This window comes from Bombina bombina, chromosome 5 (assembly GCF_027579735.1).
Source record: "Bombina bombina isolate aBomBom1 chromosome 5, aBomBom1.pri, whole genome shotgun sequence".
Classification (NCBI taxonomy): domain Eukaryota; kingdom Metazoa; phylum Chordata; class Amphibia; order Anura; family Bombinatoridae; genus Bombina; species Bombina bombina.
This window is the reverse complement of record NC_069503.1, coordinates 347,714,393-347,786,481: the sequence shown is the minus strand read 5'-3', so window position 1 is coordinate 347,786,481 and position 72,089 is coordinate 347,714,393.

Below are 72,089 nucleotides of genomic sequence, written 5' to 3'. Positions count from 1 at the left end.
TGGTTTGATCCAGACTCATTACACCACCCCAGATCAGCTGAATGGGGGCCATATTTGGATATGGCAAAGTTTGTGGAACATCATATTAGAGTTCCTCTGAAACCTAAATCAAGGAGTAAAATGAGAGCAGAATGTCCTAGGCCTTTGTTACCCAAAAATAGTAATTTATCCCCAGAAATTGACCCAAAAATACTTAAATTTATTGGTACCCCTGGCTATAAACTTAAAAAAGGTATAGATAAATCTTGGAAATCTTGCCAAGATAAATTATTAGACTCTATTGGCCCCATAACAAAGTTATTATCAGATAATACAGTCACTGATAACAAACTCATTGATCCTGCCACAGTCAGAGAGTGGGTTTACAGGATTTTATGTTTAGTTGGCAATACAAATGTCTCTATGACCATTGAAAGACGCAAAAATATTCTTAGGAAAATCGATGTAAAAATGGTTGATTCAGCCACTAATGAACTCCATTCTGACGAAGATGGTCTTCTTTTTGGAGATTCTTTCTTGAAAGACCTAAATAAATATGCTAGTACCTTTACTACACTTAAAATAAAATATTTCAAAATAATAATTTCTCTGACAGGGCCGGGAGAAGTAGAGGTCGTTTTCCCGGCCGCAGCTCATTCTCAAGACCTCCTTACACACAATCACAAAATTATCAAACATTCTATGGAAACCAACGTCCTTTCCAAGACTCTTCAAATCAGTTCAAGATCACGTCCCTGGAATCAGAGGAATTTCCACTCCAGAGGGAGATCACGTTTCCCACAAGGTAATATTTCCAAATTTTCAGATTTTTCCTTTTTTCCCTCATATAATTGGTGGAAGACTTATTCAGTTCTCCCAGAATTTGGACTTTTATCACTCAGGATCAATGGGTGATTCAGTCAGTTCAGGGGGTTCTCATAGAGTTCAATTCCATTCCAATCCAAATTACTTATCCAAATCCAATTCATTTTTCAATTCAAGACAGGAATCTCATTAAAAAAGAAATAACAAATTTGGCAGACAAAAAAACCCATAGTTCAAGTTCCCTTTTCTCCAGATCTTTTTCTAAGCAATTTGTTTCTGGTAAAAAAGAAAAATGGTCAATTTTGTCCTGTAATAAATTTAAAAACACTGAATTCTTTTGTTGTTTACCATCACTTCAAAATGGAAGGTATCCATCTTCTCAGGGAATGTTTAGTAGACAACGATTGGTTAATAAGATTAGACCTATCAGACGCTTACCTAACTGTTCCTATAAATCAATCCCATTGGAAATATCTAACCTTCAGTTGGAAAGACCAATTCTGGAGTTTCACCTGCCTTCCTTTCGGCCTTTCCTCTGCGCCTTGGATATTTACCAAACTCCTGAAACCAGTTGTTTCTTGGTTGAGAATGAGGAATTCGAAATATTATCTATCTGGATGACATTCTCATCATGAACCAGAATCCTGTTCTTTTAAAAGAACAACTAAAAACAACCATTTCTCTTTCAGAAAATTTAGGATTTTTAATCAACAAAGAAAAATCGGTACTAATTCCCTCAAATTCCCTTATCTTTTTGGGTTTCCAAATAAACACATTGAATTCAACTCTCAGCCTTCCAATTCAAAAATTGAAGGCTATCAAAACAGAAATAGCCAAATTATTAACAAAACAATTAGTCTCCATCAGATCAATAGCCAGAATAGTGGGGTTACTCTCATCCTCTATTCAGGCTATATTTCCTGCTTCCTTACATTCCCGAGAACTTCAACGTCTAAAAATATTTCATTTACAAAAAGGCCTTTCTTACAATCATTTTATTCCCCTATCATCAGAAGCAAAAGAAGAGCTTCTATGGTGGTTAGCAAACATAGAAGCCTGGAATAGAAGAGCCATCTTCACGAGTTCTCCATATATAGTTATAGAATCGGATGCAAGCGTTCCGGTTGGGGTGCCCGTTGCGGACCTTGTATCACCGGAAGAAAATGGTCTCTTGGGGAAAAGAATCTACATATAAATTGTCTGGAACTTTTGAAAGGTCAAAAGTTTTTCAAATACTTCTGCCCCGATATCCATTCTCCTTCGTATGGACAACGTATCCGCAGTTCGTTATTTAAATCACCTGGGAGGTACCAAATCCAGAGATATTTTAAACATCACCAAGGAATTTATTCACCTCTGCTTAGACAAAAATATATCAATCAGAGCAGAATATATCCCAGGCCTTTCCAACACTTCGGCAGATTGGGGATCTCGTTTTCTGAGGGATGCGAGCGATTGGAAACTGAATTGAAATATTTTTCTTTCTCTTCAAAATTTGAGAGGTCCTTTTTCTATGGATTTATTTGCCTCTCTTTGAACTTCCAATTGCTCCCATTTTTCAGCTGGTGTCCAGATCCAGAGGCCAAAGCGACAGATGCCTTCCTGCAGAATTGGCCCCCTCTAGGCGCGTATGCTTTCCCTCTTTTTTCAATGATTGCGAGAACCATTTGAATTATTCAGAGGGATCAACTATCATTACTGATAATCACCCCCCTTTGGCCAACTCAACCCTGGTATCCTTCCCTTCTAGTAATGTCTTACTTTCCTCCTCTCTTTCTTCCTCACTCTCAGGACCTTCTTACAGATCCCGACGGGAACTTTCACAATCTCATTATGTCCCAAACTCTAACTCTCGTAGCCTGGACGATATCAGGGAACCCTATTCTCTCAATGGACTTTCGGAAGGAGCTAAACTCCTCATTCAAAATTCCATTGCACCAGGTACTAAAAAATGCTACCGTGCAGCATGGTCTAAATGGTCTAGCTGGTGTCTTCAAAGAGACATGGATCCCTTTTCAGCTATTGTCAATCAAGTAATTAATTTTTTTCCTTCTCTTTTTGACTCCGGTTCAGCTTATTGTTCTATTAATGTTTCTCGTTCGGCAATTTCTGCATTTCATTCTTTGGTTAACAATTCTCCTATAGGTCAACATCCGTTAATCTGTAAATTATTAAAAGCAATAAGACTTCAAAGTCCTCCAATTCCTAAATATAATTTCTTTTGGGACATTGATTTAATCTTTTTTTCTGTTTAAGAAATGGCCTTCTAATGGATCTTTATCTTTGAAACCATTATCAGCTAAACTTGCTACACTTTTATGTATTATTTATTTTCGTAGAGTTTTTTAACTCTAAATGTTTCTCTCCTGAAGGAGTCACTTTCATTCTTTCTCGTAGGACTAAAACCTTTTCTTCATCTATTTTCTATCCTTATCTTCCTTCTGAATCTGCTTTATGTGTGGTTAAATGTTTGAAAAAAATATGAATCTAGAACCTCATCCTTTAGACTCTCTTCTTCCTCTCAATTGTTAATCTCTTTTGTTTCCCCTTTCTCTCCTGTTACTTCTACCACTATTGCAAGGTGGGTTAAATGGGTTATAAAAGAAGCTAGTATTGACATGTCTTTTTCAGCTCATTCAGTAAGAGGTCCGGCGGCTTCTAAAGCATTTTTTAAATCTGCCTCTCTCCAACAAATTTTAAACGCTGCCGATTGGACATCCGACTCTATTTTTAAACCGTTTTATTTCAAACCTATTCAACACGCCTCATTAAATTTATTTTCAGAGGGGGCGGAGCCAGCTGTTGGAGCAACAAGACGCCTTTTTCCTGAGCTCCTGCTGTAGGATCCACTAAGTTATTATTTGAAATAAGAAATAGTATCCTACACTGGAATTCCTACTCTAATTACACCCTGGAATGAGTGGTAACTGATATCAGCTATTTTGTGTGAGAATATACCGTCGCAACAGCTCTGGGACCTTTCTGGCCTGATCTGATGATTATGTGAGGAAAGCCGCCATTATACAATTCATCTCCGCTATAAAGATATCATCAGAGCTATGTCCCTTCTCCTGTACATGAACCCAGACCTAAGTCCACCTATGGAGAAGCAAGTTACACTGGCACTACGCACCCTGCTAGCCTATATGGAAGCCCGCCACCAAGATCTCATAGAAGAGTTGAGAGGAGTGGTGAACCTAAGTGAGGCATCGATGCCATGTGTGGCGGAGGAGGCTACAAGACTCTGGGCACCTAACGGGTCATACTATGGCGGAGACGTACCTCCAGATCTAGAAGACAGGAGTTATGTAGACGAACGGAGCTCTGCACCTAGCACAGTAGATCTACCGGTATACTGCGAGCAACATCGTTCTCAGTGTCGCTCTCTGCGGACTACTATGGTCGACATACCGCACTATATTGAACAAACTCAGGGTCACATATTAAGTGCGGTCACAGAGGAAGTGGAGCCACACTTTGACACAGCAGCGCTGCAGTCCCCTAAACATAATACGACAGCTGTCCTTGTCCATACCGCACAGTGCAGGGACTATCCCACAGAACTCTATTTACCCAAGACCCGAGGAGGGGAGATTGGCCTCTTTGTAGGTGAAGATGAGGTTTATGGGTGGTCATGGACTATAACACGAATTCTGGCTGGCCTGCGAGAGAGCGACAAATCTTTGCATTGCATCAGGAACTATAATTTTCAGAGTAACATAGAGATGACATCTGGTTGCCGGTCTCTGATGGCCTCTGACTTTGACTTTTTCACTTCACCATCACTGCTGGGTTTACTACAATGGACACTGCGACTGGCCCGCTGTTTGCCGCCACTGTTCTTGTGCCGCTTTAGGACCGGAATGGGGTAAAATCTGTACTCTTCTTCCTATCCAGGAATCCCCAGCGTTTAGACTCCGTCATTATAGTCTGAACTAACTTTGCAGGACTAACAGATTAAGACACCTTAATGAGAACGGTTACGTTAGATAGCGGTGTCCATTCCATTCCACTACACTTGTTATATTTTTGTTATATATCTCTTTAATTTAGAGTAAGTTGCGCTCTCTGCTGGTGCCAGTTACCCCTAATACAGCTAACTCACTTTTGGCTTGTGTATTTTGGACAATATTTCTATTTATATATACATTATCTAGACTGGTCCTTTTCTAACCTATGATCTAAATTAGACTATGTCTTTATAACACACTGCCTATATTATGGTTCTAGCGTTATATACATATTTGCATATACACCATGTTTTTGTTTAACTAGTTTTCACTCGTATAGGTGCATAGTTCAATTTATTATTCATTTTATGTTCCACGTCATCGCCAGAAGAATAGATGCTCCCGCCCCCATCTCCCATGCAAGCAGAGTTTTACAGAATAGCCCTCTGTTTTATTTGTTAATGTCCTACTCTGCGATGTCCCTATCAATGTCCAGCCCCTTAAGTTTCTGAGGTAGGAATACTCTTGAATTCCTCCTCTATATGCTTTAGATGTTATATTACTCCACCTCAGTTACTGCCTTTATAGTGACCATAGAGTAATTATATTGGGATGCATTCCCTTGGCTATCCTGATTAAGTTAGGTAGTGAGGATTATCAATCCCCATTCTCATGTATAAGTACTAACCAGAACCATGATAATCTCTTGAATTGTCCTATTTGGGTCTACCTAGGTATATAGCTGTTTTTTAGTACAGGTGTTTTACTTGGTGCAATGTAAATTATGCCTATACCCTTAGCTATTTAAAACTACATTCAAACACTACAACCAGTCCTCCTACTGCAGTAGTGGCTGATTGATCATTATATCTAAGAGTGATAGCTCTCTTATTCAGAGGTTCAAAGACTAAGCTAAGATATATATATAGTTTTTTTTTTTTCATTAGCCCGCAAAGATGTGTATATGTTTAGGCACTAGTAGATACACTTAATGTATTTCATACTCTTTGCTCTTCTAACTGTTTATGGAATCATGGTCTGCTTATGCTTTATTATTATATTTATGTTCCTAGGGCTTATGTTGAGTTCTATATTAATACAAAATTATTTGTCTCTGGTGGGCTCCTCCCCTCCCTTTCCCGCCGGTACTGGTGGCCTGCGGGTCATACCCCTATGCCTTTTTCCCACATCGCCTATAGCTGGTAATTCCCTAGGAGAGGGGCTCACCTGGAAATCTCTTACGTTCCATACACGCTAATGTTCCCCTCCTCACTTTATAGTTCAGTGGTTGGAGCACACAGTTATCAGATTCTCATAGGCTGAAGGTTAGTTTCAACATATAGGTAATATTTATTACTCCATACCAATTACTTCCATCGCCCACGAGTATAGCAGTTAATGTATGTATGAATATCTATATACGTATATGCTATCATTATTAGTGACTGTAGAACTGTCATAACTAGCTCCTTCATGGCTTTTTCCACATTATCAGTATACATCCCTTGTCCATGATAAGCCTCTCTCCTCCCTTTCTCGCCGGAGCTTATTGCCGGCGGGTCATATCCCCACTCCTTTTTCCAGCCTCGTCTATAGATGACACTCCCCTAGGAGAGGGGCTCATCTGGAGATTCTCTATATCCCGAACATTCTACAGCCCCCCTCTTCACATAATAATACAGTGTGATTAGTAAGGCCCCTTACTTCCCATAATTGAGCTCTGGTTTTATCCTGGTCGCATATTCTACGCATTTGTCACTACTTTCTCATTATATGAGCATAACACTATATTTAGATAGCTACTTCGCTCTGATGGAGCCATGCCAATCCCAGTAGTTATGTAAATAACAGGTCCCCCCTGTGAAGCCCACCCTTATATCCATCCAATAAGTCTTCCCATACTTGCTCTCAAGTCCTATTTGGCTCCGCCCCCCATTCCCCGCCCCACTCCACTTTGAGCGGCTCTTGCCCGCTGCGTCCCCTTATCCCTCTCCCCGCTAAATTGGTCCATAAGTGACCAAACACAGGCCATTCCACATTTATCCTACTTTTACTAGATTATATAACGCTATAAATGCTTTTTTCATGATAATGTGGAGAATATACTCCCCCCTCCCTTTACCCCCATAAAACCAACCCTTCCTTGCTTTTATATTTTCTAAATTAATATTTTATGGTGTATTTATCCATCACAAGGTGGGTCACTTCTAGTCTACATATCATATAAAAAATAAAAACTGAGGTCTTAATCTGGATAGTCCAAACTCTTTACTAATACCTTTAATAAACGGGATTTATATGCCCCTTCTATTTAGATTTATCGCCTAGTAAACCACCATGCTCCTTCATAACACTAACCAGTTATTGCTTCTCCATTCTTTTATTACTCATTATAGAGTACTACTCTTGAAATTTTTGAATGTATAGAATGATGGCATAACTTGTGCTGTTTACCTGGCAAGATCATGGTATTAGTACTGTACTTTTCTCCTTTGTAACTATTGTTGGACGTTTCATTATTGTTATATTTGTTTATGACTTCAATAAAAAATTATTTTAAAAAAAAAAAAACATTTATTTTCAGAATAAGCTTTAAACTAGCAAAATATGAAGTCTCTGTGCTTGTAATAAAATTCTGATTATTCTAATTTGTGAAGGAATAATCAAGATTTTATTAAAGACACAGAGACGAATATTTTCCTCCCTTATTGTTATACCCTCCCATATGTTATTACTTACCTTTATTTTTTCTTATAGCTCCAAATCAATGAAGATGTTTTACGAAATGAAGGCTTTCTTCCTTCCACTCATCAGTCATCTTTCAAAACCTTTTCATATTGGATGAGAAAAGTTTCTTCTTGGCTTCGTCTGGACGAATTTCTTCCATCAAGAGTTGATTTCCTGTTTTTGAGACTCTTTTTCTGGATTTTGTTCCATTGTTGTTGTTTTTTGAGCATTTTCGAAATTTGCTCCTTTTTCCTCAAATTCACCAGCATCGGCAAGAAAGAGGACGTTATATTTTGTATTGGTCAGTTGGTGATTGTCACTTGTATCCTTATTGGCCGTCTCTCCTTTGCTCTACTGGTCATACTGTTTAAATTTCAAAATTTGTTAACTTGTTTATCTGCTATAAAAAAATAATAATCTGTATTTATTGATGTTATATGTTATGAACTTTTAAAGGCTGCATTGAACAGTAAAGAAAGAGATAGCAAAATATTCGTCTCTGTGTCTTTAAAAGAAATCTAGATTATTCCTTCACAAATTAGGATAATCGGAATTATCTTGCGTGACTGAGTTTTGTGACAGTTGGGAAAACAACTAATTGTAAATAGTGTCAGTTTAACCCTCTGTCTTATTTTAGCCAGCTTAACATCACAGAATACACAACTGAAGTATATAATCTGGCAACAAGCAGTTAAACATGCAAATACATTTAATATACTGAGGTATACACACCAGTGTAACTGCAGTATATGATCGGGCAACAAGCAGTTAAACATGCAAATACATTTAGTATGCTGAGTGATTGCGGTAAGAATTTTCTGTGACCTAGATTTGGAGTTTGGCGTTAGCCGTGAAAACCAGCGTTAGAGGCTCCTAATGCTGGTTTTAGGCTACCGCCGGTATTTGGAGTCACTCAAAATAGGGTCTAACGCTCACCGATCAGCCAATCAGATTGAGCTTGCATTCTATTGGCTGTTCCGATCAGCCAATAGAATGCAAGCTCAATCTGATTGGCTGATTGGATCAGCCAATCGGATTGAACTTGATTCTGATTGGCTGATTCCATCAGCCAATCAGAATATTCCTACCTTAATTCCGATTGGCTGATAGAATCCTATCAGCCAATCGGAATTCGAGGGACGCCATCTTGGATGACGTCATTTAAAGGAACCGTCATTCGTCGTTCAGTCGTCGGCCAGGATGGATGTTCCGTGGTGGAGGTCTTCAGGATGCTGCCGCTTCGCTCCGGATGGATGCCGCTTGGATGAAGACTTCAATCGGATGGAAGACCTCTTCTGCCCCACTTGGATGAAGACTTCAGCCGGATCATGGACCTCTTCAGCCCCCCGCTTGGGCTTGGATCAGGACATCGGAGGAGCTCTTCTGGACGGATCGGTGTGATACCCGGTGAGGTGAAGACATGGTAGGATGATCTTCAGGGGCTTAGTGTTAGGTTTATTTAAGGGGGGTTGGGGTTAGATTAGGGGTATGTGGGTGGTGGGTTGTAATGTTGGGGGGCTTGGGTATTGTATTTTTTTTTTACAGGCAAAAGAGCTGTATTTCTTGGGGCATGCCCCGCAAAGGGCCCTGTTCAGGGCTGGTAAGGTAAAAGAGCTTTGAACTTTAGTAATTTAGAAGAGGGTAGGGCATTTTTTAATTTTGGGGGGCTTTGTTATTTTATTAGGGGGCTTAGAGTAGGTGTAATTAGTTTAAAATTGTTGTAATATTTTTCTTATGTTTGTAAATATTTTTTTATTTTTTGTAACTTAGTTCTTTTTTATTTTTTGTACTTTAGCTAGTTTATTTAATTGTATTTATTTGTAGCAATTGTATTTAATTAATTTATTGATAGTGTAGTGTTAGGTTAATTGTAGGTAATTGTAGGTAGTTTATTTAATTAATTTATTGATAGTCTAGTGTTAGGTTTAATTGTAACTTAGGTTAGGATTTCTTTTACAGGTAAATTTGTAATTATTTTAACTATTTTAGCTATTAAATAGTTCTTAACTATTTAATAGCTATTGTACCTGGTTAAAATAAATACAAAGTTACCTGTAAAATAAATATAAATCCTAAAATAGCTATAATATAATTATAATTTATATTGTAGCTATATTAGGATTTATTTTACAGGTAAGTATTTAGCTTTAAATAGGAATAATTTATTTAATAAGAGTTAATTAATTTTGTTAGATTTAAATTATATTTAATTTAGGGGGTGTTAGTGTTAGGGTTAGACTTAGCTTTAGGGGTTAATACATTTATTAGAATAGCGGTGAGCTCAAGTCGGCAGATTAGGGGTTAATGTTTGAAGTTAGGTGTCGGCGATGTTAGGGAGGGCAGATTAGGGGTTAATACTATTTATGATAGGGTTAGTGAGGCGGATTAGGGGTTAATAACTTTATTATAGTAGCGCTCAGGTCCGGTCGGCAGATTAGGGGTTAATAAGTGTAGGCAGGTGGAGGCGACGTTGTGGGGGGCAGATTAGGGGTTAATAAATATAATATAGGGGTCGGCGATGTTAGGGCAGCAGATTAGGGGTACATAAGGATAATGTAAGTAGCGGCGGTTTACGGAGCGGCAGATTAGGGGTTAATAATAATATGCAGGGGTCAGCGATAGCGGGGGCGGCAGATTAGGGGTTAATAAGTGTAAGGTTAGGGGTGTTTAGACTCGGGGTACATGTTAGAGTGTTAAGTGCAGACGTAGGAAGGGTTACCGCATAGCAAACAATGGGGCTGCGTTAGGAGCTGAACGCGGCTTTTTTTGCAGGTGTTTGGTTTTTTTTCAGCTCAAACAGCCCCATTGTTTCCTATGGGGGAATCGTGCACGAGCACGTTTTTGAGGCTGGCCGCTTGCGTAAGCAACTCTGGTATCGAGAGTTGAAGCTGCATTAAAAATGCTCTACGCTCCTTTTTTGGAGCCTAACGCAGCCTTTATGTGGACTCTCAATACCAGAGTTATTTTTATGGTGCGGCCAGAAAAAAGCCGGCGTTAGTTTTTCGGGTCGTTACCGACAAAACTCCAAATCTAGCCGTGTGTCAGGCTAATAAAGAATTTAGAAACAGTTTCATATATCAATGCATGGAAACGATGCAGCTAGTTATAGCAATATTTGCTGATATATGTTAAATGTGAAACTGGTTGTTGGTAAGGATTTCTACAACCTGATCCTTAGGTAGAACTCTGAGTGGTTTACAAGCTGACTGCATGAGACACCGAGAACTGTGATGTGTCCCTGGTAGCCAGTTGATCTGAGAGTGACTGAGTGTGCTATGGGCCATAGCTGATGACGTCAGGAGATCCGTGCAGAGTTGGGCTCCGACAACAGAATGGAGGTAGGAGGTAATGTCCCAAAAGACTGAAAACTCTGGAAGAAACTGAAACAATGTACTCAGGTAACAGTAAGATAGACTGGTAATTAGAACTACTTCAATTCTTCATTAAACCAGCGAGGAGTTCTGGGAGGTGGAGCCTTAAGTAGTGTGTGGGCTGGTGTGTTCTTAAAGGTATAGTCCTGTAACAAAATAGCAACAAAACAAAAGGAGGACATGACAGAGACGAGAAGCCCAAAGTTCAGTTTATGGAGACCTCCTCTTTTAGAGTTATTTCACAACAGGGGTCTCTGCCTATTTATCACTATACGGACCATTATTCCTTACCTTTCAGTACTGAGACCAAACATACTTTTAACTCCCCTTTGTCACTATGCTCTAGAAGGCATAATTATTCATTCTGCCCACTTTAACTTTTATATTGGACTCTCAAAAATCTCCATTGTGGTATTTTCTCTTTGCTAAAACCCAATATTATTATTCTCCTAACGGACATAGTTCTATTGAACATTACACCCACTCATATGTGCTTGGACTGGTGGGTTTCGGGCTACACTCCCACTCAGTCTTTCTTAAATAATCCGGCAGCGATTACAAAACGATCCAAACATTTTAGAAGGTCCACCACATCTCTGCCAACATCATCATATAACTTGGGGGATACAAAAATAATGAAAAATCCATACTGGTATTATGCACTATTAAACAGACCCCTGATCTCTTTTATATCTGACTAGTACTAAAGCCCGTGTACAAGGGCCATTTTTTGCAGTACAGCGGTTCCACCCCTTGCACTCTCCCCCCTCTCTTTTGCTCTTTCTTCCCCCCTCTCTTTTGCTTTCTCTCCCCCTCTCCTTTGCTTTCTCTCTCCCCTCTTTTGCTCTCTCTCTCCCCTCTTTGGCTCTCTCCCTCCTTTCTTTTGCTCTCTCTCCCCCCTCTTTTGTTCTATCCCCCCTCTTTTGTTCTCTCCTGCCTCTTTGGCTCTCTCCCCCCCTCTTTGGCTCTCCTCCCCCCTCTTTGGCTCTCCCCCCCCCCTCTTTGGCTCTCTCCCCCCCCCTCTTTGGCTCTCTCCCCTCTTTTGCTCTCTCTCCTCTTTGGCTCTCTCTCTCCCCTTTGGCTCTCTCCCCCCCCCCCCTTTGGCTCTCCCCCCCCTTTGGCTCTCTCCCCCCCCTTTGCCCCCCCCTTTGGCTCTCTCCCCCCGCCTTTGTCTCTCCCCCCCTTTGGCTCTCTCCCCCCCTTTGGCTCTCTCCCCCCCATCTTTGGCTCTCCCCCCCTCTTTGGCTCTGCCCCCCCCCTCTTTGGCTCTGCCCCCCCCCTCTTTGGCTCTCTCTCCCCCCTCTTTGTCTCTCTCCCCTCTTTTGCTCTCCTCTTTGGCTCTCTTTCCTCTTTGGTTCTCTCTCTCCCCCCTCTTTGGCTCTCCCCCCCTTTATCTCTCTCCCCCCCCCTTTGGCTCTCTCCCCCCCTCTTTGGCTCTCTCCCCCCCTCTTTGGCTCTCTCCCCCCCCCCTCTTTGGCTCTCTCTCCCCCCCTCTTTGGCTCTCTCTCCCCCCTCTTTGGCTCTCTCTCCCCCCTCTTTGGCTCTCTCTCCTTTTTGGCTCTTTTTCCTCTTTGGCTCTCTCTCTCCCCCCTCTTTGGCTCACCCCCCCTTCTCTTTGGCTCTCCCCCCCTCCCCCCCTTCTCTTTGGCTCTCCCCCCCCCTTCTCTTTGGCTCTCCCCCCCTTCTCTTTGGCTCTCCCCCCCCTTCTCTTTGGCTCTCCCCCCCCTTCTCTTTGGCTCTCCCCCCCTTCTCTTTGGCTCTCCCCCCCTTCTCTTTGGCTCCCCCCCTTCTCTTTGGCTCTCCCCCCCCTTCTCTTTGGCTCCCCCCCTTCTCTTTGGCTCCCCCCCTTCTCTTTGGCTCTCCCCCCCACCTTCTCTTTGGCTCTCCCCCCCCCCCTTCACTTTGGCTCCCCCCCTTCTCTTTGGCTCTCCCCCCCCCTTCTCTTTGGCTCCCCCCCCTTCTCTTTGGCTCTCCCCCCCCACCCTTCTCTTTGGCTCTCCCCCACTTCTCTTTGGCTCTCCCCCCCCCCTTCTCTTTGGCTCTCCCCCCCCCCTTCTCTTGTGCTCTCCCCCCCCCCTTCTCTTGTGCTCTCCCCCCCCCTTCTCTTGTGCTCTCCCCCCCCTTCTCTTGTGCTCCCCCCCTTCTCTTGTGCTCTCCCCCCCTCTTTGGCCCTTCTCCCCCCCCCCCTCTCCTGCTCCCTCTCTGGCTCTGTCTTCACATCGCGGGACCCTGCCCGGCCACGCCCCATCGCGGCGACACCCGCCGGCCACGCCCCTCACGACGCCCGGCCACGCCCCCATCGCAACGCTCCCGTCGGCCACAAACAGCTGTGAGGTCTGGGGAGCGCGTGGCCGCTTCTCACGCAGCAGACCTCACAGCTGTTGAGTAGCTTACCTCGCGCTCCCCAGACCTCACAGCTGTTTGTGTACCTCGCGCTCCCTATCTCAAGGCCAAGTGTGTTTGTCTCTACTGCGCATGACAGCTTCGGACAAACACACTTGGCCTTTTATAATATAGGATATGTAGAATCTACATCTTTTCCAACATCATCACATAACTCCTGGCATACAAATAAAGCGAAAGGTTTATACGGGTACCATGCACTTAAATCCATTTAATTTAAATTAGTTTGTTTGTGTGTTGTGTTTAGTTATAATAATACAAAAAAACAATAATGTAATGAGTACACCAGTCATATATATTAATTGTTATTTTTATTTGTAATAGGATTTGAGTTATATAATCACAACTGTATTGTAAACTATTTGGAATATCTCTACTGTCACATTTATCTGCTGTAATAATTTACTTAAATCACCCTGTGTGGTGGAATCTTGTACAGAGTGTATAGATGTGCTCATTGTTGGTAATAAATAAAAAAAAAATTAAAAAAAGAATGAGTGTCATAGAAATATATAGAAGGGGAATATACATCACCTAAAGTTAGCATATTAGACAAATGGAAAATAGCACACTTACTAAATAATATTGCAGAGCACTAACCAGCTATTACATATCATAAACTCTATAAACATTTCCGGACTGTTGTCTGATAAAGGCAGTTAAAGACAGAGATACCCTAGGGGATTTAAAGAAAAAAAAAAGACTTATCAAGTGATATCGACATTACAAACGTAATCTACCCTGTATAAAAAATAAGTATTGAATCTAAAAACTTTTAAAGCCTTTGTCAGTATTTATACCATATATATAAACGGTTCCCTAGTGAAAACAACTCAAACCAAGAGTCCCACTAATGCAGATATCACAGTAAGTGCTTACATCAATGTCTTCCAAGATATGTAAAACAAAAGGCTTACCGCACCGATGGCGTTCAGGATCAATAGAAATCTACCTTCAAGCTGCATACTCAATATTACCGCAGCAAAACGCTCACCTCCATGTGTAATGCATATGTTGCCAAATCTACTTGCAGCATGCAGCCTCTCAGACTCACCAAGTAATACCACAGGTAAGGGCTGTGTTGAACCCCGGAACAGTTAGGGCTCTCCAAACCCCTTCTCTCAAAGTATATGTCATGCAAAACAAATTTTCATAGTCCCAGTGAAACAGAGCCAGGGAGAGATTCCTTTTTTTAAAATACATTTTATTCGTTACTTGCATTAAAAAGCATTATCGGCACAGCAGACAGACAGACACCACAGCTGACGCGTTTCCTGCCTTACGGGCAGTTCATCACAAAAGGAATCTCTCCCTGCCTCTGTTTCACTGGGACTGTGAAAATTTGTTTTGCATAAGAAATAAGTATACAGGTGGCACTGCTTAACTAAGGTTACAAATTATATTTTTAATACACAGATGGTCCAGAATTAAAGCAAATTTATTTCTAATGGCATGGAGAGTCCACAAATCCATTCAATTGCTAGTGGGAATTCAACTCTTGGTTACCAGATGGAGGCAAAGAACACCCCAGCAAAGCTTTAAGTATCCTCCCACTTCCCACAATCCTCAGTCATTCTTTGCCTGTGTAACATTGTAGCTGATGTGCGAAGAATGTGTCTGTAGAAATCAAGTTGTTAATCCTTTAATGGGTACGTTTCCCTGCAAGCAAGGATTGTGATTATGCTGTGTCCATGTAATTCTCTTTAGTAAGAGTAATGGCGGCTTTTAGCAGTTGGAAGATGGTGAGGTGGTCTTTGCTTACCTTCCAACATTTTTGCTACCCCTATATAGAAAACCAGGGTTGGTTACTGTTTTTTGTTTATCTACAGGTCTATGTCGGTGAGGATTCTGTCACACCTGTTTGCTGTACCTACCCTACAGTGGATCCACAGGTAAGTGCTTTTAAACAGCAGTTCCTTGTTTAAAAAAAAAGGATACTTAGAGAATAAGGTGGATCCTTATGGGACTGAATATCCCTTTTAAAGATTGGGGATTTATTGGGCAGCAGTTCTGTCATGTGAAGGCTTTTTTTTTATTTTGGCTGTGGGGATTTATTTGCACAAGTTTACCTTTTATTTTATTTGGGTAATATCTCTTAATGGAGGTTGTTGGCGGTTCTTTTTACCCCATCTCACTTTTGCATTTGGATTATGTGACCGCACAGTTACTTCCTGAGTGCTAAACGGTTTGTTTCTAGCCAGCTGTTTGGAAGTCGTATTTTCAAGGGAACAGAGCGGATTTTCTGGCATTAGATCGTTTTTTCTGCCTGTTGCTTCTCTCTGATCTTTGCAGCTTTCCAAGATCTGCAGTTTGAACAGGATTGTTTTATCTGCTGGTGTGGATTGGATTCCTGGTTACCGGTTGGGTGAGTCTCTCCAGCGTGGCTGGGGTGTAGAGGTGCCAGTTTTAGTAAATTATTTGTTATCTATACCTAAAGTTTTTTATTCTAATTATTTTTATAGAAATTAGAGTATAAGGTAAATAAAGTGTTTATTTACTTTGAATGTCGATCCCAAGCTTTCTCTGTCATTTGATAAATGCCTTTATTGTACTGATGCCCAGGTTATATCTCCTATGCAATTTTGTTCCCCTTGCCTTAATACGGTTTTATTATCTAAGGATAAGAATTCCTTATCTGAGCCTTCTTTTTCTCAGGATAATGCTGTTCAGAGGATGCCTCAGCCTTCTTATAACATATCCCAGCCTTTGACAGATTCACATGCAGTGCCTTGCGTTTCCTCTCAGTCAGTTTCTGTGAGTGTTTGTTTGCCTAAAGATTTTGCTGCGCAATTTACTTCTGCAGTTTCTGCAGCCCTAAGTGCTTTACCTAGTTCTGGTAAAAGGAAGAGGAAATCTAAGAACATTTCTATGGGTTCTGTTTCTGTGGGTTAGTCTTTCTCAGTTATCTAGCAAGGATCATTCCTCTGCAGCTTCTGAGGGCGAGATCTCTGATTCAGAATCTGCGGTTCCTAGTACAGTAGATTCTGAGGAGGTTAATTTTAGATTTAAACTGGAGAATCTCAGTTTTCTTTTGAAGGAGGTTTTAGCTACTTTGGATGACTCTGAAACAATTACAGAGGCTCCTAAAAGAGCTAATACACGGAATAGAGTTTTTGATGTCAAACCTAAATCTGAGGAGGTTTTTCCTGTTCCAGATCGCATGTCTGACATTATATCTCAGGAATGGGAGAAGCCGGGTGTCCCTTTTAACTCGTTTTCTGTGTTTAAAAAGATGTTTCCTGTGGCTGATTCAGTGAGAGTGAGAGATCTGTGGTGCACTGTTCCTAGATTAAAAAGTGCTATATCTACCTTAGCTAAGAGAACTACTATTCCTCTTGAGGATAGTTCCTCTTTTAGAGACCCTATGGATAACAAACTGGAGGGTTATTTAAGAAAGATGTCTCTTCATCAGGCTTTGCAGTGACAACCAGTTGCTAGTATTGCGACAGTTGCTGGTGCAGCCTTATTGGTGTAACTCATTGTTTGATTTAATTTCAGAGGAGACTACTATAGAGGAGATCCAAGATAGGATAAAGGCTCTAAAGTTGGTTAATACTTTTATCTGTAATGCCAGTATGCAAGTTGTCAGGCTGGTAGCCAAGATTTCTAGTTTCTTTCATGTAATTAGCAAGAGTCCATGAGCTAGTGATGTATGGGATATACATTCCTACTTAAAATGCCTATAAATACACCCCTCACCACACCCACAAATCAGTTTTACAAACTTTGCCTCCTATGGAGGTGGTGAAGTAAGTTTGTGCTAGATTCTACGTTGATATGCGCTCCGCAGCAGGTTGGAGCCCGGTTTTCCTGTCAGCGTGCAGTGAATGTCAGAGGAATGTGAGGAGAGTATTGCCTATTTGAATGCAATGATCTCCTTCTACGGGGTCTATTTCATAGGTTCTCTGTTATCGGTCGTAGAGATTCATCTCTTACCTCCCTTTTCAGATCGACGATATACTCTTATATATATATACCATTACCTCTGCTGATTTTCGTTTCAGTACTGGTTTGGCTTTCTACAACATGTAGATGAGTGTCCTGGGGTAAGTAAGTAAGCTTATTTTCTGTGACACTCTAAGCTATGGTTAGGCACTTTTTTATAAAGTTCTAAATATATGTATTCAAACATTTATTTGCCTTGACTCAGGATGTTCAACATTCCTTATTTTCAGACAGTCAGTTTCATATTTGGGATAATGCATTTGAATCAATCATTTTTTCTTACCTTAAAAAATTTGACTTTTTTTCCCTGTGGGCTGTTAGGCTCGCGGGGGCTGAAAATGCTTCATTTTATTGCGTCATTCTTGGCGCGGACTTTTTTGGCGCAAAATTTTTTTTTTTCAGTTTCCGGCGTCATACGTGTCGCCGGAAGTTGCGTCATTTTTTGACTTTTTTTGCGTCAAAAGTGTCGGCGTTCCGGATGTGGCGTCATTTTTGGCGCCAAAAGCATTTAGGCGCCAAATAATGTGGGCGTCTTATTTGGCGCTAAAAAATATGGGCGTCATTTTTGTCTCCACATTATTTAAGTCTCATTATTTATTGCTTCTGGTTGCTAGAAGCTTGTTTTCTGGCATTTTTTTCCCATTCCTGAAACTGTCATTTAAGGAATTTGATCAATTTTGCTTTATATGTTGTTTTTTCTATTACATATTGCAAGATGTTCCACGTTGCAACTGAGTCAGAAGATACTTCAGGAAAATCGCTGCCCGGTGTTGGAGCTACCAAGCTAAGGGTATCTGCTATAAACTTTTGGTATCTGTTTCTCCAGCTGTTGTTTGTATTGCATGTCATGACAAACTTATTAATGCAGATAAAATTTCCTTTAGTACTGTTACATTACCTGTTGCTGTTCCGCCAACATCTAATTCTCAGAGTGTTCCTGATAACATAAGAGATTTTATTTTTAAATCCATTAAGAAGGCTATGTCTGTTATTTCTCCTTCTAGTATACATAAAAGTCTTTTAAAACTCTTTTTTTCAGATGAATTTTTAAATGAACATCATCATTCTGATACTGATAATGGTTCTTCTGGTTCAGAGGTTTCTGTCTCAGAGGTTGATGCTGATAAATCTTCGTATTTGTTCAAGATGGAATTTATTCGTTCTTTACTTAAAGAAGTATTAATTGCATTAGAAATAGAGGATTCTGGTCCTCTTGATACTAATCTAAACGTTTAAATAAGGTTTTTAAATCTCCTGTAGTTATTCCAGAAGTGTTTTCTCTCCCTGATGCTATTTCTGAAGTAATTTCCAGGGAATGGAATAATTTGGGTAATTCATTTACTCCTTCTAAAACGTTTTAAGCAATTATATCCTGTGCCATCTGACAGATTAGAGTTTTTGGGACAAAATCCCTAAGGTTAATGGGGCTGTCTCTACTCCTGCTATATTTTTAGCGGATGTTGCTGCAGCTTCAACTTTTTGGTTAGAAGCTTTAGCGCAACAAGTAACAGATCATAATTTTATAGCATTATTATTATTCTATAACATGCTAATAATTTTATTTGTGATACCATCTTTTAAACATAGAAACATAGATATTGACGGCAGATAAGAGCCATAGGACCAGCAAGTCTGCCCGACCTTACCTAACAGTATAAACTTATCTAGTTCATAGGATAGCCCTATGCTTGTCCCATGCATTTTTAAAGTCCCCCACAGTGTTTGTTGCTACTACCTCTTGAGGAAGTTTATTCCATAAATCAATCACTCTTTCTGTAAAGAAGTGCTTCCTCAAATTACTTCTGAATCTACTACCCTTTAGCTTGAGCTCATGACCCCTTGTTCTTGAATTTTCCATTTTATGTAAAATACCCACAGCCTCAGTTTTACTAAACCCTTTAATGTACTTGAAAGTTGCTATCATATCACCTCTTTCCCTTCTCTCCTCTAAGCTATACATATTTAGGTCATTGAGCCTATCCTGGTAAGTTTTATTTTTTAGACCATGTACCATTTTGGTAGCCCTCCTTTGCACAGATTCAAGTTTGTTAATATCCTTCTGAAGATATGGTCTCCAGAACTGCACACAATACTCAAGATGAGGCCTAACTAATGATCTATAAAGTGGCATAAGAACCTTACTATTTCTGCTGCAAATACCTCTACCAATACATCCAAGCATTCTGCTAGCCTTACTCGCTGCATTACTACATTGTTTACTAAGTTTTAAATCATCTGAAATAATAATTCCCAAGTCCTGTTCCTCGTCTGTAACAGTCAGTAAAGTGTCATTGAGTCTGTAATTAGCATTTGGATTTTTCTTCCCTAAATGCATTATTTTACACTTTGCTGTGTTAAACTTTAGAGCCCAGTCGTTTGTCCAATCCTCCAATTGTTGTATATCACTTCTCATTTTGTCTACCCCCCCTGGAACATCCACTCTGTTGCAAATTTTTGTATCATCTGCAAAGAGACATACTTTCCCCTGTAGCCCTTTGCTGATATCGCAGATAAATATGTTAAACAAAACAGGCCCCAGAACTGACCCCTGAGGAACACCACTAGTAACAGCCCCCTCTGCTGAATGAACTCCATTTACTAAGACACTTTGTTTTCTGTCCTTAAGCCAGCATTCCACCCAGTTCACAATTTTTGAATCTAGACCAAGGAGATATAGTTTGTGAATAAGTTTATTGTGCGGGACGGTGTCAAATGCTTTGCTGAAATCTAGATATGCTACATCGACTGCTCCTCCCTTGTCTAATACTTTTGTTACATAATCAAAGAAGTCAATTAGATTAGTCTGACATGATCTCCCTGAAGTAAAACCATGCTGATTTTGGTCCTCTAAATTGTTTGTCTTTATGTAAGTCATAATTCTTTCTTTTAAGAGGCTTTCCATTAATTTCCCTACTACTGAAGTTAAACTAACTGGCCTGTAGTTGCCAGATTCTTGTCTACTGCCCTTTTTATGAAGGGGTATTACATTTGCTATTCTCCAATCATCTGGGACAGCTCCTGTTAATAGTGACTGATTAAACAGATCAGTTAATGGGACAGTTAGCACTGATCGAAGTTCTTTTAAAACCCTTGGATGAATATTATCAGGACCCACTGCCTTTGTAACATTTATTTTTGATAATGCTAACAAAACCTCATCCTCTGTAAAAAGATTACTGTTAAGCTTGTTTCTATTTTGCGTAGCATCCCTTAATGTAGACATTGTATCTTCACAATCTTTAGTGAAAACAGAACAGAAGTAATCATTGAGACAGTCTGCAATCTGCTTATCTCCTTCTATTATTCTACCATCAACTGATTTCAATTTTACTATTCCTACCTTATTTTTTCTTCTTTCACTGATATATCTAAAGAATGTTTTGTCCCCATGTTTTACTGACTGTGCTATCTTCTCTTCTGCATGAGCTTTAACCTTCCTAATTAACTGCTTAGTCTTTTTTTGTTGGAGTCTCCATATTTTCATATCATCATCTGCTTGTGTGTGTCTGTAATTTTTATAAGCTATCTTTTTTGTCTTTACAGCATGTGCTACTTCTTTGGAAAACCAAATTGGTTTCCGCTTTCTTTTACTTTTACAGACATGTCTAATACAGTGTGCGGTTGCATCTAAAATGGCACCTTTCACAAATTCCCACTGTTCTTGAACCCCTGTAATAAGAGTTTTCCCCTTTAAATAGTTCTTTAGGTATTCTCCCATTAATGAAAAATCTGCCGTCCTAAAGTCTAAAACTTTTGTTTTAGTCTGGGTGGACAGTTCCTGAACATGAATACTAAACCAAACAGATTGATGATCACTGGATCCTAAGTTCTCACCTACAGACACATCTGAAACTGTATCACTGTTTGTAAGTATTAGATCTAATATAGCTTCCTTACGAGTTGGTTCCTTGACTAATTGTTCAAGTGATTCCCCTAGCAGAGATTCAAGAATATACCTGCTTCTAGCCGATCTAGCAGAAGGAATCTTCCAGTCTATATCTGGCCAATTAAAGTCCCCCAGTACTATAACCTTACCCTTCATGGTCATTTTGGTTATTTCATCTAATAACAGATTGTCCAGTTTTTCATCCTGCAATGGAGGCCTATATACAACCCCTATTCTAAAAACATTTTTATCTCCAATTTCCAAAGTCACCCAAATACTTTCCACCTCATCATTTGTTCCTACAATTTCAGTAACCTTTATATTTTCATTTACATACAAAGCAACTCCTCCACCTTTCTTTCCTACTCTGTTCTTTTTAAATAACCTGTATCCAGGTATGACTATGTCCCAGGCATGCAAATCATTGTACCATGTTTCTGTTATAGCTACTAAATCCAAGTTATCCCTAGTCATTATTGAAATGAGTTCAGGTAATTTATTTCCTAAGCTGCGAGCATTTGTGCTCATGGCACGAAGAATTTTTCTACTAGAATTTCTAGAATTGTTACTTGGACTAACAGTTTTGGCATGCTGTGGGGGGCAGGTGGATATATTAATGCTACCCCCCTTTATTAGTTTAAATGATTTCTAATAAAGTATTTGAACTCCTCTCCCAGATACTCTGTTCCTTTAGCATCCAAATGCAAGCCATCTCTCCTAAATAACCTAGTATCTTTCCAAACAGAGCTATAATGGCCAATAAAACCAAATCCTCGTTCCCTGCACCACTTATCTAACCAAGAATTAAATGTTGTTATCCACTCCATCTTTCCTGCTTCCTGGTCATACACAGGTAAAATAGCAGAAAATGATAGAGTTGATGCCACAGTCTCTAAATGATTACCTAGGTCACAAAACTCTTTCTGAACAGCAGCAACATGATTACTAGCCAGATCATTTGTTCCTAAATGTACAATCACATCTAACTCACTTCCCTTTCCTGCTGCCTTAACAATTGATATCATTAGAGTTGATGTCAGGTATATGTCTCTAGCTATTTTAGCTAGAAGAGCTTTATGGCTTAAAACTTGGAATGCTGATATGTCTTCTAAGTCTACTTTGCTATCCCTTTCTTTCCAGGGTAATAAATTATTCGGTTCTCAGTTGGATTCTATTATCTCAACTGTTACTGGAGGGAAGGGAACTTTTTTACTAAAGGATAAAAAATCTAAGGTAAATTTAGGTCTAATAATCGTTTTCGTTCCTTTCCTCACAACAAGGAACAAAAGCCTGATCCTTCATCCTCAGGAGCGGTATCAGTTTGGAAACCATTTCCAGTTTGGAATATATCCAAGCCTTATAGAAACCCAAAGCCAGCTCCTAAGTACCCATGAAGGTGCGGCCCTCATTCCAGCTCAGCTGGTATGGGGCAGATTACGTTTTCATCAAAGAAATTTGGTTCAATTCCGTTCACAATCTCTGGTTTCAGAACATTGTTTCAGAAAGGTACAGAATTGGCTTCAAGTTAAGGCCTCCTGCAAAGAGATTTTTTTCTTTCCCGTGTCCCAGTAAACCCAGCAAAGGCTCAGCATTTCTGAAATGTGTTTCAGATCTAGAGTTGGCTGGAGTAATTATGCCAGTTCCAGTTCTGGAACAGGGGCTGGGGTTTTATTCTATCTCTTCATTGTACCAAAGAAGGTCAATTCCTTCAGACCAGTTCCGGATCTATCAATATTGAATCGTTATGTAAGGAAACCAACATTCAAGATGGTAACTGTAGGACTATCCTGCCTTTTTAGCAAGGGCATTATATGTCTACAATAGATTTACAGGATGCATATTTGCATATTCCGATTCATCCAGATCACTTTTAGTTTCTGAGATTCTCTTTTTAGACAAGCATTACCAGTTTTGTGGCTCTACCGTTTGGCCTAGCATCAGCTCCAAGAATTTTTTCAAAGGTTCTCGGTGCCCTTCTGTCTGTAATCAGAGAACAGGGTTTTGGTATTTCCTTATTTTGGACGATATCTTGGTACTTGCTCAGTCTTCACATTTTCGCAGAATCTCATACGAATCGACTTGTGTTGTTTCTTCAAGATCATGGTTGGAGGATCAATTTACCAAAAAGTTCATTGATTCCTCAGACAAGGGTAACCTTTTTAGGTTTCCAGATAGATGCAGTGTCTATGACTCTGTCTTTGTCAGACAAGAGAAGTCTAACATTGATATCAGCTTGTCAAAACCTTCAGTCACAATCATTCCCTTTGGTAGCTTTATGCATGGAAATTTTTGGTCTTAGGACTGCCGCATCGGATGCGATCTCCTTTGCTCGTTTTCACATGCGACCTCTTCAGCTCTGTATGCTGAACCAATGGTGCAGGGATTACACAAAGATATCTCAATTAATATCTTTAAACCGATTATATGACACTCTCTGACGTGGTGGACAGATCACCATCGTTTAGTTCAGGGGGCTTCTTTGTTCTTCCGACCTGGACTATAATCTCAACAGATGCAAGTCTTACAGGTTGGGGAGCTGTGTGGGGGTCTCTGATGGCACAAGGGGTTTGGGAATCTCAGGAGGTGAGATTACCGATCAATATTTTGGAACTCCGTGCAATTTTCAGAGCTCTTCAGTCTTGGCCTCTTCTGAAGAGAGAGTTGTTCATTTGATTTCAGATAGACAATGTCACAACTGTGGCATACATCAATCATCAAGAAGGGACTCACAGTCCTCTGGCTATGAAAGAAGTATCTTGAATTTTGGTTTGGGCGGAATCCAGCTCCTGTCTAATCTCTGCGGTTCATATCCCAGGTATAGACAATTGGGAAGCGGATTATCTCAGTCGCCAAACGTTGCATCCGGGCGAATGGTCTCTTCACCCAGAGGTATTTCTTCAGATTGTTCAAATGTGGGAACTCCCAGAAATAGATCTGATGGCTTCTCATCTAAACAAGAAACTTCCCTGGTATCTGTCCAGATCCCGGGATCCTCGGGCGGAGGCAGTGGATGCATTATCACTTCCTTGGAAGTATCATCCTGCCTATATCTTTCCGCCTCTAGTTCTTCTTCCAAGAGTATTCTCCAAGATTCTAAAGGAATGCTCGTTTGTCCTGCTGGTAGCTCCAGCATGGCCTCACAGGTTTTGGTATGCGGATCTTGTCCGGATGGCCTCTTGCCAAGCTGTGGACTCTTCCGTTAAGACCAGACTTTCTGTCGCAAGGTCCTTTCTTCCATCAGGATCTCAAATCCTTAAATTTTAAGGTATGGAGTTTGAACGCTTGATTCTTGGTCAAAGAGGTTTCTCTGACTCTGTGATTAATACTATGTGACAGGCTCGTAAATCTGTATCTAGAGAGATATATTATAGAGTCTGGAAGACTTATATTTCTTAGTGTCTTTCTCATCATTTTTCTTGGCATTCTTTTTGAATACCGAGAATTTTACAGTTTCTTCAGAATGGTTTAGATAAAGGTTTGTCCGCAAGTTCCTTGAATGGACAAATCTCTGCTCTTTCTGTTCTTTTTCACAGAAAGATTGCTAATCTTCCTGATATTCATTGTTTTGTACAAGCTTTGGTTCGTATAAAACCTGTCATTAAGTCAATTTCTCCTCCTTGGAGTTTGAATTTGGTTCTGGGGGCTCTTCAAGCTCCTCCTTTTGAACCCATGTATTCTTTGGTCATTAAATTACTTTCTTGGAAAGTTTTGTTTCTTTTGGCCATCTCTTCTGCCAGAAGAGTCTCTGAATTATCTGCTCTTTCTTGTGAGTCTCCTTTTCTGATTTTTCATCAGGATAAGGCGGTGCTGCAAACTTGTTTTGAATTTTTTACCTAAGGTTGTGAATTCTAACAACATTAGTAGAGAAATTGTGGTTCCTTCATTATGTCCTAATCCTATGAATTCTAAGGAGAAATCATTGCATTCTTTGGATGCTGTTAGAGATTTGTATTATTATGTTGAAGCTACTAAGTCTTTCCGAAAGACTTCTAGTCTATTTGTCATCTTTTCCGGTTCTAGAAAAGGCCAGAAAGCTTCTGCCATTTCTTTAGCATCTTGGTTGAAATCTTTATTTCATCATGCCTATGTCGAGTCGGGTAAAACTCCGCCTCGAAGGATTACAGCTCATTCTACTAGGTCAGTTTCTACTTCCTGGGCGTTTAGGAATGAAGCTTCGGTTGATCAGATTTGCAAAGCAGCAACTTGGTCCTCTTTGCATACTTTTACTAAATTCTACCATTTTGATGTGTTTTCTTCTTCTGAAGCAGTTTTTGGTAGAAAAGTACTTCAGGCAGTGGTTTCAGTTTGAATCTTCTGCTTATGTTTTCATTAAACTTTATTTTGGGTGTGGATTATTTTCAGCAGGAATTGGCTGTCTTTATTTTATCCCTTCCTCTCTAGTGACTCTTGCGTGGAAAGATCCACATCTTGGGTAGTCATTATCCCATACGTCACTAGCTCATGGACTCTTGCTAATTACATGAAAGAAAACATAATTTATGTAAGAACTTACCTGATAAATTAATTTCTTTCATATTAGCAAGAGTCCATGAGGCCCACCCTTTTTTTGTGGTGGTTATGATTTTTTTGTATAAAGCACAATTATTCCAATTCCTTATTTTTTATGCTTTCGCACTTTTTTCTTATCACCCCACTTCTTGGCTATTCGTTAAACTGATTTGTGGGTGTGGTGAGGGGTGTATTTATAGGTATTTTAAGGTTTGGGAAACTTTGCCCCTCCTGGTAGGAATGTATATCCCATACGTCACTAGCTCATGGACTCTTGCTAATATGAAAGAAATGAATTTATCAGGTAAGTTCTTACATAAATTATGTTTTTGCGATACTAGCCTGCAGAGCCCTTTGGTTAAAGTCTTGGTCTGCGAATGTGACTTCCAAATCCAATCTGTCCCTACCTTTTAGGGGTAAGACTTTATTTGGTCCTGGTCTGGCAGAGATCATTTCCACGATTACTGGTGGGAAAGGAGTTTTTTTTACCAAAGGATAAGAAGAATAGACTCAAGGGTCGTCAGACTTCTAATTTTCGTTCCATTCGCAACTTCAAGGGACAGAAATCTTCCTTGTCTTCTAAATCTTAGCAAGCCAAGACTTCTTGGAGAGCTAGCCAGCCCCAGAATAAGGGTAAGCAATCCAGAAAGCCTTCCACTGATGCTAAGTCAGCATGAAGGGGCTGCCCCCGATCCAGTGCTGGATCAGGTAGGAGCAGGCTTTCCTTCTTTCAGCAGGCTTGGATTTGCTTCGTTCCAGATCCTTGGGCAGTGGATATGGTCTCCCAGGGATACAGGATAGGATTAAAATCTTTAAAATTTCTATTATGAAGATTATCTGTAAATCATATAAAGAGAGAGGCCTTCTTAAACTGTGTAGGGGATCTGTTTTCTCTGGAAGTAATCCTAGTTCCTCTAGCAGAACAGGGTCAGGGATTTTATTCAAATCTTTTTGTGGCTCCCAAAAAGGAGGGAACTTTTTGACCCATTCTAGACCTCAAGTCTCTCAACAAGTTTCTCAATGTTCCGTTTTTCAAAATGGAGACTATTCGTTCTATTCTCCCTCTAGTTAAGGAGGGTCAATTTATAACCACCATAGACCTGAAGGATGTGTATCTTCATGTGCCTATCCACAGGGAACATTTCAAGTTCTTGAGGTTCGTTTTTTTGGATCAACTTTTCCAATTTGTAGCCCTTCCTTTTGGCCTCGCCACTGCTCTTTGAATCTTTATGAAGGTTCCAGGAGCTCTTTTGGCTGTGGTCAGATCTCTAGGGATTGCGGTGGCTCCTTACCTGGACGATATCTTGGTTCAGGTGCCATCTTTTCAGTTAGCAAGATCCTATAGAGATTCTGTTAGCCATTCTCTGCTCTCATGGTAGGAAGGTGAATCCAGGGAAAAGCTCCTTGGTGCCAAGTATACCAGGGTATGTTTTCTGGGGACAATCATAGACTCAGTATCTATGAAGATTTTTTTGACCGAGGTCAGAAGATTCAAGCTTCTGGAGGCCTGTCGTTCTCTTCAGTCCTCTGTTCGTCTATCAGTGGCAGTGTGCATGGAAGTAATTGGTCTGATGGTGGCATCCATGGACATTATTCAGTTTGCTCACTTACATCTGAGGCCTCTACAGTTATGTATGCTCAGTCAATGGAACGGAGACCACTCGGATCTCTCTCAGAGGATAGTTTTAAACTCTCAGACCAGGATTTCTCTGTCTTGGTGGATCTCCGAGGACTATTTGTCTCAGGGCACTTGTTTCCTGAGACCTTCTTGGGAGATTGTGACCACGAATACCATCCTGTTAGGCTGGGGAGCAGTTTGGGGGTCCCTAAGAGCTCTGGGACTTTGGACTCAGATGGAGTCTGCCCTCTCTATAAATACCCTAGAATTGAGAGCAATTTTCAATGTACTAACAGCTTGGCATCAACTGATTTTAGTCCGGTTTATCAGATTTCAATCAGACAACATCACTTCAGTGGCGTATATCAACCACCAAGGAGGAACTCGGAGCTTGTTAGCTATGAAGGAGGTGACTCAAATTCTTCAGTGGGCAGAGTCTCACTATTGTCATCTCACTGCAATTCATATCCCAGGGGTGGACAACTGGAAAGCAGATTTTCCAAGCAGGCAGATGTTTCACCCAGAGGAATGGGCTCTCCATCCGGAAGTTTTCTTGATGTTAACCCTCAAATGGGGAGTTCCGGAGCTGGATCTGATGGCATCTCATCTAAATGCCAAGCTTCCAAAATACGGAGCAAGATCAAGAGATCCTCAAGCAGCTCTGGTAGACGCCCTGGCAGTGCCATGGGATTTCGGTCTAATTTATCTGTTTACTCCGGTTGCCCTCCTTCCTCGGGTGATAGCTTGTATCAAACAGGAGCAGGCTTCAGTGATTCTAAAAGCTCCAGCGTGGCCTCGCAGAACTTGGTTTACAGACCTAGTGAAGATGTCGTAATTTCTCACCCGTGGAAATTGCCTATGAGAAAGGATCTTCTAATTCAGCGTCCCTTCCTCTATCCGACTTAGTCTCTCTGAAGCTGGCTGTTTCGAGATTGAACGCTTAGTCTTGTCCAGACATGGTTTTTCTGTGAAGGTTATTGAGACTATGATTCATCGTAAGCCTGTTACTCGCAAGATTTATTATAAGGTATGGTGTAAATACCTTCATTGGTGCGGTTCTATGGGATTTTCTTGAAGTCAGGTGAGAATTCCCCGTATTCTGTCCTTTCCTAAGGAGGGCCTGGAGAAGGGTTTATCAGTTAGTACCCTAAAGAGTCAGATCTCGGCTCTGTCAATTCTTCTGCAGAAGTGTCTCGCAATTTTGCCAGATGGTCAGTCTTTGTCCAGGCTTTGGTTAGAATCAGGCCTGTGTTTAGGTCAATTGCTCCTCTTTGGAGTCTTAATCTGGTTCTCAAAGTTCTTCAGCAGGCTCCATTTGAGCCTATGCATTCTGTTGATATTAAGTTATTGTCCTGGAAGGTTTTGTTACTGCTGGAAATTTCTTCTGCCCGTAGAGTTTCGAAGCTTTCGGCTCTACAGTGTGACTCTCCTTATCTTATTCTTCATGTGGATAAGGCGCTCCTCCCTACTAAATTAGGATTCCTACCTAAGGTGGTTTTGGAACACAATATTAACCAAGAAATTGTTGTTCCTTCATTTTGTCCTAATCCTTCCTCTAAGAAGTAGCGGTTGTTGCATAATTTGGATGTTGTGCGTGCTTTGAAGTTCTATTTGCAGGCTACAAAAGATTTTCGTCAATCTTCTGCTCTTTTTGTTGTCTTTTTTGATGAGCATATTCGAGTAAACAAGATTATGAGTTCAAATCAGCATGGTTTTATGAGAAATAGATTATGTCAAACTAATCTAATTAGATTCTACGAGGAAGTAAGTAGAAATATAGATATAGGGGAATCAGTTGATGTGATTCAAAAGGTGTTTGATACAGTGCCACATGATAGATTAATGCACAAAATTAAGGGACTGGGAATAGGTGAAAATGTTAGCTCATGGATAAATAACTGGATAAAAGATAGGGAGCAACGAGTTGTAGTGAATCGATCATACTCAGATTGAATAAAAGGTAATCAGTGGAATCCCCCATTGATCAATACTGGCCCCTGCTCTTTTTTTATATTTTTATTAATGACCTGGAGCAAGGATTAAATAGCGACATCTCTATTTTTAGTTAAGTAAGGTCATTAGGTCAGAGCAGGATGAACTTTCGTTACAAAGGGATCTGCAAAAATTAGTATGGTCAGATAAAAGGAAAATGAGATTTAATACGGGAAAATGCAAGGTTTTACATTTTGGAAGTAAAACTAAGCAGACAATGTATTATTTAAATGGGACAAGACTTAGCCAAACAGAGGAGGAAAAGGATTTGGGAGTAGTAATAGATATCAAGCTAAAGATGGATGCACAATGCAGTGCAGCGCCTTCAAAGGCTAATAAGATACTAGCATGTATTAAAAGAGGCATTGATTCAAGGGAGGAAAGCATAATTCTGTCACTATATAAATACCTGGAGACAGGGGAAGGGCTGGAAGGGGCGGAGTCACGCAAGGTGTGCAGCGTGATACTACTCGGAGTGGGAAAGAGTACAACTGCTCCCAGTAACATCGGCAAGCAATCCTTGGGGCCATGTCTTATTGTCGCCTGGTGGATATTAGAGCTCCGGTCTGGAGCAGCTTGCAACCCGGACCTCCCATAGGAGATTATAGGCCTTTACGCCCAGGGCTGTATTGAGCAACATTGGGTCCGATACCGGAGCGGTGTTGTGGAGTGACCTGGTGCAGCAAGTGTACAGCAAGTGACCTGGTACAGCAGCACAGTGGAAGGTGAGCCTAGCTGGATAAAGCGGTGGAAGCAGAAGAAACTCAAAAAGTTAAGTGGCACCTCTGCGACAACTTACACCCAGTTGGACCTCCGTCAAGGAAAAGCACCCCATCCGGCACAGCGTCAGCCCCATCTGGTGAGGTAGCTGGAGAGGGGAATAGGCTTCCAGAGAGGTGAGGTGTCTATATCCTGCTTTAGAGCCTGCAAAAGAAAGTACCCCAGCCACGATTGTGTGCAACCTGGTGATGAAACAGGTGAGGGGAATAGGCTCGCAGAGAGGTGGGATAACCATAAGTTGCTGTAGAGCCTGTGAGGGTCTAATTTATTACACCTGCATGAACTCTTGATTATGCGTTGTGTCAGATAAAACTATCACAAGAAAAATGCTGTTATATGGAAAATCACAGTAGTTAAAAAGGAAGGTCCAGGAGCAACATAACTGTTTACTACACTTAATAGTGTTTGAACTTTTTCTAGCTTAAAGGATTGGGCCACGATCTATCCTAGTGAAGTTGCCTGACATAATAACCTACGATAAACTGTAGGGAACGGAAGACCTGATCTGGTTACTGCATAAGCAAGTAAAAAGACCTAAAGTGAACTTTTGCTTTTCCAGTGGCAATTATTAGACAATTTAATATACAGCAATGTACTGTGATAACCCTTTTATTGCCTAATAAGCATATACATGTTTTTCCTTTGGTAAAAAAGGGGGGGGGGAGATAGTTTGATGAGTTTATTGGGCTGGACATAATATATTATAGTGTGTTTATTATAATAGGATAACAGCTCTTTGTAAAGGTACACACTCCTTTTTAAGTAAAGGCAGTTAAAAAAGAGGAAAAGGGTAAAATTAAGCATAAAGGAAAGAAAAAGAAAGAAAAAAAAAAAACTATTAATTTTGATGTAAGGTAATGTGTGCGACTCCATACAGGTTCTCTTTTCTCCTTTTTGTTTTTGTAAGTGTACCTATTTTTCTGCAGTTACTTGTTGGGGTTTTTTTTTTAAGTTTATGGAATGTGCAAGAAGGTCTTATAAAGTTATATTAACATTAGCTGCTTGATCCTGCTAGCAAAATTCTATAAGTCACCTTTCACATAACTTAAATTTGGCATATTCGTGTCGGAAGTCAATAATAGAAGTCTATATACTTTTGTTTTTTGCTGTTTCTGGCGTGTTAAAATCTCTATAAGATAGGCATTATTGTATGTCACACTATTGCTAGATGACTTAAGAACAAGCAATTTTTTTCTATAAAAAGATAGTTTCACATATCTCTCACACTAGATTAACTGATTCTCACTTTCTAAAAAAAAGATGTCACAATTTAAGGTTGGAGGAAAGGAGATTTAACCTCCTTCCACATAAACATTTTTTTTTTCACTGTAAGAGCAATAAAATTGTGGAACTAATTACCAAAGGAGGTAGATAATGACAATAAAAGATACATTTAAAATTTGGATACATTTCTGGCTAGAAATAAAATTCATGGATATGATTGCTTGTATTAAATGGGTCACCTTTAAGTAGGATTAATTTAAGTTCAACTTTTTTTTAAAGTATATTAGATTTGTATAGTTTGAACTCGATGGACTTCGGTCTTTTTTCAACCTCATCTACTATGTTTTCTGGTAAACGGAGAGGTCAGAAGGCCACTTCTTCTACTCTCTCCTTCTGGTTGAGAAGTGTTATTCGATTGGCTTATGAGACAGCAAGCTTCCTCTTGGGCCTTTAAAAATTATGCTTCTATGGAACAGATTTGCAAGGCGGCCACTTGGTCATCATTGCATACTTTTTCCAAATTTTCCAAATTTGATGTTTTTGCCTCAGCTGAGGCTTCCTTTGGGAGGAAAGTTCTTCAAGTGGTGGTGCCTTCTGTTTAGGCTCGCCTGTCTTGTGTATCCCTCCCTTCCATTCTGTCGATTCTAGCTTTGGTATTGGTTCCCACTAGTAATTGAATGGATTTGTGGACTCTCCATGCCAGGAAAGATAATAATTTATCAGGTAAGCATAAATTATATTTTTGAAAAGCCCACTACTCACTGCCCCATACTAATCATAGACCAGCATTTAACCCACACCAATTCTCAAAAAAAAACAACAATGAGAATTTCAGGGTACAAAGACCCAAAGCACAGGCTTAATTAATCTTGACCACAGAGCAGTCTTCCAGTTACTAGTAATCCCCTGTAGGTAACCTCTAGGATGAGAAGAGACGGAGACCAACTTCTTAGCCACATTGTATAACTCCTGTTACCCTGCCACAAAAGTACAGAGGTCTGTGGTCGAAAGCTCTTGAAGATCAGTGTGGCTGGTGTTGAGTTAAAGTGTTGATTGTTTTGGCTTTTCTGGCCAGGAGGATTCGCAATCTCCATGTAAACTGGTTGTGGGTCAATAGAAGGTTGGGTTGAAGTCATAGAACCTATAATGACAGAGCTCAGATCTATGTCCCCATGCTGCCCAGACTGAGTTGTTGCAAGCGCTCTCTCCTCAAAACTCTTGTTCGGTTTCAATACCACCACCTGTGTCATGGCAAAAGGATTCCCAGCCTCTTTAGTAAGCTCTGGTTTAGCTGTGTCAGTTGTGGTCATATTTCTCTGTTGATCCGGAATGCCACCATTTCTCCAAGCTGTGGCTAAGTCTCTCTCGAGCAACGAGAAATGCTCACTTAGGATATTACTGATCTCCTCCAACAGATCAGCTTTGCTGGGCTACATCCTACAGATTTGTGTTGAAGATCCTGATTGTGAATTCCTGTTGTGAATAAATTAGTTTGCTATAAAGTAGTGCTCTCCTGGCACTTTATAACGACAGAGACCCAAAGACGCTGTGCCGGGGGATTGATTAGGAGGCCGCAACCTCAGAAAGAATCATGTATATTGTAGCTGTCATCAATCGTGATAATAATAATTGCTGTTTGATGGGCTTCCGCAGCTGTGTTGCATGTGACCTTTATCACTGCCCGCCAGTAGGTAGAAAGGCTTATTTTAAAAGATTAATCCAGAAGTTTGTAGCAGCTAACAAAAAAGCGACTTATGTCCGCGCCGCCATGAAGTTTCCCCATTTTAATAGGTTTTAAGATAAACAAAATGCTATTTTTTTATTTTAAAAAATTATGTTAATTTTCTTAGACATTAAAAAGCAAGGAAAGTCCCAACTTAAACTGCCCCACGCCCTGGGTGCTTTGCATGACTTCATCAATGACATCACTGATTACATTACACATGACATTGATTAAATCACTAGTGACATCACCTATGACATCAGCAATGGCATCAGTAGTGACAGAACCCATGACATAATACTAGAGATCAGAGAAATTATATATATTTTTTTGTTATTTTTATTAATTTAAATTTTTATTGAGGTTGAAAACATACAATTGTAATATGGCAACAATGGTATTAAAGAGTTATATAAATGCATCATAACGTACAATAGTCACAGGTAATATTTCCAGAACCTCCCTTTTTCTATACATTGTATAATTAAAATCCCAAAGGAGCACAACTGAATAATAGACAAACAATTTCCCTTAGTTATTAATTGTGGTCTCTCTTGGACCACCTAAAAAGGCATAGGAAATAACGGGAAAACTTAGGGATATCTCAAACAGAAAGAGACCACTTTTGGGTCTCAATTTGTAGTCTGCTTTAAACTAAGAATAAAAAATAAGGGGGAAAAGGGAAAGGAAAGAAAAAGGAAAGAAGGGAAGTCGCCACATTGTAGTGAGGGGACCATGGCTGACAATAAATCTCTGCTATCTGCTTTCCACAGACATTGTTGTCGAGTACAAATGTGCTGCCTCTTGCTCTAAGACTTGGTTTGGGTCTATGCTACAAGTATGAAGTGTAGTGTGAGCGACCTTATGGTCTCTCCATATGTGGTAGTATGTTTTGTTCACTAATGGAATAGTAGTGAAGGCTTGCAGCATAGTAGGAAGTGGGAAACCAGAGAGGGAGTAAGGCAAGGTGGAAGAAAGCAGATTATTGCAGTTTTAGCTATCATCTGGGTAGGAGGATTCACCCTAGGTCACACACTCATCAAATAAATTATAATTGGGGCTCTAAGAAGGAACATAAACTGAATATACTTTGCTGTGCATTGATAGGAGAACTACCCAACCATCCTACATACTGTCAATATGCGTAAAAGTCAATAGGGCTGACTGCCTCAAGCTGACCAAAAGTCAGGTCCGCATTGGGTTAATGCATATATAGGATGAGCCTGGTACTAGCTAACAATGGCCTAGATTTGGAGTTTGGCGGCAGCCGTGAAAACCAACGTTAGAGGCTCCTAACGCTGGTTTTAGGCTACCTCCGGTATTTGGAGTCACTCAAAATAGGGTCTAACGCTCACTTTTCAGCCGCAACTTTTCCATACCGCAGATCCCCTTACATCAATTGCGTATCCTATCTTTTCAATGGGATTTTTCTAACTCCGGTATTTAGAGTCGTGTCTGAAGTGAGCGTTAGAACTCTAACGACAAAACTCCAGCCGCAGAAAAAAGTCAGTAGTTAAGAGCTTTCTGGGCTAACGCCGGTTCATAAAGCTCTTAACTACTGTACTCTAAAGTACACTAACACCCATAAACTACCTATGTACCCCTAAACCGAGGCCCCCCCACATCGCCGCCACTCGATTAAATTTTTTTAACCCCTAATCTGCCGACCGCCACCTACGTTATCCTTATGTACCCCTAATCTGCTGCCCCTAACACCGCCGACCCCTATATTATATTTATTAACCCCTAACCTGCCCCCCACAACGTCGCAGCCAGCTACCTACAATAATTAACCCCTAATCTGCCGACCGCAAAGCGCCGCTACATAAGTTATCCTTATGTACCCCTAATCTGCTGCCCCTAACACCGCCGACCCCTATATTATATTTATTAACCCCTAATCTGCCCCCCTCAACGTCGCCTCCACCTGCCTACACTTATTAACCCCTAATCTGCCGAGCGGACCGCACGACTACTATAATAAAGTTATTAACCCCTAATCTGCCTCACTAACCCTATAATAAATAGTATTAACCCCTAATCTGCCCTCCCTAACATCGCCAACACCTAACTTCAATTATTAACCCCTAATCTGCCGACCGGAGCTCACCGCTATTCTAATAAATGTATTAACCCCTAAAGCTAAGTCTAACCCTAACACTAACACCCCCCTAACTTAAATATAATTTAAATCTAACGAAATTAATTAACTCATTAAATAAATTATTCCTATTTAAAGCTAAATACTTACCTGTAAAATAAATCCTAATATAGCTACAATATAAATTATAACTATATTATAGCTATTTTAGGATTAATATTTATTTTACAGGTAACTTTGTATTTATTTTAACCAGGTACAATAGCTATTAAATAGTTAAGAACTATTTAATAGCTAAAATAGTTAAAATAATTACAAAATTACCTGTAAAATAAATCCTAACCTAAGTTACAATTAAACCTAACACTATACTATCATTAAATTAATTAAATAAAATACCTACAATTACCTACAATTAAACCTAACACTACACTATCAATACATTAATTAAATACAATACCTACAAATAACTACAATGAAATAAACTAACTAAAGTACAAAAATTAAAAAAGAACTAAGTTACAAAAAATAAAAAAATATTTACAAACATAAGAAAAATATTACAACAATTTTAAACTAATTACACATACTCTAAGCCCCCTAATAAAATAACAAAGACCCCCAAAATAAAAAATGCCCTACCCTATTCTAAATTACTAAAGTTCAAAGCTCTTTTACCTTACCAGCCCTGAACAGGGCCCTTTGCGGGGCATGCCCCAAGAAGTTCAGCTCTTTTGCCTGTAAAAAAACCCACATACAATACCCCCCCCAACATTACAACCCACCACCCACATACCCCTAATCTAACCCAAACCCCCCTTAAATAAACCTAACACTAAGCCCCTGAAGATCATCCTACCTTGTCTTCACCTCACCGGGTATCACCGATCGGTCCTGGCTCCAAAATCTTCATCCAACCCAAGCGGGGGCTGGCGATCCATCATCCGGTGGCTGAAGAGGTCCAGAAGAGGCTCCAAAGTCTTCATCCTATCCGGGAAGAAGAGTAGATCTGGACCGGCAACCATCATCTTCCAAGCGGCATCTTCTATCTTCATCCGATGAGGACCGGCTCCATCCTGAAGACCTCCACCGCGGACCCATCTTCATCCGGCGACGTCCAACTGAAGAATGACGGTTCCTTTAAGGGACGTCATCCAAGATGGCGTCCCTCGAATTCCGATTGGCTGATAGGATTCTATCAGCCAATCGGAATTAAGGTAGGAATATTCTGATTGGCTGATGGAATCAGCCAATCAGAATCAAGATCAATCCGATTGGCTGATCCAATCAGCCAGTCAGATTGAGCTCGATCAGCCAATAGAATGCAAGCTCAATCTGATTGGCTGATTGGATCAGCCAATCGGATTGATCTTGATTCTGATTGGCTGATTCCATCAGCCAATCAGAATATTCCTACCTTAATTCCGATTGGCTGATAGAATCCTATCAGCCAATCGGAATTCGAGGGACGCCATCTTGGATGATGTCCCTTAAAGGAACCGTCATTCTTCAGTTGGACGTCGCCGGATGAAGATGGGTCCGCGGTGGAGGTCTTCAGGATGGAGCCGGTCCTCATCGGATGAAGATAGAAGATGCCGCTTGGAAGATGATGGTTGCCGGTCCGGATCTACTCTTCTTCCCGGTTAGGATGAAGACTTTGGAGCCTCTTCTGGACCTCTTCAGCCACCGGATGATGGATCGCCAGCCCTCGCTTGGGTTGGATGAAGATTTTGGAGCCAGGACCGATCAGTGATACCCGGTGAGGTGAAGACAAGGTAGGATGATCTTCAGGGGCTTAGTGTTAGGTTTATTTAAGGGGGGTTTGGGTTAGATTAGGGGTATGTGGGTGGTGGGTTGTAATGTTGGGGGGGGTATTGTATGTGGGTTTTTTTACAGGCAAAAGAGCTGAACTTCTTGGGGCATGCCCCGCAAAGGGCCCTGTTCAGGGCTGGTAAGGTAAAAGAGCTTTGAACTTTAGTAATTTAGAATAGGGTAGGGCATTTTTTATTTTGGGGGTCTTTGTTATTTTATTAGGGGGCTTAGAGTATGTGTAATTAGTTTAAAATTGTTGTAATATTTTTCTTATGTTTGTAAATATTTTTTTATTTTTTGTAACTTAGTTCTTTTTTAATTTTTGTACTTTAGTTAGTTTATTTCATTGTAGTTATTTGTAGGTATTGTATTTAATTAATGTATTGATAGTGTAGTGTTAGGTTTAATTGTAGGTAATTGTAGGTATTTTATTTAATTAATTTAATGATAGTATAGTGTTAGGTTTAATTGTAACTTAGGTTAGGATTTATTTTACAGGTAATTTTGTAATTATTTTAACTATTTTAGCTATTAAATAGTTCTTAACTATTTAATAGCTATTGTACCTGGTTAAAATAAATACAAAGTTACCTGTAAAATAAATATTAATCCTAAAATAGCTATAATATAATTATAATTTATATTGTAGCTATATTAGGATTTATTTTACAGGTAAGTATTTAGCTTTAAATAGGAATAATTTATTTAATGAGTTAATTAATTTCGTTAGATTTAAATTATATTTAAGTTAGGGGGGTGTTAGTGTTAGGGTTAGTCTTAGCTTTAGGGGTTAATACATTTATTAGAATAGCGGTGAGCTCCGGTCGGCAGATTAGGGGTTAATAATTGAAGTTAGGTGTCGGCGATGTTAGGGAGGGCAGATTAGGGGTTAATACTATTTATTATAGCGTTAGTGAGGCGGATTAGGGGTTAATAACTTTATTATGATAGCGGTGCAGTCCGCTCGGCAGATTAGGGGTTAATAAGTGTAGGCAGGTGGAGGCGACGTTGTGGGGGGCAGATTAGGGGTTAATAAATATAATATAGGGGTCGGCGGTGTTAGGGGCAGCAGATTAGGGGTACATAAGGATAATGTAAGTAGCGGCGGTTTACGGAGCGGCAGATTAGGGGTTAAAAATAATATGCAGGGGTCAGCGATAGCGGGGGCGGCAGATTAGGGGTTAATAAGTGTAAGGCTAGGGGTGTTTAGACACGGGGTACATGTTAGGGTGTTAGGTGCAGACGTAGGAAGTGTTTCCCCATAGTAAACAATGGGGCTGCGTTAGGAGCTGAACGCAGCTTTTTTTTGCAGGTGTTAGGTTTTTTTTCAGCTCAAACAGCCCCATTGTTTCCTATGGGGGAATCATGCACGAGCATGTTTTTGAGGCTGGCCGCGTCCATAAGCAACTCTGGTATCGAGAATTGAAGCTGCGTTAAATATGCTCTACGCTCCTTTTTTGGAGCCTAACGCAGCCTTTATGTGGACTCTCAATACCAGAGTTATTTTTATGGTGCGGCCAGAAAAAAGCCGGCGTTAGCTACGCGGGTCCTTACCGACAAAACTCTAAATCTAGCCGAATGAAAACAGCTCAAACAACCTGCAAAAAGTGAAAAACTTAGTGTACAATATTACAATGTTATGTGAAAGGCGGCCAGCTACCGTTGTTGGCTGCAGTGAGAGAAGTCAGTTATTATATTAACTAGCAGTATAAATTTATATAACAATTTTTAGCAAACTTCTGAGACTAGGAGTAACAGCAGGGTCAGTATGGAATCCCCTCAGAGTCCCATGAGTTTCTTTATGTGAGAAGCAATAACGTTAAGTTGCTTTAGCCTATTCCACTTCTCTGGAAGGAGCATGTTTTATTAACAGTCAGGTCCGCATAGGGTTAGTACATATATAGGATGAGCCTGGTACTAGCTAACAATGAGAACAGCTCAAACAACCTGCAATAAGTGAAAAACTTAGCTTACAATATTACCATGTTATGTGAAAGGCAGCTAGCCACTACTGCTGACAGCAACGAGAGAAGTCAATTATTATATTAATTAGCAGTAAAAACTATGAACAGAATAAATTTTGTAATGGTACGATTAGCAAACTTTTGAGACTAGTAGTAACAGCAGAATAGATATAAAATCCCCTCAGAGTCCCATGAGTTTCTTTACGTGAAGAGCAATAACGTTAGATTGAGTGCTTTAGCCTACTCCACTTCTCTGGAAGGAGCATGCATTATTAACAAATCTCCTGAGGCAGGGGTTCCTCAAAATCTTGGATTCTTTCAACTCATGAGCCAAGGTTGAAGCCTCTGGGGTCTCAGCAAATCTAACTATTTGCATCCCTACCTCGGCAGTGTGAAGCAGAAGTATCTTGCCGTACAAGGCTCTCCTCAGTTCCAAGTCCCATGGGGGACAGATTGCCGTCCTCCGTTCACATCCTGTAGCAGCCAAATCTCGCTGATCCGTTTGCAAGCTGTTCCTCCTATCCGAGGTGTGGAGTATCCTCGGGAACAAAACTACCTTCAGAGGAGCTCGTTGGTAAGCAGGGGCACAAACCTCCTGTATGGGGGTTATAGTAGGCATCAGTTGTATGGAAGCGCCTAGAACTGCTTCCGATATTAATCCGTCTCCGGAGTTAGTTGCGCTTGGTGTGTCTGCTTTCTGTAGGGTCTGTGGGGAGAACAGTGGTCTCAGAACCTTGCTCAGTTCCTGTTCCAACTTTTCAAAGTGTGTCTTGAGGAGAGATTTCATCTCCCATTCCCACCGATCAACAGCAGCCATTGCCAACTCCATGATGTGGCGGTGTCAGGAAAATATCAATTACTTTCAAATTACAGGTTGTGGCTGTCTCAGCAGTTCAATTGGAGACTTCCCTTAGTTATTATCCTATAATAAGGATATCGTAACCCCGGAGTTCGGGGGGGGGGGGGGAAATAGCACGGCAGCCCCAGACCTACGATTCAAAACCTATACAGGATCCTCTTCCCATAAGTTGCTGCGTAGTTGCAAAATGGCTTCAGTCCTGGTAAAAGGCCTGATTCGTAGCTGCCTCAGAGAACATTGGCAGGAGCTCCATCTAAACATCAACTCCAAGAAAGTCTCTATTCACCTTGCTAAATAATCAATGAATATCCGTTTCAGAGCAAAATATATTGAAGGTTACTATATTAAACTTGTAAAAATAGCTTAATACATAGAGAGCTTCACTGAGATGCGTCCTGCCGCAGAGTGTAGGCTCCGCCCCCTATATTTATATTTTAATTCCTCAATGACCTCACCTATGATATCAATGGCATTTTAAAAATCATCATACATTATATTTTCTACATCAATGCCATCAGTAGTGACATAACCCGTATCATCCTAGATAAAGAAATTATAATTTCTAAATCATCAATGACAGTAAAGACATAACCCATCACATCATTCTTCAAAACAGAAAGATTATATTTTCTAAAAGTATAACTCACTAACAGCCAACACAACACACAGCAATTTCTTTCTGATTTGTTTAACCCTATTTTCTTCACCCTAGCCCATATCCTCATCTGTACACACAGACATCTCCTCATTTCTCCATCTCATTTCCTTTCCCTCACACTCAGCTTTACTTTCTGTGTTGCCCCTTCTATCAACCAAGTTTTCATCACACCAGTACTTCATGACCTTAATATGTACCTGTAATCTGTGGTCTTCCCCTTCTCACACTAGTCTATTAAACCCCCTCCTTCCTTTTCTCATATGGAGCACTCCTCATTCTTTCCATTAATCTTACTCTCATTCTCACCTCTTATCTTTCGCTCTTATGCACATCCGTCTTCTGATCCTTTATCTTTTATTGCCCTAATTTCTCAGGCACACGCAGCCTCTTCTGTTCTCTTGATTTTCCTTGTACAACATCTGTTGCTTAGTTTTCTCAGATTCACCTTACCTCCTTCAGCATTTTCTCCTTTTTCCTAGCACAGAAATCTTCCTAACCCTCTTACACCTATCATACATATTCCATCCTTACCCTCTTAGGTCACAGTTAAAGGGACATGATTCCGATAGAGAATACAATTTAAAAAGTTTGCTTCATTTTCATGTTATTGTTTGTTAAAGAGATATCTAGGATAGGTAGCTTGCACATGTCTGCAGCACTACATGACAGGAAATAGTGTTGCTATCTAGTGCTCTTGCTAATGTAAAACATTGTTGTAACACTGCTGTCATACAGTACTGCAGACACATGCACGCCCCTGAACTTACCTTCCTGCTTTTGAACAAAGGATAAAAAGAAAATTTGTATCTTTCTAGCATTATCACTGTATTCTCTCTCTTCTGCTTTCAGGTATGTGAATAGAGTGCCTGTTAATCTGCAACTATTCACTGCATTCTACAGGGAGTGCAGAATTATTAGGCAAATGAGTATTTTGACCACATCATCCTCTTTATGCATGTTGTCTTACTCCAAGCTGTATAGGCTCGAATGCCTACTACCAATTAAGCATATTAGGTGATGTGCATCTCTGTAATGAGAAGGGGTGTGGTCTAATGACATCAACACCCTATATCAGGTGTGCATAATTATTAGGCAACTTCCTTTCCTTTGGCAAAATGGGTCAAAAGAAGGACTTGACAGGCTCAGAAAAGTCAAAAATAGTGAGATATCTTGCAGAGGGATGCAGCACTCTTAAAATTGCAAAGCTTCTGAAGCGTGATCATCGAACAATCAAGCGTTTCATTCAAAATAGTCAACAGGGTCGCAAGAAGCGTGTGGAAAAACCAAGGTGCAAAATAACTGCCCATGAACTGAGAAAAGTCAAGCGTGCAGCTGCCAAGATGCCACTTGCCACCAGTTTGGCCATATTTCAGAGCTGCAACATCACTGGAGTGCCCAAAAGCACAAGGTGTGCAATACTCAGAGACATGGCCGAGGTAAGAAAGGCTGAAAGACGACCACCACTGAACAAGACACACAAGCTGAAACGTCAAGACTGGGCCAAGAAATATCTCAAGACTGATTTTTCTAAGGTTTTATGGACTGATGAAATGAGAGTGAGTCTTGATGGGCCAGATGGATGGGCCCGTGGCTGGATTGGTAAAGGGCAGAGAGCTCCAGTCCGACTCAGACGCCAGCAAGGTGGAGTACTGGTTTGGGCTGGTATCATCAAAGATGAGCTTGTGGGGCCTTTTCGGGTTGAGGATGGAGTCAAGCTCAACTCCCAGTCCTACTGCCAGTTTCTGGAAGACACCTTCTTCAAGCAGTGGTACAGGAAGAAGTCTGCATCCTTCAAGAAAAACATGATTTTCATGCAGGACAATGCTCCATCACACGCGTTCAAGTACTCCACAGCGTGGCTGGCAAGAAAGGGTATAAAAGAAGAAAATCTAATGACATGGCCTCCTTGTTCACCTGATCTGAACCCCATTGAGAACCTGTGGTCCATCATCAAATGTGAGATTTACAAGGAGGGAAAACAGTACACCTCTCTGAACAGTGTCTGGGAGGCTGTGGTTGCTGCTGCACGCAATGTTGATGGTGAACAGATCAAAACACTGACAGAATCCATGGATGGCAGGCTTTTGAGTGTCCTTGCAAAGAAAGGTGGCTATATTGGTCACTGATTTGTTTTTGTTTTGTTTTTGAATGTCAGAAATGTATATTTGTGAATGTTGAGATGTTATATTGGTTTCACTGGTAAAAATAAATAATTGAAATGGGTATATATTTGTTTTTTGTTAAGTTGCCTAATAATTATGCACAGTAATAGTCACCTGCACACACAGATATCCCCCTAAAATAGCTATAACTAAAAACAAACTAAAAACTACTTCCAAAACTATTAAGCTTTGATATTAATGAGTTTTTTGGGTTCATTGAGAACATGGTTGTTGTTCAATAATAAAATTAATCCTCAAAAATACAACTTGCCTAATAATTCTGCACTCCCTGTAGTGCTCTCTCCACTCTGTAACTTTTTTTGGTATGTGTATATGTATATTGAGCAAATGATTTTAGGTTGTTAATTTAGTCCTGCAATTATTGTAATGTTATCCCAATGTCTTACGTCTAATGTTTTGTTAATTGCCAAGTGATGTTCAATCCTTATCAATACTTGCTATTATTCTTAAATGTATAGCTGCTGTATGCAGGGGCGTAGTTAGGTTTTGTGCTGCCCTAGGCACTCAAAATTCTGCTGCCCCCCCACCCCAGGTTTAAGGCCTTTTTTTAGACATAATATTTTTGGGGCAGGGTGTAAAAAGTAAAAAAATGCCTTTTTAAGTAGATTTTCACCAGGGCTTGCATTCACTCTGGTCACACACACACATATATAGATATATATATTAAGACATTATTTTGCAAGTCAGATGATTAAAGTGTTTATATCAGAAAAAAATATCCTTCACTGTATAATAGTTTGTCAGTAGGTAGTTGTTTAACCTTAAACATCTTCTTTGGTGATTGACAGTTATTTAAGCAAAATATCTGCTTGGATAAATATGTAATGAATATACAAACTGGCCTTTAAAAGTACTTACAAAATACAACAGTAGTTATGATAGGTTTAGGAATTGTATCCTAGGGGATAAAGGCACATGATACAATCATAATAAAGTATATACTTGTATTGTTTCTGAATGTATTAAATGCATACAACATATTTTCAGTTGTGTTTTAAGTCACATAGTTGTATAGATTCAGCAATAAATACTTATTCTTTGCATGTATGACAGACAGACAAACAGTAAATGTACAAGTATTTAGTGACTAATCCGTTTAAGTATTTTAATGCCTAATGAAGATGTATTGAAGGGAGAAAGGCATATGCTGTTTCACAGTGGTCACGGTGTAGTGCACACTGCACTGTGTAGTCTGTGTGAGTCTCAATCACGCGGTGGAGCCAGGAAGAATACCGCATTCCCTCTCAGTCCAGGCCAGGCTGCGCAAGTGAGCTCCGCCTCCACTGTCACTACGTCATGCACACCCACATACAATCCCATAGGATAGCAATAGCTGGGCCAGCCATTTAAGTCTACTGAGTTCAGTAGAGTGGCCCTAGGGACTAAAAATTCTGCTGCCCCTTAAAAATCTGCTGCCCTAGGCACCGGCCTTGTTGGCCTATGCCTTAATACGCCCCTGGTTGTATGCCTTAGCTCCCATCTCCTTAAAATTGTACTGCTTTGTTTATCTTAACTTATCTCACCCTGACCTGAGCAGAATCAAACTTTTCATTTGGCCTTTCAATTGTCTTTGACTTAGCAATCAAGTAATTTAGTGGATACAGCTAACTGCCCTTCCTATATATTTAACACTAGCTTGGGTTGTGCATTGTACGGGGGAGGGGGTGCATTACCTTTTTGCTACCTCTTGCCTCTATAAAAAAACTACTTTAATCAATTACCCCTCACCACCTGCTCTGTTCATTAGCCCATCTCTCTTAAACTCACCTTACTTTTGTACTTATGAACTTCACACATTCTAAACTCCCTCTATCCCCCCTGCACCTCATCCCAAAAACGTCTCCTTACTACAAATCTGCATCTCACCTCATGTCACTCTCCCTCTTGCTCATAATAGCTTCTGGTGACATCTCCCCTAATCCTGGTCCTCAACAATTTCCTAGCCGTGCACATCCATGTGTACCTTTCCACAGACTCAGCAATCAAAACTCTGCTAACCTTATTCACATTCCTCTTGTATCTAAAGCCACTACCCCCTTTACTTGTGCACTCTGGAACTCTTGCTCTGTTAGCAACAAGCTCACTTCTATCCATTACCTCTTTATCTCCTGCTCCCTCAACCTTCTGGCTCTCACAGAAACATGTCTCTCTCCTTTAGACACAGCATCCACTGCTGCATTGTCACATGGGGGTCTCCACTTCAGCCATACTCCTAGGTCTGGTAACAGACAAGGAGGTGGTGTAGGTATTTTACATTCCTCTCATTGCACTTTGCAACAAATACAACCGTTTTTTTCCCTCACATTTTCCTCACTGGAAACCAACAAGATTAATTTATTCTCTCCCCTCTCTATACGTGTTGCAGTCATATACCGCCCCCTGGCTCATCAACTCAATTTCTAGATCACTTTGCTGCCTGGCTACATTACTTCCTTTCCTCAGACACCCCTGCCCTCATTCTTGGTGACTTCAACATCCCTCTTGACAATCCCACTGCCTCCTATGCAAAACAACTTCTGCAACTCACTTCCTCTTTCAGCCTGTCACAATGGACTGACTCTCTCACTCACAAAGATGGTCACTTGATCTGATCTTTAGCTATCGATGCACTATTTCAATCTTCACAAACTCCCCTTTTCTTCTTTCCGACCAACATCTCCTCACTTGCAAGATCTCATTCCTCCCTACAACTCTCCCTCCTCCTACCCCTCACACCAAACTTCACAGAAGAATTATGTTATTAGATCAGCAACAGCTCTCTAGTTCTCTCAAACCTCTCCTCTCATCCATCTCCTCCTTTTCCTGCCCTGACCAATTTATCTGCCACTATAATTCCACACTTACATTGGTCCTTGACAATCTGGCCCTTCCTACTATAGCTCGGAAACCACACACTCACCCTCAGGCCTGACATACACCTCTGACACGGTACCTTCGCAGATGTTCCCATACTGCTGAGTGGCACTGGAGAAAAACTCGGAGTTCAGCTGACTTTCTTCACTACAAGTTAATCTTGAACTCCTACTACTCTGCCCTTAATCTCTATAAGCAACACTACTTCTCTACTCTTATCTCTACTCTTTCTTCAAACCTAAAATGTCTGTACTCCCCTTTCAACACTCTTCTCCGCCCACCCCCACCTCCTAATACAACTTCTCTGTCAGTTCAAGATTTTGCCAGCCACTTCAATAACAAAATTGATTCCATCAGAAATTAAATTAGCTCTCAACATGCTTCCAGCCTCTCACCCCCTCAAAAGATTTAAATTAACAAAAACCCACATAGCCATATATTTAGCTCTTTCGCCCCTGTTACTGAGGAAGAAGTTTCTGCACTTATACTGCGCTCTCACCTCACTAACTGTCCTCTCGACTCATCCCCTCACAGCTACTCCCCTCCCTCTCTTCTACCCTTACCCCTATACTCACACACATTTTCAACCTCTCCCTCAGCACTGGTATATTTCCCTCATCTCTAAAACATGCACTGGTCACACCTATCCTCAAAAAAAAACTCTCAATCTAACCTCCCCATCCAACTACCGCTCTATTTCCCTACTCCCTCTTGCCTCAAAGCTTCTTGAAAAGCTAGTATCTTTTCACCCCCATCATTCCACAGAGACAGCAATTGTTAAGGTTAACAACCACCTACTTACAGCAAAATCCAAAGGCCACTTCTGTCTGCTTATCCTCCTTGATCTGTCTGCAGCCTTTAATACTGTTGACCACCCTCTTTTGCTCCAACCCTCCAATCCTTCGGGATTTGTGACATTAGCCCTCTTGTGGTTCTCTTCCTACTTGTCTACCCGTACCTTTAGTGTAGACTTCTCTGGGGCTTCCTCTGCCCAATTATCACTTTCTGTTGGGGTACCGCAAGGCTCTATCCTCGGTCCCCTTCTCTTCTCAATCTACACTTCATCATTAGGTTCCCTAATAAAGTCCCACGGGTTTCAATATCATTTGTATGCCGACGACACTCAAATCTACATTCTGCTCCAGACCAATCTCCTACCTTGCTAACCCGTGTCATATATGCGGCTCATTTAGAGAGAGAGGAATAGACTGCAGCATCTTAAGAGAGAGAGAAAAAAAGGGACTACAGCACCTGCAATAAGGGACAAGCACTGACACATAAATACTGCTACATTAGCACTGAGATATTGGGAATAAAACTGAAGAACCTCATTTAAAGATCAGATTTTAGTGACTGAACCCAGCAAGTAATTGTGGAATATCTGATTGTATCAGCAGCAATGAGATAAGCATTCAGGGAGATCTACAGGTGATTTAGGATGAATAATAATACGCTGCATATATGAGCGGTATTTTTAGTTCTGGCTTCAAAAGTCCCCCTACACTAAAATCGGTGCATTGCACATGCTCCAAACACGGGAACGCGTAGGATCGCAAAGTTACTGTGATCACTGGTAGTTGATGAAGATGGGTATGACAAAATCAAATTCAAATCAGCCAATAGGATGAGAGCTTCTGAAATCCTATCAGCTGTTCAAAACAGCCAATAAGATGAGAGCTACTGAAATTCTATTGGCTGATTGTTGGGGGGACTTTGTATTTTTTGCAGGTAAAAGAGCTCTTTCTCTTGTAAGGTGTATCCAGTCCACGGATCATCCATTACTTGTGGGATATTCTCCTTCCCAACAGGAAGTTGCAAGAGGATCACCCACAGCAGAGCTGTCTATATAGCTCCTCCCCTAACTGCCATACCCAGTCATTCTCTTGCAACTCTCGACAAGCATGGAAGTAGTAAGAGAGAAGTGGTGAAACGTAGTTGTTTTTTTCTTCAATCAAAAGTTTGTTATTTTTAAATGGTACCGAAAGTTATACTATTTTTGTCCCAAGCAGAAAAGAAGAAGATTCTGCCTGTGATTTCAATGATCTTAGCAGGTTGTAACTAAGATCCATTGCTGTTCTCACACATAACTGAAGAGAGAGGTAACTTCAGCTGGGGAATGGCGTGCAGGTTATCCTGCTATGAGGTATGTGCAGTTAAAAAAATTTCTAGAGATGTAAATGCTAGAAAATGCTGCTGATACCAGATTTATGTAAGGTAAGCCTGAATACAGTGATTTAATAGCGACTGGTATCATGCTTACTTTCAGAGGTAATACTCTTATAGATTTTAAATATACAACGTTTGCTGGAATGTTTAAACATTTTTATATATGCTTTGGTGATAAAACTTTATTGGGGCCTAGTTTTTTTCCCACATGGCTGGCTTAAATTTGCCTAGAAACAGGTTCCTTAGTCTTTCCACTGTTTAGACATGAGTGGGAGGGGCCTAATTTAGCGCTTTATTGCGCAGTAACTTTTACAGACTGAAACATCCAGCTTCCTCCAGGAGTCCCCTGAATGCTATAGGACCTCTCTAAAGGGCTCTTAGGCTTTCCAAAGTCGTTTAATTGGGAAGGTAGGGCCACAGCAGAGCTGTGGCAGTTTGTTGTGACTGTTAAAAAACGTCTATATCGTTTTTTTTATCAGTTTTTTGAACTAAGGGGTTAATCATCCATTTGCAAGTGAGTGCAATGCTCTGTTAGCCTATTATACACACTGTAAAAATTTTGTTTGATTTACTGCTTTTTTTCACTGTTTTTCAAATTCTGACCTTTTTTATTTTTCTTAAAGGCACAGTACCGTTTTTATTTTTTGCTTGTTAACTTGATTTAAAGTGTTTTCCAAGCTTGCTGGTCTCATTGCTAGTCTGTTTAAAAATGTCTGACATAGAGGAAACTCCTTGTTCATTATGTTTAGAAGCCATGGTGGAACCCCCTCTTAGAATGTGTACCAAATGTACTGATTTCACTTTAAGTAATAAAGACCATATTCTGTCTTTAAAAAATTTATCATCAGAGGAATCTGACGAGGGGGAAGTTATGCCGACTAACTCGCCCCACGTGTCAGACCCTTTGACTCCCGCTCAAGGGACTCACACTCAAATGGCGCCAAGTACATCTAGGGCGCCCATGGCGTTTACTTTACAAGACATGGCGGCAGTCATGGATAATACACTGTCAGCGGTATTATCCAGACTACCTGGGTTTCGAAGAAAGCGAGATAGCTCTGGAGTTAGGAGAAATACAGAGCATACTGACGCTTTTGTAGCTATGTCTGATACTCCCTCACAATATACAGAAGCAGAGAAAGGAGAGCTTCTTTCTGTGGGTGATGTTTCTGATTCAGGGAAGAGGGTTCAACCTGATTCTGATATGTCAACATTTAAATTTAAGCTTCAACACCTCTGCGTATTGCTCAGGGAGGTTTTAGCTGCTCTGAATGACTGTGATATAATTGCAGTGCCAGAAAAATTGTGTAGATTGGACAAATACTATGCAGTGCCAGTGTGCACTGATGTTTTTCCAATACCTAAAAGGTTTACAGAAATTATTACTAAGGAATGGGATAGACCAGGTGTGCCATTCTCTCCCCCTCCTATTTTTAAGAAAATGTTTCCGATAGATGCCACCACACGGGACTTATGGCAGACAGTCCCTAAGGTGGAGGGAGCAGTTTCTACCCTAGCTAAGCGTACTACTATCCCTGTCGAGGACAGTTGTGCTTTCTCAGATCCAATGGATAAAAGATTAGAGGGTTACCTTAAGAAAATGTTTATTCAACAAGGTTTTATTCTACAGCCTCTTGCATGCATTGCCCCAGTCACTGCTGCTGCGGCTTTCTGGTTTGAGTCTCTGGAAGAGGCTTTACAGGTAGAGACTCCATTGGATGACATACTTGACCAGCTTAGAGCACTTAAGCTAGCCAATTCTTTTGTTTCTGATGCCATTGTTCATTTGACTAAACTAACGGCTAAAAATTCTGGTTTTGCTATTCAGGCGCGCAGGGCACTATGGCTTAAATCATGGTCAGCTGATGTTACTTCAAAGTCTAAGCTGCTTAACATTCCCTTCAAGGGGCAAACCCTATTTGGGCCTGGTTTGAAGGAGATCATTTCAAGGGCCAAACAGACTAATTTTCGTGCCTTTCTAAACTTCAAGGCGAGTGCGGCATCAACTTCCTCTAATGCAAAACAAGAGGGAACTTTTGCCCAGTCCAAGTCGGTCTGGAGACCTAACCAGACCTGGAACAAAGGTAAGAAGGCCAAAAAGCCTGCTGCTGCCTCTAAGACAGCATGAAGGATCGGCCCCCTATCCGGTAACGGATCTAGTAGGGGGCAGACTTTCGCTCTTCGCCCAGGCTTGGGCAAGAGATGTCCAGGATCCCTGGGTGTTGGAAATTGTATCCCAGGGATATCTTCTGGACTTCAGAGCTTCTCCTCCAAAAGGGAGATTTCACCTTTCACAATTATCTGCAAACCAGATAAAGAGAGAGGCATTCTTACACTGTGTTCAAGACCTCCTAGTTATGGGAGTGATCCATCCAGTTCCAAAGGAGGAACAAGGACAGAGATTTTACTCAAATCTGTTTGTGGTTCCCAAGAAAGAGGGAACCTTCAGACCAATTTTAGATCTCAAAATCTTAAACAAATTCCTCAGAGTCCCATCATTCAAGATGGAGACTATTCGTACCATCCTACCTATGATCCAGGAGGGTCAATACATGACTACAGTGGATTTAAAGGATGCTTATTTTCACATTCCGATACACAAAGATCATCATCGGTTTCTCAGGTTTGCCTTCCTGAACAGGCATTACCAGTTTGTAGCTCTTCCCTTTGGGTTAGCTACAGCCCCAAGAATCTTTACGAAGGTTCTGGGTTCACTTCTGGTGGTCCTAAGACCGCGGGGCATAGCAGTGGCCCCTTATTTAGACGACATTCTCATACAGGCGTCAAATTTTCACATTGCCAAGTCTCATACGGACATAGTTTTGGCATTTCTGAGGTTGCATGGGTGGTAGGTGAACGAAGGAAAAAGTTCTCTATCCCCTCTCACAAGAGTTTTCTTTCTGGGAACTCTAACAGATTCTGTAGAAATGAGGATTTACCTGACAGAGTCCAGGTTATCAAAGCTTCTAAATTCCTGCCGTGTTGTTTATTCCACTTCTCGCCCTTCGGTGGCTCAGTGTATGGAAGTAATCGGCTTAATGGTAGCGGCAATGGACATAGTGCCGTTTGCACGCCTACATCTCAGACCGCTGCAACTATGCATGCTCAGCCAGTGGAATGGGGATTACACAGATTTGTCCCCTCTACTAAATCTGGATCAAGAGACCAGGGATTCTCTTCTCTGGTGGCTATCTCGGGTCCATCTGTCCAAAGGTATGACCTTTCACAGGCCAGATTGGACAATTGTAACGACAGATGCCAGCCTTCTAGGCTGGGGGGCAGTCTGGAACTCCCTGAAGGCTCAGGGATCGTGGACTCAGGAGGAGACACTCCTTCCAATACACATTCTGGAAGAGCGATATTCAATGCTCTTCAGGCTTGGCCTCAGCTAGCGACAATGAGGTTCATCAGATTTCAGTCGGACAACATCACGACTGTGGCTTACATCAACCATCAAGGGGGAACAAGGAGTTCCCTAGCGATGTTGGAAGTCTCAAAGATAATTCGCTGGGCAGAGATTCACTCTTGCCACCTATAAGCTATCCATATCCCAGGTGTGGAGAACTGGGAGGCGGATTTTCTAAGTCGTCAGACTTTTCATCCGGGGGAGTGGGAACTCCATCCGGAGGTGTTTGCACAATTGATTCATCGTTGGGGCAAACCAGAACTGGATCTCATGGCGTCTCACCCCAGGTATCCAAAGGCGACGCTGATAGATGCTCTAGCAGCACCTTGGTCTTTCAACCTGGCTTATGTGTTTCCACCGTTTCCTCTGCTCCCTCGTCTGATTGCCAAGATCAAGCAGGAGAGAGCATCGGTGATCTTGATAGCGCCTGAATGGCCACGCAGGACTTGGTATGCAGATCTGGTGGACATGTCATCCTTTCCACCATGGACTCTGCCGCTGAGACAGGACCTTCTACTTCAAGGTCCTTTCAACCATCCAAATCTAATTTCTCTGAGACTGAGTGCCTGGAGATTGAACGCTTGATTTTATCAAAGCGTGGCTTCTCTGAGTCAGTCATTGATACCTTAATTCAGGCTCGAAAGCCTGTCACCAGGAAAATCTATCATAAGATATGGCGTAAATATCTTTATTGGTGTGAATCCAAGGGTTACTCATGGAGTAAAGTCAGGATTCCCAGGATATTATCTTTTCTCCAAGAAGGATTGGAAAAAGGATTGTCAGCTATTTCCTTAAAGGGACAGATTTCTGCTCTGTCTATTCTTTTGCACAAGCGTCTGGCGGATGTTCCAGACGTTCAGGCATTTTGTCAGGCTTTAGTTCGAATCAAGCCTGTGTTTAAACCTGTTGCTCCGCCATGGAGTTTAAATTTGGTTCTTAAAGTTCTTCAAGGGGTTCCGTTTGAACCTCTTCATTCCATAGATATCAAACTTTTATCTTGGAAAGTTCTATTTTTGGTATTTATTTCCTCGGCTCGTAGAGTTTCCGAGTTATCTGCCTTACATTGTGATTCCCCTTATCTGATTTCCATTGCAGATAAGGTAGTTTTGCGTACCAAACCTGGGTTTTTACCTAAGGTGGTATCTAATAAGAATATCAATCAGGAGATTGTTGTTCCGTCATTGTGCCCTAATCCTTCTTCAAAGAAGGAATGTCTATTACACAATCTTGACGTGGTTCGTGCTTTAAAGTATTATTTACAAGCTACTAAAGATTTTCGTCAAACATCTGCTTTGTTTGTTGTCTACTCTGGACAGAGGAGAGGCCAAAAGGCTTCGGCAACTTCTCTTTCTTTTTGGCTAAGGAATATAATACGCTTATCTTATGAGACTGCTGGCCAGCAGCCTCCTGAAAGGATTACAGCTCATTCTACTAGAGCTGTGTCTTCCACATGGGCCTTTAAAAATGAGGCTTCTGTTGAACAGATTTGCAAGGCGGCGACTTGGTCTTCGCTTCATACCTTTTCAAAATTCGGAGGCTATTTTTGGGAGAAAGGTTTAACAGGCAGTGGTACCTTCCGTTTAAGTACCTGCCTTGTCCCTCCCTTCATCCGTGTACTTTAGCTTTGGTATTGGTATTCCACAAGTAATGGATGATCCATGGACTGGATACACCTTACAAGAGAAAACACAATTTATGCTTACCTGATAAATTTATTTCTCTTGTGGTGTATCCAGTCCACGGCCCTCCCTGTCATTTTAAGGCAGGTATTTTTTAATTTTAAACTACAGTCACCACTGCACCCTATGGTTTCTCCTTTCTCTTGCTTGTCTTCGGTCGAATGACTGGATATAGCAGTTAGGGGAGGAGCTATATAGACAGCTCTGCTGTGGGTGATCCTCTTGCAACTTCCTGTTGGGAAGGAGAATATCCCACAAGTAATGGATGATCCGTGGACTGGATACACCACAAGAGAAATAAATTTATCAGGTAAGCATAAATTGTTTTTTTTCAAATTGCCCAAACCCTAATCCGAAAAAAAAACACCCCCAAAAAATAAAAAAAATACCTAACACTAACCGCAGAATATCTACTCACAGTTCCTGAAGTCCAGACATCCATCTCCATCCAGACGGCGACATTTTCATCCATGGCGGGGGTGTCTTCTATCTTCATCCCAGTGGCGCGGAGCGGTGAAGACATCCAGCGCAGAGTGTCCACTTCATACGGTCCCAGCCGTACACTGAAGCTTCAATGCAAGGTAGCCATTTCAAAATGGCGTGCCTTGTATTCCTATTAGCTGATTTGATTCTTCAAATTCAAATCAGCCAATAGGATGAGAGCTTCTGAAATCCTATTGGCTGTTCAAAACAGCCAATAAGATGAGAGCTACTGAAATTCTATTGGCTGATTGTTGGTGAGACTTTGTATTTTTTTTACAGGTAAAAGAGCTGTTTAACTTAGGGCAATGCCTTACAAGAGGCCCTTTTAAGAGCTATTGGTAGTTTATTGTAGGCTAGGGGGCGTTTTTATTTTTGGGGGGCTTTTTTATTTTTATAGGGCTATTAGATTAAGTGTAATTGTTTTTATTTTTGATAATTTCATTTATTCTTTTTTTGTAAGTTTAGTGTTTTTTAATTTTCGTAATTTAGTGTTTATTATTTTTTGTAATTTTAGTTTTTTTAATTTTTCTAGTAGTGTTAGGTTTTTTAAATGTGTAATTTAGATTTTTTAATTGGTAGTAGTTTTTTATTTTATTAGAATAGTAAGGTTAGGTTAATTTATAGTTTAATGGTAAGTTTATTTTTATTTCACAGGTATTTTTTTTTTGTTTAAAGATAGTTATATTGTAATTCTAATTTTTAAAGTTGGGGGGTGTTAAGTTTAGGGGTTAATAGTCTAATTTAGTGTTTTGCAATGTGGGGGCTGGTGGTTTAGGGGTTAATAGCTTTATTTAGTTGTGGACATGTGGGAGGCCAGAGGTTTAGGGGTTAATAGGTTTATTTAGTGGCAGTGATGTGGGAGGCTGGAGGTTTAGAGGTTAATAACTTTATTATAGTGGCGGCGATGTCGGGGAGTGGCGGAATAGGGGTTAATTACTTTATTATAGTGTCGGCGATGTCGGGGAGCAGCGGAATAGGGGTAAATAACTTTTATTAGTGTCGGGGTGGCGGATTAGGGGTGTTTAGACTTGGGGTTTGTGTTAGGTTTAAACGTAACTTTTTTCCCCCATAGACATCAATGGGGTTGCGTTACAGAGATTTTTAATTCCGCACTTCATGTGTTAGCATGTCAAAGCAGCCCTAGGATTTTGTACGGTATGGAGCTTAACACCACTATATCACACGCACAAAGAGGATTTTTAGTAACTCGTAATGGCAGCACTATGGAGAGTGAAATAACGCAACTTTTTGGTGTTAGTTTCGCACCCTGTATAGCGCAAAACTCATAATCTAGGTGTATGTTATTTACCACATTCATGAATATATGTAGGAAAAACTAAATTTATGCTTACCTGATAAATGTCTTTCTTTCCGGATATGGTGAGTCCATGGCTTGAGTAATTACTGTTGGGATTATCACTCCTGGCCAGCAGGAGGAGGCAAAGAGCACCACAGTCAAACTGCAAAGTATCACTCCCCTACCCACAACCCCCAGTCATTCGACCAAAGGTTATAGTCAAAAGAACAACTGTCTTAAAATAAAGGGTGGGGCAGTGGACTCACCATATCCGGAAATAAATAAAATTTATCAGGTAAGCATAAATTTTGTTTTTTTTTCCTAAGATATGGTGAGTCCAAGGCTTGAGTAATTACTGTTGGGAACCAATACCCAAGCTAGAGGACATGGATAAATAGAGAGGGACAAGACAGGCAGTCCTAAACAAAAGGCACCACCGCTTGAAGAACCTTTCTCCCAAAAGAAGCCTCAGCCGAGACAAAAATATCAAATTAGTAAAATTTGGAAAAAGTATGTAGAGAAGACCAAGTTGCAGCCTTACAAATTTGTTCCACAGAAGCTTCATTTTTGAAATCCCAAGAAGAGGAAACAGCTTTTGTGGAATGAGCCGTAATTCTCTCAGGAGTCTGCTGTCCAGCAGTCTCATAAGCCAAACGAATAATACTTCGTAACCAAAAAGAAAGAGTAGTAGCAGTAGCTTTCTGACCTTTACGTTTTCCAGAGAAATTGATTGGGTTTCCAAGAAGACCTGGATTGATCCTGCTTGGAAGAAGAAGGGGAAGGCTTTCCTCTGAAGTTACAAAAAGAATGAAAATTACTCTGACGTCCTTTAGGCCTATTCTTCTTATCGTGAGGTAGAAAAGACCCTATTCTACCCATAATATCAGAGATAATTTCTGCCAAACCGGGTCCAAACAAGGTTTTGCCCTTGTAAGGAATTGGCAGAAGCTTGACTTTAGAGGAAACGGCTGCAGACCAGGATTTCAACCATAATGCCCTGCGTGCTAGGACAGCTCCTAGTCTAACAACCTGTAAAATGGCATCTGCAATAAAGGAATTGGCCAACTTAAAGTGGCAGTCAAGTTCAAAGAAAACTTTCATGATTTAAATAGAAAATGTAATTTTAAACGACTTTCCAATTTACCTTTATCACCAATTTTGCTTTGTTTTCTTCATATTCTTAGTTAAAAGCTAATTCTAGGAGGTTCATATGCTAATTTCTTAGACCTTGAAGACTGCCTCTAATCTGAATGCATTTTGACCACTAGAGGGCATTAGTTTATGTGTTTTATATGGATAACATTGAGCTCATGCACATGAAGTTACCTGGAATGAGCACTGATTGGCTAAAATGCAAGTCTATCAAAAGAACTAAAATAAGGGGCAGTTTGCAGAGGCTTAGATACAAGGGAATCACAGAGGTAAAAAGTGTATTTCTATAAGAGTGTTGGTTATGCATAACTGGGGAATGGGTAATAAAGGGGTTTTCTTTCTTTTTAAATAACAAAAATTCTGGTGTTGACTTTCCCTTTAAGAGCTTAATACTATCTTGAATTTCATCCAAGGAAGTCTCTACTTGAAGAGAATCAGACAAGGCGTCAAACCAATAAGATGCCGCACTAGTCACAGTGGCAATACACACCGCATTTTGTCATTGGAGACCTTGATGAACATAAATCTTTTTTAAATAAGCCTCTAGCTTCTTGTCCATCGGATCCTTAAAAGAGCAGCTATCCAGCTATCCGCAATAGGAATAGTGGCTCTCTTAACCAGAGTGGAAATGACCCATTCAACTTTGGGTACAGTATACCAAAGGTCTTTAATGGAGTCCTCGACAGGAAACATTTTCTTAAAAATGGGAGACAGGGAAAAAGACACCCCTGGTTTCTCCCATTCTTGTGAGATAATCTCCCTAGCACGGTCCGGCACAGGAAAAACCTCCATAGTGGAAGGTTCATCAAAGAAACTATTACGTTTACTAGATTTCTTAGGAGTGACAACGACAGGGGTATCAGAGTGATCTAAAGTAGCTAAAACCTCCTTTAACAATACACAAAGGTGTTCAAGCTTAAATCTGAAGGATACCACCTCAGGCTCAGAAGAAAGAATTATACTGTCCGAATCTGAGATTTCACCCTCAGAAAGTCCCGATGTATCTTCCTCATCAGACTTATGAGAAAGGGCAACTTGGGAAGCAGAACTGAGGACAGGCACCTTACTTTTTGAATTTCTAGATTTCCTCTTGCATTTTCCCTGTAATCTGGGAATGGCAGCTAATGCCGCAGATACTGATGAAGATACATTGGCAGCAATTTCTGCTTTTAATAAACTCCACTAGGAGTTATAGAGGAACCGCAGGGCACTGCATGTGACACCATTGAGGCTTAGGACGTAGCAGGAGAAAGCTGAGGTATTATTTTAACAGTATCATCCTAAGAGACATTAGGCTCAAAAATATTACCTTTATTTTGCAAGGTTTTCTTGACACATGAAGAACAAAATTGCATAGGAGCTGCATGCATCTAAACATAATAAGCATGAATTCATGAAAGCAGGCTCTTTTTCCATATCAGACATTGTGTGAGACAGTAAATTAACTTGTACAGATAAGTTTCAAGGATTTTAATATTCAATTAAAATAAGCCAAGGAAAAAATACACTTTAAATTTTATCCCAAATTAGGATCGATCCCCAGCTAAAATTATGTGAGAAAAGTTAAGAAAAAACATTTAATAAACATCAGATAAACTTCTAAAATACCCCTCAGGCAACCCCACACCTCAATTACTAAGGTGCCTTATCGCTACCAATTAAGACCGGATCACCCAGAAATGGAGAAAAACAACTGTTTCCTCAGAAACGTTATGAAGTAAAGCCGGTCATGTGACCGCAACTGCCTAGCTCAAATTACTGCTGCGACACAGAGAGGCACTACTTCCTGGTACACTGAGTACCAGAAATAACCGTTTTTTTCAAACCCGACAGTTTAAAATGTTGCATCGTTTTATTTTAAAGCAATGGGGAAATGAATAAGCTGCTGAAATAGAAAATTCAGCCTTACTTTCAGTTTAAACTTGTATTGTTTTATCAAGTAAATATGTGTCAGAAAATAAAGCCTAATAAAAACATTTTACCTTTTCTTTTAAAAGAGTTTAAATGTTAGTCTCACACATGCTACAGTGCCTGCTTCATGCCCCAGTGTAACCCATACAACAGGATTATCTATGTCCCAATAAAAAAGCAGTGTTTTTAATTTGTTATGTGCATGGTCTCCCCAACTGGAAGAAAAAGCACTTAACTGCTCAGCTGTCCGGCATGTAGACAGTTACAAGGTATGAGAGGACACGGTTTCTCACAGAGACCTTTGAAAACGAAAGAATAGAGTAGCCAACTCTGGCTTTCTAAACTAGGGCAGCAATTGTTAGGAAAACGCAGTAAGTACCTCTTTACACAAGTTCCTAACTGCTTTAAAGCCACCATTACCCAACAGCAAGGAATGATGTGGAATACGGCTATACCCCAAAACTTGCTTGTAGATTAAATCAAAAATTTTCTTCAGACACCTAAACTTCACCTCCATGCACCAAAGGCAAAGAGAATGGCTGGGGGTTGTGGGTAGGGGAGTGATACTTGGCAGTTTGGCTGTGATGCTCTTTGCCTCCTCCTGCTGGCCAGGAGTAATTACTCAAGCCGTGGACTCACCATATCTTAGGAAAGAAATATCACCATATCATATCACTTAACTTATAATACATCACCTCCGTTCATTTAGTGATTTTATTTTATATTATTATATTCCATTATTTATTATAGTTCACTTTCTGATTATATTTCAGATCATGTTTATGACACCTTGAGGCTTAAAGATCAAGTCTTTCGACTTTTGCTCTTATTTATAGCATACCCTAGACACACTGATATTTGTGCACAAGGGCCAATCAGCCCTCACATCGGCAAACGGCGGTCATCAGGGGCGTGATTACATATATACGGCACAAGTGCTGCAACCCGCGTCGCTCGTAATTTTACCTCATACATTGGGCTATTACATATACGGCGCCGGCAGTTCATAAAGTGCCGTAAGTCGGATTAACTAGCGGTGTCAAGAAATGAGCGTAAATACAAATTTCTGGAGTCGCTAGTGACTTACGGCACTTTAGAAACTGCCGGCGCCTAATAAAACTAAAGAAAAAAATTCTAATCTCCCATAAAAGTCTAACACGCCTCCTAATAATACGTCTGGCACGTAAAACCCCTATATCTGCAATCCCCCCTCTCACAACTAATAATAAATGTATTAACCCCTTAACTGACAACCCCCCACAACGCAATAAGCCTAATTAAACTATTAACCCCTATATCCGCCATCAAACCCACACCATAAGTAATAACTCAATTATTAACCCCTAAATCCACCAACATCGCAAATTACCTATCAAAAGTATTAACCCCTAATCCGCCATTAACTCACAACGCAAACTACCTATTAAATTATTAACCCCTAAACTGCCAAAACCCACAACGCAATAAACCTAACAAAAGTATTAACCCCTAAACCGCCAAAGCCCACAACGCAAATAAATAAATTACTAAGCCCCCTAGCCTAACACCCCCTAACCTAACACCCCCTAAATGAACCAAAATTACCTAAATTACAAAATACTAAAGTTACTATTAAAATTAAAAAACTAGCACTACTTTAAAAATAAAAATAAACTAAGTATAAATTAAAGGCACAGTCTAATCAAAATTAAAATTCTGGTGTGTTTATTTATTTATTTATAAAATATTTTAACAGGAAGGATACATTGAGATTTCTCTTGTTTTCAAGTATGTCCTTGGTCCACAAAACATTGCATTGATACAATAGGGTACAATAAAATACAATAACAATAATATGTAAAAGAAGAAGAGAGAGAGCGCACAAGAACGACTCAAGTGTAAATCTTTATTAAACACAATGCACACACTTTATATGTTGCACTTACTAGATAAAGATTAAAAATCAGCATTCAGGATAAAACGTTCAATCCTCAGCGTTTTCTGCCACCTTGCACTGCCGCCTAGAATAGCAGTGTTTTTCCGATGTTCCGACACAAAAGAAAACAAGGTCTTTATACAGGACTCTTCTGAATGCCCTGGTGAGCTTCTTTTATGCCTGGATGTGGAGGACAGATAGTGCTTCAGTTTGAGCGTCAGACCTGTCAGCCGGTACCTGGCGCATTTCCCCCTAGGCTTTCTCAAAGGTATATTGCAGATATTTTCCTTTTTGCCGCCCTTGATCTTTAAACGATTTGTGACCAATCAGAAGCGGTAGGTGTGTTTCCTAGAGCCAATCCTAGGATTTGCAGGCATTAGGCAGATCATAAATAATGTGAATAGTAGGGGGCCGAGAATGGAGCACGTGACTGGGAGAGGGAGGGGGTCGCTGTCAGAAACGGAGACATATTGTGATTGATCTGATACATATGATCGAAACCAGGTTAACGGACGATCCCTTTAAGCTAAAATTACAGATAATAAAAAAATCTAAGATTACATAAAATAAAAAAACAAAATTACCAAATTTAAAAAAATTATACCTAAACCCTATAAGAATAAAAAAGCCCCCCAAAATAAAAACACCCCCTACTCTAAGAATAAACTACCAGTAGCCCTTAAAAGGGCTTTGTGCAGGCCATTGCCCCAAGATAAGCAGCTCTTTTACAAAAAAATAAACAAATGGGGGCCTATTTAAGAAAGGCCTGTTAGACATGATCCGACATTGCGGATCATGTCCGACAGACCTCGCTGAATGCGGAGAGCAAGACGCTCTCCACATTCAGCATTGCACCAGCAGCTCTTGTGAACTGCTGTTGCAACGCCGCCCTCTGTAGATTCACGGCCAATCGCCCGCTAGCAGGGGGGTTTCAATCAACCCGAACTTATTCGATCGGGTTGAATTGCGACGATGTCTGTCCGCCTCCTCAAAGCAGACGGACAGGTTATGGAGCAGCGGGCTTTAGACCGCTGCTCCATAACCTGTGTTTCTGGTGAGTCTGAAGGCTTGCCAGGAACACGGGCCCTCAAGCTCCATACGGAGCTTGATAGATAGACCCCATGGTATCTACATCCTTGCTTTTAGCTCTGTTGTTTCAGGCAAATATGCTGTTTGGTTTTGGCTTGCATTCTATTATCTCTACTGTTACTGGAGGTAAGGGAGCTTTTCCTCCTCAGGACAAAAGTCCAAAGGTAAATCCAATGCTTCTAATAATTTTTCGCCCATTTCATATGAATAGGGAACATAAATCTAGTTCCTCTTCTCAGAAACAAAGTTCATCTGGCTCTCCCCAGAAGCCTAGTTTAAACTGGCACAAGTTAAAGCAGTCAAAAAAATTAACTCCCTCATAAAAGTCTGCATGAAGGTGCAGCCCCCAACCCAGAAGTTTTGGTAGGTGGCAGGTTGTGCCTTTTCCAAGAGGCTTTGTTTAAGTCTGTTCAGGATCCCTGGGATCTAAACATAGTTTATCAAGGTTACTAAATAGGTTAAAGAACAAGGCCTACCAGAGGAAGGTCCAATGTTCCAAAAAATCCTGTAAAGGCTCAGACCAGGGAAACTATTTGAACTATTCTGCCTATTGTTTACCAAGGTCAGTTTAATGTCCACAATAGATTTAAAGGATGCTTACTTTCATGTTCCAATTTACAGGGAACATTATCAGTTGATAAGGTTTGTCTTTCCAGACAAGCACTTTCATCAGTTTATTGCTCTAAAATTTGGTCTGGCTACAGTTCGTAGAATATTCTCAAAGGCGCTGGGTACCCATTTATCTGTAATCAGATTTCATGGTATTGTGGTATTTCCTTAACTGGTATATATGAATAGTTAGATAGGAGCGCCAAACATAGGCAAGGTCTTGTAGAATAGTAGTGTGATGTATGATACTAGACCTAAGGGAAAAGTGACACTCATTAGAATGTGTATTGATGTGTGAACAAGTCTCAGGTGGATGTATAGTACCAGAACAAACTTTAGGTTTTATGTATAGATATCATAAAAACTTCGCAGATTTGTTTACAAAGTGTTATAAAATTTATTACATTTGACACAAGGTATCAAAAAATATAAAACATAAAAATAATTACATTATATACATGGATCCATGTTGACAAAAACTTATACTGTGTAAAATATATCCTAATTTGTCTGAAAACAGGTTACGCTATTAAAAGACTCGAATTCGGTCTTTATGTGAGCCTCAGACTTGAGGATATGTTAGGCTGTATTGAAGGTGTGATCACACTTGTATGTGACCACGCTGATACAGTCGACACTAAAAAATACTATCTATTAAAATTGTTGTATGTGAGCACGTGCGTATCTTCTAGCAAATAGAATGTGTGGGTATACAAACTATTGTAAGTATACAAAGGTACGTGAGCATGTGGGTACCTTCTAATGCATAAAAATAGTTATAAGTATCCAGGGTACATATAAAGATATAAAAGGTACATATAAAGATACATATGACTCTAGACCATATATGTGATATGAAATAAAATGATATAAAATCAAAAATTGCCAGTGAATTTCATTCAGGAAATGATAGTAGTGGATTACGTGATGGATGATGGAGTGGACGTGGTGTATCAGAAGTTAAAATCCAAAAAAGGGAGGGTTAAAGGTGTTGAAAGGACGTGATCCAAAAGTTGTAAAACCAAAAATTGCAAAAGTATATGTATAAAATATGATCCAAAAATGTGATCCTAAAATGTGCAGAAAAAATAAAAATGATAATCAATCCGGTGTTGTGGCAATATATCAATCCGATGTGAGAGAATAAATAAAAAAAATAGTGAAAAAATGTGAGCAACTAGTGTGTACACATACTAGTAAAAAATTTAAAAATGTGAAGAAGGATTTGAATGTCCCTGGACTATACTCCGTTTAGGAGTGTCCCTGTAATTGTAATCCTAACAATAGAGGATGCATGGAAATGATGATATGAAGAAGAAAAAATGAAGATAAAAAATATATAAAATATGAAAAAATGTATTAAAAATATGAATATGAAAATATATATAATTATATATAAAAATCAAAAATGTATACAAATAATGATAATCTGGAAAATCTGGAAAATCCTCAAGACCTGCAAATAAAGAATGATAACATAGTGTGAGACCGTCTAGAAGTTCTAAAGTTCAAAGGAATATAACTCACCATATATCTATCAACGCGTTTCGGCCTACAAAGAAGGCCTTTTTCAAGACTATTATATGGTATAGGTGAGCCAAGACCTTTATACCTTTATCTAACCAATCATTTTCAATCATTGAATTGCGCCAAAATTTTTGCGCCAAAAAAACTCTAAACCGGAAGTGGTTGGTTCTTTAGCCGGATGTTTATTCTTCTGTAGACATCCGTTCAACAAACTAATAGTTCAAACTTTAATTAGATTAAATTTGATTATCCCACATTCTTTAATGATTTGACATCCCAATGTGTCCATCTCTGTCCCTTAGCTTTTGTTATCTAGTGTGCTTCCTATGAGTTTTAGCGGATATCATAACTCCGTAAAACCAGAAGTGGTATGGTAATTGACTTCCGGTATGGTATCTTAGAACCAGACGTGTGTAAAGAACATCCGGTCTCTTCCCGGATGTTTACAAAACGTTACAGTTCTCAAATTATGGTATTTGACTGATTGGTTAGAGTAAATGCAAGTTGTTCTGGTTTCGTATGTGTTCAGATATAGAAAATCGTGGATATATCTTATATTTAACAAACATCTTAAAATTGTATATCTTTCCAGATTGGCAAGGTCATATTAATATAAATATAAAAACATGAAAAATCATAATATTATGATATGAAAATGATGTTGTGACTACAATGGGGATTATCCTATGTAGATTATGCTATAAAGGTTAGAACTGTAGATGAATTGGGGCAGAGGAGAGACTTGTCCTCCGATATTGTGATGTGTATACTATACAAGTTGGGAAAAAACAGATTCGACCAGAAGAGAGACTTGTCATCCGATGTGTACAGGTTATGCTCCTAATAAATAGGGGAGTATAAAAATAGGGTATAGGGCATCATATATACAAGAATAGAGAGGGCTCTAATATATATTACAAGATATTCCGAACATCAATATACTAGATTGGAGATGGCTTTAGTGTAAATGTTAATAAGCCCTATAAGCATTACACGTATCTGGGTATATGGAAACATTAGAATATTCTTAGAGTGTTAGTATAGTAAAAGTGGACTTACGTTTATGATCTGTGGGTGTAAGATTCATTACTCATGGTACGGTTAATGTTTAGAACCTATGTCCTCATATCTATGCTTGGTAGTTTCGTTACTGTCGTCAGATGAGTGATATAATTATCTAAGAATTGTATGTTTCTCATTCCCTGAAGTAATGTGTTAGGTCATAGTATCCCTTTTGCTTGTATCCCTTGTTTGCTCCCATATATGTTTACTCAGGAGTGAGGGACTTAGTGGGGATTCTTCTTTCCCTTTTTCTCTTTATTCTTTATTCTCTATCATTTTATGGTCTTGATACAGTTTCTTGTTGTTATCATTATATGATTACTTCAGACTCAAGAGATGAGATAAGTCTTCCTTGTTGTTAAGACCTTTTGGGTAAAGACAGTCCAAGTCAAAGATCCATTTTGACTCTGCAATCAAAAGCTTCTTTTCGTAGTTGCCTCCCCTCCAATTGGGTTTTATAATTTGGATCCCATAGAAGCTGAGCTCCTTTATGTTTCCTCTGTGTTGGATGGAGAAATGCCTGTATAGGGCAGTTTCTGTGTTACCATGCTCAATCTGTAACAGATGTTCCCGTATTCTGTCTCGTAGACATCTCGAGGTCTGTCCAACCATACAAGACAGAATACGGGAACATCTGTTACAGATTGAGCATGGTAACACAGAAACTGCCCTATACAGGCATTTCTCCATCCAACACAGAGGAAACATAAAGGAGCTCAGCGTAAGTCCACTTTTACTATACTAACACTCTAAGAATATTCTAATGTTTCCATATACCCAGATACGTGTAATGCTTATAGGACTTATTAACATTTACACTAAAGCCATCTCCAATCTAGTATATTGATGTTCGGAATATCTTGTAATATATATTAGAGCCCTCTCTATTCTTGTATATATGATGCCCTATACCCTATTTTTATACTCCCCTATTTATTAGGAGCATAACCTGTACACATCGGATGACAAGTCACTCTTCTGGTCGAATCTGTTTTTTCCCAACTTGTATAGTATACACATCACAATATCGGAGGACAAGTCTCTCCTCTGCCCCAATTCATCTACACTTCTAACCTTTATAGCATAATCTACATAGAATAATCCCCATTGTAGTCACAACATCATTTTCATATCATAATATTATGATTTTTCATGTTTTTATATTTATATTAATATGACCTTGCCAATCTGGAAAGATATACAATTTTAAGATGTTTGTTAAATATAAGATATATCCACGATTTGCTATATCTGAACACATACGAAACCAGAACAACTTGCATTTACTCTAACCAATCAGTCAAATACCATAATTTGAGAACTGTAACGTTTTGTAAACATCCGGGAAGAGACCAGATGTTCTTTACACACGTCCGGTTCTAAGATACCATACCGGAAGTCAATTACCATACCACTTCCGGTTTTACGGAGTTATGATATCCACACAACTTCCGGTTTTACGGAGTTATGATATCCGCTAAAACTCATAGGAAGCACACTAGATAACAAAAGCTAAGGGACAGAGATGGACACATTGTGATGTCAAATCATTAAAGAATGTGGGATAATCAAATTTAATCTAATTAAAGTTTGAACTATTAGTTTGTTGAACGGATGTCTACAGAAGAATAAACATCCGGCTAAAGAACCAACCACTTCCGGTTTAGAGTTTTTTTGGCGAAAAAATTTTGGCGCAATTCAATGATTGAAAATGATTGGTTAGATAAAGGTATAAAGGTCTTGACTCACCTATACCATATAATAGTCTTGAAAAAGGCCTTCTTTGTAGGCTGAAACGCGTTGACAGATATATGGTGAGTTATATTCCTTTGAACTTTAGAACTTCTAGACGGTCTCACACTACGTTATCATTCTTTATTTGCAGGTCTTGAGGATTTTCCAGATTATCATTATTTGTATACATTTTTGATTTTTATATATAATTATATATATTTTCATATTCATATTTTTAATACATTTTTTCATATTTTATATATTTTTTATCTTCATTTTTTCTTCTTCATATCATCTTTTCCACGCATCCTCTATTGTTAGGATTACAAATACAGGGACACTCCTAAACGGAGTATAATCCAGGGACATTCAAATCCTTCTTCACATTTTTAAATTTTTTACTAGTATGTGTACACACTAGTTGCTCACATTTTTTCACTATTTTTTTTATTTTTTCTCTCACATTGGATTGATATATTGCCACAACACCGGATTGATTATCATTTTTATTTTTTCTGCACATTTTAGGATCACATTTTTGGATCATATTTTATACATATACTTTTGCAATTTTTGGTTTTACAACTTTTGGATCACGTCCTTTCAACACCTCTAACCCTCCCTTTTTTGGATTTTAACTTCTGATACACCACGTCCACTCCATCATCCATCACGTAATCTACTACTATCATTTCCTGAATGACATTCACTGGCAATTTTTGATTTTATATAATTTTATTTCATATCACATATATGGTCTAGAGTCATATGTATCTTTATATGTACCTTTTATATCTTTATATGTACCCTGGATACTTATAACTATTTTTATGCATTAGAAGGTACCCACGTGCTCACGTACCTTTGTATACTTACAACAGTTTGTATACCCACACATTGTATTTGCTAGAAGATACCCACGTGCTCACATACAACAATTTTAATAGATTGTATTTTTTAGTGTCGACTGTATCAGCGTGTTCACATACAAGTGTGATCACACTTTCAATACAGCCTAACATATCCTCAAGTGTGAGGCTCACATAAAGACCGAATTCGAGTCTTTTAATAGCGTAACCTGTTTTCAGACAAATTAGGATATATTTTATACAGTATAAGTTTTTGTCAACACAGTATAAGTTTTTGTCAACATGGATCCATGTATATAATGTAATTATTTTTATGTTTTATATTTTTTGATACCTTGTGTCAAATGTAATAAATTTTATAACACTTTGTAAACAAATCTGCGGAGTTTTTATGATATGTATACATAAAACCTAAAGTTTGTTCTGGTACTATACATCCACCTGAGACTTGTTCACACATCAATACACATTCTAATGAGTGTCACTTTTCCCTAAGGTCTAGTATCATACATCACACTACTATTCTACAAGACCTTGCCTATGTTTGGCGCTCCTATCTAACTATTCCTATATTCCTTAACTATTCAGTGGGCATTTGGGGACCCACCTTAGACAGGAGCTAGAGGTCACCACTAGTGGCGCTATAAGATCACATCATCATTTTTTAAGTTATTTCCTTAACTGGACAATATCTTGGTTCAAGCTCCATCTTTAAATTTAGCAGAATCTTATACCCGCAGTCTGTTGTTGTTTCTTCAACATGGATGGAAAATCAATTTTCCAAAGAGTTCTCTGGTTCCTCAGACAAGAGCTATTTTTCTTAAAGTTCGAATAGATTGTTTACTTGAGTCTCTCTTTGACAAATCAAAAAAGGTTAAAGCTGGTGTCAGTTTGTCAAAATCTTCAGTCTCTTTTCTGTTAGTCACTCTTTGAATGAAGGTATTAGGTCTCATGATTGCTGCATAAGATGATATTTCATTTGCTTGTTTTCACATGAGACCTCTTCAGCTCTGTATGTTTCAGCAGGAATCATATTCAGCTGTCACAAAACAAGTCAGTCCCTGAATTGGTGGCTGAATCATCATCCTATTATTCAGGGGGCTTCTATTGTTCGCCCTATGTGATCACTACAGATGCAAGTCTTTAAAATTGGGGGGCCATCTGGGGATGTCAGAGAGCACAAGGGGAAAGAGTTTGGGTATGGTTATTTCTACGGTGACTGAGGGGACATTAGCTTTTCTTCCTCAGGATAATAAGTCTAAGGGTATTTCTAGAGCTTCTAACCTTTTTCATTCCTTTCGTCAATCTAAGAACCAAAAGTCCTCCTCTGCTTCTTCTCAGAAGCAGGGTTCTTCCGTTTATTTTGGGAAACCAAACCTGAATTTAATTAAATCTAAACAGTCCAAGAAGCCTTCTGGTAGGGGGCAGATTGTTCCGTTTTACAGGAGGCTTAGTTTCATTCAGTTCAAGATCCATGGGTTCCAAACATTGTTTTCCAAGGATACAGACTAGGTTTCAGATCAAGGCCTTTCAGGGGAAGGTTTCTTCTGTCTCATGTTTTTGTTGTTTCTACAAGAGCATGGTTGAAAAGTAAAATTCTCCAAAAAGCTCTGTTTCCTCAGTCTAGAATTACTTTTCTGGGTATAATAATAAATTCAGTCTCATGAGACTTTCCTTGACAGAACAGGGAAGGTGAAAGTTACTTTCAGCTTGTGTACATCTTCAGTCAGTTCCTTCTGTGGCTGTAAATGCTCATGGGATACTCCTTTATCAGACCAAACTCGGCCAGTAGTCTTGTTATCCCGGCGTCGAGCCGGAATGATAGGGAATATCCCAGAGCATAGAAAGTTAGTAAGATGAGGAGAGCGGCACTCACCACATGCAGGACGGTCCCCAGCGGCAACGGCAGAGCAGTCCAAGGACACACCACTTGAATGGTCAGACAGGCAGGGTTCGGCAACAGTAAAGCAGTCCAAGGGCACACCACTAGAATGGTCAAGGCAGGCAGGGTTTGGCAACAGTAAAGCAGTCCAAGGGCACACCACTAGAATGGTCAAGGCAGGCAGGGTTTGGCAACAATATATCAGTCCAGCAATTTAGGGGTTAAACAGGCAGAGTAGTCAGACAGGCAGAGATCAGCAGCAGTAAATCAATCCAGTGATTCAGGGGACAAAGAGGCAGAGTAGTCAGCAACAGGCAGGTTCAGCAACAAAGATCAGTCCAGCAGTTAAAGGGTAAAGGAAGTAGAGTAGTCAGTAAACAGGCAGGTTCAGCAACAATGGTATAAAACGATCTGTCACACCCAGGAGCACACAGAGTAACACCTATACTTGGGCAGTGACAGATCGTTAGTGTAGGGTTTAAATAGGCGCAGGATTCGTGCCAAAGAGCACCCAGCAGGATCAGGAGCATGCGGCGATGATGTCAACGCCACATGCATCCTGAGCCGACACTGCCCCTGGCAATGAGCAGAAAGCAGACGCCAGATCCGACACTGCCCCTGGCAACGAGCAGGAAGGAGACGGCGTGCCCCTAGCAACGGCTAGAGCGGCGCGGTGTGACATAACCCCCTCCACAAGGGTTCCCTCCAGGAACCAGAGTCGGCCTCAAAAGATGAGCAACATGGAATTTGGTAACCAGAGATGGGGCATGCACATCACAGGCAGGGACCCAGGAACGATCTGCCAGGGAGTAACCCTTCCAATGTACCAGGTATTGCAATTGTCTGTGCCTGTATCTGGAGTCCAGGATCTTAGCTACCTCATATTCGGGATCCCCGCGTACCAGGAGTGGAGGAGGAGGAGCTCGGAGCCGGGTATATCTATTCTTGATGTATGGCTTAAGCAGTGAGATATGGAAGACTGGATGTATGTGTAGGGTTTTTGGCAAGGCCACTTTGTAGGCAACAGTCTTTTCAGGACTTTGTAAGGGCCAAAAAATCTGGGCCCCAATTTGTGACAGGGTTGACGTAGACGCATGTGTCGAGTAGATATCCAAACATGTTCACGCACTGGAATGGCACGTACAGAAGTCCTATGACGATCAGCTAACTTCTTATATCTAGAGACAGCTGAACGTAGCTGAGAGCGAATACGTTGCCAATGAGTAGTGAGTCCAGTGACGTGTCGGTCTGCGGCAGGGACCCCAGTGGACTGAGTTAAAAAAGGGAACACACAAGGTTTATATCCAGCTGCGGCATGAAATGGGGAACATTTAAGGGAAGAGTGCCAATGAGTGTTTCTTGCTCAGCTAGGGGTAGCAACTCAGACCAGTTGGTATGGCTAGCATTGACAAAGGCTCTAAGGTAGGCTTCAAGATTCTGGTTTGCACTCTCAGTTAGTCCATTGGTCTGTGGATGGTAGCCAGAAGACAAGGAAACCGTGGTTCCAATCGATTTACAAAAGGCCCTCCAAAAGGCAGAGATAAACTGTGAACCTCTGTCGGAAACAATGTTCACAGGAATGCCATGAAGTCGTACCACATGCAAGAGAAAAAGGGACAATAATTCTTGAGCAGAAGGTAGTTTGGTTAGTGGTACGAAGTGAGCCAGTCTTGAAAAGCGGTCTACCACAATCCTGATAACTGTATGGTGGTCAGAAGAAGGAAGATCCACAATGAAGTCCATTGTTATATGTGTCCATGGTTGTTTTGGAATGGACAATGGTTGGAGCAAGCCAGGAGGCAAAGATCGGGGAGACTTGTCGGCAGCACAAGTTGTGCAGGCTTTGACATAATCCTGTGCATCAGACTTCATAGTAGGCCACCAAACATGTTGGAAAAGACGCTTGAAAGTCCAAGTCGAACCGGGATGTCCTGAGAGTTTGCTATCATGAGCCCAGGCTAACACAGGGATACGTAGATTCTGGGGTACAAAGAAGATATCGGAGGACATGGGGGCTCCAAGAGGTTTACTAGACTGAGCACGTTGCAGTCTCTGCAGAAGGGTAGTATTGAGTTGAATACACGGAAAGGAGACAATGGAACTACTCACTTAATAATGTGTTATAACGTTCCCCTACTGGTATTAATATACTGCAATGTGATTTATCTAATAGGGGTAGGTGCTTGTACCTGGGAGCAAACTATACAGAGAATCAGTGAGAAACTGACAAAAGGGTACAAATATAGCACTCTATGAACGTTTTATTGGTACAAAAATGGGAAATTAAAATATAACTTTTACTAGATCATGTTAAAAACAGGGGATTAACAAACATTTTTAAAAAAAGTATAAATTTGGATCCACCACTTATTAACCAGATACTGTCACTGCTGGTTAATAGAGACAAACACCTTTGTTAGGTATATGTAAGTCTCTTGTAAATCAAATGACAAGATTGTCTCTTGGCATATTGCTCATGTTAGGTAACGATAATCCTAATTCGAGGTAGGTTCGGATATTAAAAATAAAGGAAAAGATGTGTAGGATATACAATAACCACTAATAATGGAGGGTATTAGTTAAACGTCTCCACTAATAATGGAGGGTATTAGTTAAACGTCTACCAACTATAGTGTGTATACACACCCCAGATTGTCTGTAATTCTCTTCCTCTGATAGAGAGTGGGAAGTCAGATACACATCAAGTAATTACTAAGTACTGCCGCAATAGCGAACACTGGAGTTCCAAAAATGGTAATTGTATAGAGTTGATGAACTAAAATATTGTGTAACCTTTAATACCTTTTATTGGATATCTCTAATAATTATCTGGATTAGTATAGATATATACTGTACACCCACACCACTATAAGACGTTTGTGGTCTGATATACTTCTTGTTTTTAGTAATGCCGTATTGACTTATACTTGAAATTCCTAGAGTGTTAATGTAAGGAGTCAGTTAATAGACTCTCATATAAGGTTGCCTCTAGAAATTGTTTTCCACTGGTAATTTTCTGTGTTCGAGGAAACAGACCTCTGAATAACTATTATGGATGCCACTGATAAATTACAGTGAATTCGACTATCAAAGGTAAAAGGTCAGATAGACTACTTATGGTTATCCATTAATATCTTAATAGTTTGCACTTAGATATCTTTGCGTATAGTTGTAAGGAGTCATATTATAAACTCTGATATTGGATTACCTATTAATACCGTTAGTGAAATATTGCTACTAAGTATCTATATTCATTAAAATAAATACTGTGCTACCCACACTACTATAGAGAGTGGGATATCTAACACACTCCTGATTTTTACCTGTTAATACCGTTAATATCTAACACACTCCTGATTTTTACCTGTTAATACCGTAAAGACTTGTACTAGATTTTCCTAAAGTATTAGGTAGAGAGTCCGTTACCTTATAGGTACCACTAAAATATTGTGAATTAAGGTAGGTATGACTCTGTTACCAACTTTATTTTATAAATAACTTGAATAATATATATACTAGGCCAAGCCTTGATCAATACCTATATTACCTATGAGTAAGCAAAGTTTGTGGTACACCTAGTGTAGCTCAATCAGCTTAGACTAGACACCGCGAACGCGGCAGCAACTATTTTTATACCATTTTATATTGTCATTTGAATAAGGATGGTGGATCAACAAATTAAATTAAAAACAACAATTAGGGAAGAACAGGGGGACGCCACTGACGCGTTTCGCCGTGGTGGCTGTATCAAAGGGCAGTCTCACTCTGTTTTCGTGAGATTTAAATACCCTAAGGTGTTGGCGGATTGGCTGTTAGGAAAGGCCTTAGTTGTAATCATTGATTTGATTGGTCATAACCGAGGGTGTGTAGCATAAGATGCGTATTGATTGGTCCATTTGCCTCAGCTCTTTATCTGTATTTGTGTCGATAATGTTATTATCTGCTT